The sequence below is a fragment of the Antechinus flavipes genome, chromosome 3, assembly GCF_016432865.1.
Source record: "Antechinus flavipes isolate AdamAnt ecotype Samford, QLD, Australia chromosome 3, AdamAnt_v2, whole genome shotgun sequence".
Taxonomy (NCBI): Eukaryota; Metazoa; Chordata; class Mammalia; order Dasyuromorphia; family Dasyuridae; genus Antechinus; species Antechinus flavipes.
Window position 1 is genome coordinate 138509932 of NC_067400.1, and position 72089 is coordinate 138582020.

The 72089-nt window shown below is 34.4% G+C and overlaps 1 protein-coding gene across 1 annotated transcript; it reads left to right on the plus strand.

Moving 5' to 3' along the window:
* Positions 1–18508: 18508 nt before the first annotated feature.
* On the plus strand, positions 18509–30311 carry LOC127557073 (LIM domain only protein 7-like). The gene is made up of 2 exons (XM_051990539.1): positions 18509–18526; positions 27744–30311. Exons 1-2 carry the CDS (start codon positions 18509–18511, stop codon positions 30309–30311), a joined length of 2586 nt encoding a protein of 861 aa, XP_051846499.1.
* Positions 30312–72089: the final 41778 nt, after the last annotated feature.

Sequence of the window (72089 nt, forward strand, 5' to 3'; positions counted from 1 at the left end):
AGTTTGGAGCAAAATCTACTATGCTTCAGGTGAAGTCAAAAAAGCAGAGGTAGCCATCCTGATCTCAGATCAAGCTAAAGCAAAAATTGATCTAATTAAAAGAGATAAGGAAGGGCACTATATCTTGCTAAAGGGTAGCATGGATAATGAAGCACTATCTATATTAAACATATATGCACCAAGTGGGGTAGCATCTAAATTCTTAAAAGAGAAACTAAGAGAGCTACAAGAAGAAATAGACAGTAAAACTATAATAGTGGGAGATCTTAACCTTGCACTCTCAGAATTAGATAAATCAAACCACAAAATAAATAAGAAAGAAGTCAAAGTGGTAAATAGAATACTAGAAAAGTTAGATATGATAGATCTCTGGAGAAAATGTAATGGAGACAGAAAGGAATACACTTTCTTTTCAGCAGTTCATGGAACCTATACAAAAATTGACCATATATTAGGACATAAAAACCTCAAACTCAAATGCAGTAAGGCAGAAATAGTAAATGCATCCTTTTCAGACCACGATGCAATGAAAATTACATTCAACAAAAAACCAGGGGGAAGTAGACCAAAAAATAATTGGAAACTAAATAATCTCATACTAAAGAATGATTGGGTGAAACAGCAAATCATAGACATAATTAATAACTTCACCCAAGAAAACGATAATAATGAGACATCATACCAAAATGTATGGGATGCAGCCAAAGCGGTAATAAGGGGAAATTTCATATCTCTAGAGGCCTATTTGTATAAAATAGAGAAAGAGAAGGTCAATGAATTGGGTTTGCAACTAAAAATGCTAGAAAAGGAACAAATTAAAAACCCCCAGTCAAACACTAAACTTGAAATTCTAAAAATAAAAGGTGAGATCAATAAAATTGAAAGTAAAAAAACTATTGAATTGATTAATAAAACTAAGAGTTGGTTCTATGAAAAAACCAACAAAATGGACAAACCCTTAGTAAATCTGATTAAAAAAAGGAAAGAGGAAAATCAAATTGTTAGTCTTAAAAATGAAAAGGGAGAACTCACCACTAACGAAGAGGAAATTAGAGCAATAATTAGGAGTTACTTTGCCCAACTTTATGCCAATAAATTCGACAACTTAAATGAAATAGAAAAATACCTCCAAAAATATAGCTTGCTCAAACTAACAGAGGAAGAAGTAAATATCCTAAACAGTCCCATCTCAGAAAAAGAAATAGAACAAACTATCAATCAACTCCCTAAGAAAAAATCCCCAGGACCAGATGGATTTACATGTGAATTCTACCAAACATTTAAAGAACAATTAACTCCAATGTTATATAAACTATTTGAAAAAATAGGGATGGAAGGAGTCCTACCAAACTCCTTTTATGACACAGACATGGTACTGATACCTAAACCAGGTAGGCTGAAAACAGAGAAAGAAAATTATAGACCAATCTCCCTAATGAATATTGATGCTAAAATCTTAAATAAAATATTAGCAAAAAGATTACAGAAAATCGTCACCAGGATAATACACTATGACCAAGTAGGATTTATACCAGGAATGCAGGGCTGGTTCAATATTAGGAAAACTATTAGCATAATTGACTATATCAATAACCAAAGAAACAAAAACCATATGATCATCTCAATAGATGCAGAAAAAGCATTTGATAAAATCCAACATCCATTCCTAATAAAAACACTTGAGAGCATAGGAATAAATGGACTTTTCCTTAAAATAGTCAGGAGCATATATTTAAAACCATCAGTAAGCATCATATGCAATGGGGAAAAACTGGAACCTTTCCCAGTAAGATCTGGAGTGAAGCAAGGTTGCCCACTATCACCATTATTATTTAATATCGTATTAGAAACACTAGCCTCTACAATAAGAGTCAAGAAAGAGATTAAAGGAATTAGAGTAGGCAATGAGGAAACCAAACTATCACTCTTTGCAGATGATATGATGGTCTACCTAGAGAACCCCAGAGATTCTACTAAAAAGCTATTGGAAATAATTCATAATTTTAGCAAAGTAGCTGGCTACAAAATAAATCCCCATAAATCCTCAGCATTTTTATACATCACCAACAAAACCCAACAGCAAGAGATACAAAGAGAAATTCCATTCAGAAAACTGTTGATACCATAAAATATTTGGGAATCTATCTACCAAAGGAAAGTCAGGAATTATATGAGCAAAATTATAAAAAAGTCTCCACACAAATAAAATCAGACTTAAATAATTGGAAAAATATTAAGTGCTCTTGGATCGGCCGAGCGAACATAATAAAGATGACAATACTCCCTAAACTAATCTATTTATTTAGTGCTATACCAATCAGACTTCCAAGAAAATATTTTATTGATCTAGAAAAAATAACAACAAAATTCATATGGAACAATAAAAAGTCGAGAATCTCAAGGGAATTAATGAAAAAAAAAATCAAATGAAGGTGGCCTAGCTGTACCTGATCTAAAATTATATTATAAAGCAGCAGTCACCAAAACCATTTGGTATTGGCTAAGAAATAGATTAGTGGATCAGTGGAAAAGGCTAGGTTCACAAGACAAAATAGTCAACTATAGCAATCTAGTGTTTGACAAACCCAAAGCCCCTAACTTCTGGGAAAAGAATTCATTATTTAATAAAAACTGCTGGGATAATTGGAAATTAGTATGGCAGAAATTAGGCATGGACCCACACTTAACACCATATACCAAGATAAGATCAAAATGGGTCTATGACCTAGGCATAAAGAACGAGATTATAAATAAATTAGAGGAACATAGGATAGTTTATCTCTCAGACTTGTGGAGGAGAAAGAAATTTGTGCAAAGATGAACTAGAGACCATTACTGATCACAAAATAGAAAATTTTGATTACATCAAATTAAAAAGCCTTTGTACAAATAAAACTAATGCAAACAAGATTAGAAGGGAAGCAACAAACTGGAAAAACATTTTCACAGTTAAAGGTTCTGATAAAGGCCTCATTTCCAAAATATATAGAGAACTGACTCTAATTTATAAGAAATCAAGCCATTCTCCAATTGATAAATGGTCAAAGGATCTGAACAGACAATTTTCAGAGGATGAAATTGAAACTATTACCACTCATATGAAAGAGTGTTCCAAATCATTATTGATCAGAGAAATGCAAATTAAGACAACTCTGAGATACCACTACACACCTGTCAGATTGGCTAAGATGACAGGAAAAAATAATGATGAATGTTGGAGGGGATGCGGGAAAACTGGGACACTAATGCATTGTTGGTGGAGTTGTGAACGAATCCAACCATTCTGGAGAGCAATCTGGAATTATGCCCAAAAAATTATCAAATTGTGCATACCCTTTGATCCAGCAGTGTTTCTATTGGGCTTATATCCCAAAGAAATACTAAAGAAGGGAGAGGGACCTGTATGTGCCAAAATGTTTGTAGCAGCCCTGTTTGTAGTGGCTAGAAACTGGAAAATGAATGGATGCCCATCAATTGGAGAATGGCTGGGTAAATTGTGGTATATGAATGTTATGGAATATTATTGTTCTGTAAGGAATAACCAGCAGGATGAATACAGAGAGGACTGGCGAGACTTACATGAACTGATGCTAAGTGAAATGAGCAGAACCAGGAGATCATTATACACTTCGACAACGATATTGTATGAGGACATATTTTGATGGAAGTGGATTTATTTGACAAAGAGACCTAACTGAGTTTCAATTGATAAATGACGGACAAAAGCAGCTACACCCAAAGAAAGAACACTGGGAAACGAATGTGAACTATCTGCATTTTTGTTTTTCTTCCCGGGTTATTTATACCTTCTGAATCCAATTCTCCCTATGCAACAAGAGAACTGTTCGGTTCTGCAAACATATATTGTATCTAGGATATACTGCAACATATCCAACATATAAAGGACTGCTTGCCATCTAGGGGAGGGGGTGGAGGGAGGGAGGGAAAAAAAATCGGAACAGAAACGAGTGTCAATATAAAGCAATTATTAAATAAAAATTTAAAAAAAAAAAGAAAAAAGTAAGAATCTTTATGGACTTTGATCAAAGGATTTTGGTTTACATCATCCTTTGCCACTTACTTCAGCTTTTATATGAATTTTTTTAAATTATAGCTTTTTTATTTACAAGTTATATGCATGGGTAATTTTATAGCATTGACAATTGCCAAACCTTTTGTTTCAATTTTTGCCCTCCTTCCTCCATCCCCTCCCCCAGAGAGCAGGTTGACCAATACATGTTAAATCTGTTAAAGTATAAATTAAATACATTATAAGTATACATGTCCAAACAATTATTTTGCTGTATAAAAAGAATCGGACTTTAAAATAGTGTACTATAAGCCTGTGAAGGAAATCAAAAATGCAGGTGGACAAAAATGTATAGATTGGGAATTTTATGTAATGTTTCATAGTCATTTCCCAGAGTTCTTTCGCTGGGTGTAGATGGTTCAATTCATTACTGCTCTTTTGGAGTGAATTTTGTTCATCTCATTGCTGGAGATGGCCATTTCCATCAGAATTGATTATCAAATAGTATTGTTGTTGAAGTATGTAATGATCTCCTGGTCCTGCTCATTTCACTCAGCATCAGTTCATGTAAGTCTCTGCAGGCCTTTCTGAAATCATCCTGCTGATCACTTCTTACTGAATAATAATATTCCATAATATTCATATATCACAATTTATTAAGCCATTCTCCAATTGATGGTCAGCCACTCAGTTTCCAGTTTCTGGCCACTACAAAGAGACCTTCCACAAACATTCGTGCACATACTGGGACCTTTCCCTTCTTTAAGATTTCTTTGGGATATAAGCCCAGTAGTAATACTACTGAATCAAAGGGTATGCACAGTTTGATAACTTTTTGACCATAGTTCCAAATTGCTCTCCAGAACGGTTGGATGTATTCACAATTCCACCAAAAATGTATTAGTGTCCCTGTTTTCCCACAATCTCTCCAACATTCTGCATTATCTTTCCCTGTCATTCTAGCCAATGTGACAGGTATATAGTGGTATACTAGAGTTATCTTAATTTGCATTTCTCTGATTAATAATGCATTGGAACATTTGTTCATATGGGTAGAAATAGTTTTAATTTCTTCATCTGAGAATTGTCTGTTCATATCCTTTTACCATTTATCAATTGGAGAATGGCTTGATTTCTTATAAATTAGAGTCAATTCTCAATATATTTTGGAAATAAAGCCTTTATCAGAACCTTTGACTGTAAAAAATGTTTTCCCAGTTTATTGCTTCCCTTCTAATCTTGTCTGCATTAATTTTGTTTTTACAAAAACTTTTCATTTTGATATAATCAAATTTTTCCATTTTGTGATCAATAATGATCTCTAGTTCTTCTTTGGTCATAAATTCCTTCCTCTTTCACAGGTGTGAGAGGTAAACTATCTATGCTCTTCCAATTTATTTATAATCTCATTCTTTATGCCTAGGTCATGAACACATTTTGACCTTATCTTGGTTTATGGTGTTAAGTGTGGGTCAATGCCTAGTTTCTGCCATATGAATTTCTAATTTCCCAGCAATTTTTGTCAATTAGTGAGTTCTTATCCCCAAAACTGGGGTCTTTGTGTTTGTCAAACACGACATTTTTAGTTATTGGCTGTTTTTTTTTCCTTTGAACCTAACCCATTCCACTGATCAATTAGTCTATTTCTTAGCCAATACCAAATGGTTTTAGTAACCACTGCTTTATAATATATTTTTAGATCTGGTACAGCTAGGCCAACTTAATTTGATTTGGTTTTATTAATTCCCTTGAAATTCTTGACTTTTTGTTTTTCCATATGAATTTTGTTGTTATTTTTTCTAGGTCATTAAAATAGTTTTTTTTTTTTTTTTTGAGTCTCTGATTGGTATAGCACCAAATAAATAGATTACTTTAGCTAGTATTATCATCTTTATTATATTTGTTCTACCTATCTAAGAGCATTTAATATTTTTCCAACTGATTAGATCAGACTTAATTTGTGTGGAAAGTGTTTTGTAGTTTTGCTTTAAAAGTTTCTGATTTTCCTTTGGCAGATAGATTCCTAAGTATTTTATACTATCCATAGTTACTTTAAATGGAATTTCACTTTGTAACTCTGACTGTTGGAATTTGTTACTGATACATAAGAATGCTAATGACTTATATAGGTTTATTTTGTATTCTGCAACTTTGCTAAAGTTGTGGATTATTTCTAATAACTTTTTAATAGAATCTCTGGGGTTCTCTAAGAATACCATCATATCATTGGCAAAGAGTCATAATTTAGTTTTCTCATTACTTACTCTAATTCCTTTAATCTCTTTTTCAACTTTTATTGCCACAGCTAGCATTTCTAATACAATACTGAATTATTCTGATGATTTCTTGTAAGATGGTATCTAGGCTCCTTTTTTTATCATAATTTTCGGGAATTCCAATAATCCTCAGATTATCTCTCCTAGATCTATTTTCCAGGTCTGTCATTTTTCCAAGAAGATATTTAATGCTTTTTTCTAATTTATCATTTTTTAATTTTTTTTTTAATTTTTTTTTTTTTTTGGTTTTGCTTGACTGATTCTTGATGTCTCAATGAATCACTGGTCTCTATTTGGTCAGTTCTGATTTTTAATGAGTTATTTTCTTCATTAGCTTTTTTGCTTCTTTTTGTATATGTCCAAATGAGTTTTTAAATGAGTTGTTTTGCTCTATGTAATTTTTTTTCCATTTCACTATTTTTTTTAGTGAGTTATTTTCTTTGCCCATTTCACAAATCCTACTTTCTTGGGAATTCTACATCTTTTCCAATTCACAGATCCTACTTTCCTGGGATTTTTTTATCTTTTCCAATTCACAAATTCAGTTTCCCTGAAATTCCTGGGAATTCTTTACCTTTTCCAATTCACATTTCAGGAAGTTGTTACTTTCTTGCATAGCTTCTCTTTCCTTTTCCCATTTTTCTTCTAGCTTTATTTTAAGGATTTTAATGGTCTCTTCTAGGAGAGTGTTTATTTGATGGGGGCCAGGGAACATTCCCCTTTGGGACATTGTCTGGAGATTGTTTGCGATTAGTCTCCTTGAGGTTGCAAACCTGTTCTCTTTCTATATAGAAGCTATCTATTGTCCTTTTGATTTTTTTACTCATTTTTTAAAGCCTTTAGGTTCTGCCTTCAGGGCAAGGAGGTTACCAGCTTCTTCTGCAAAGCAGGGATAAATGGGTTGGGAAGAGCAGTGAGGTACAGGAGTTGCAGAAGTGCTCAGTGAAGAACCCCAGCATGTGGATTAGCAACTGCCCTGACTCTAGATGCTGAGCAGTGAAAGTGTCTACCCCAGGCCAAAGCCTACTGGGGAGCTATGGGTATTAGCAGCTGACCAGTGAGTAGTCCCACAGATTCTATTGCCCTAGGCTGAGCCCCACACTGTGCAGATTAGATGCTGCCCTGGACTGTGCCCATCTGCCATACAGATTTATAACTGCCCCATCAGCTCTGTTTGCTAGCTTTTTCTACTTCCCTGCCTGCTCTGGTCTATTCCCGCCCCTCAGGACAAACCTCTCGTGGTGATCTTCCAAATTATCTGCAGCTGGTGAGTTGTTTACTTCTAATCCTCCTGGGTTTTACCAGTCAAGCACTATTTTTGAGGCTGAATTTAATAATTGGTCATGAGGTTATTAGAGGAACTTAGAAAGTTGCATGTGCCTTCTCAGCCATCTTGGCTGTGCCCCACTTTTATATGATTTTGGGAAGTTATTTAAGTCTCTGAATTTTTTTTTTCATCAATATAGGGTCTAAAGGGTTTCTTTCATCAGTAAATGATGAGGGAGAACATAAGGATGATAGCTTGTATGTCTACATCACTTCAGAATTTAATGTGCTTTATAAATATTGTATCATCATAACCTCATGACAACCTTGGGATGAAAATGCTATTATTACCCAGAATTTACAGAGGAAGAAGCAGAGGCAGACAGAGATGGCTTACCTAGGGCCACACATTTAGTAAATATCTAAGAAATACTCAACTCAAGGCATTTCAGATTATATATCCCACACTCTATTTTTGTAACAATATCTAACCATCAGCTAATTCCAAGGGATTACCATAAATAAAATCTGAGTTTTGGGAGTCATTTTGAGTTCTTGCTTTAATTAATTTAAAATATTATACCTTTTATACCTGCAATCAAAAGCAGAGATATTTTTTAAACTGTCAGAAAGCACCACTAATCAACATCATAATGTGGTTCTATAGGTTGACTTGTCTTTTAAGGAATATATAATCTCATATAATCTCAAAATATCTAGTAACATATTTTCCACAGTTTAAACAACTAAGCTAATTAGTATAGAAACAATTCATTCATATTCTATTGTTGAACATATTTTGAAGATCAATTCATATTTGATTAAAGTTCTATTAATCATTATTAGAAGCTTTTTTCATGTAAGCAAAGTGACAATTAGCATATAATTGTATCCTAATTGAGCAGCAACAGGTTCATAAAATTGTTATTTTTGAGTTTAAAATTACACTTATGTCATCAGTAAAGTTTTTGTAGTCCTCATTTTGCCATGAAGCTGTAATTCTTTTATTCTTAGAGTATTCATTATTTATTGGCTCATTGTGCTTTTATTTTGTCTTCTATCTAGTTTTTGTTAGATTTGTATAATACATTATGAAAAAAACCAAACAAACAACACAGATTACACAAATAGTAGTTGTCATAAAATAATGCTTTAGATGTATTTTATGTAAACATGTTATCAAAAATCATTCCTAGGGGTGGGGTCACTTTTCTGATTTCTTTTTACTAATGTTTTGGATAAAAAGGCTAATTCTCTATTCATTATTATGATGGTCTTTGTGTAACTAGCATTTGATTGAAAGGAAATAAATCCTTTAGATATAACTTGGAACATTGCTTCCTCATAAAAGGGGTTGTGATTATAAAAACATTTTGAAAGTAAAAAAAAAAATCCTCTCTACTATTAATTTTGTGGATGGTGACTGATAAAACAGTTCTATTCCATTACCCCTTCTCTGAGGACATTATAATAGGTTGTTCTGGTATTTTCAATCACTAGCTCCTCTTCAGGCAGAGTTCAAACTCTTTCTTGGAGAAGGATGGTTGAGATTCCAGAAATATCTGTTCATGCTTCTTTACCAGTCACATTTAGAAAAACCCATGTGGTGGACATAACACAAAAACTCACACACACACACACACACACACACACACACACACTCTATTTTACATAAGGAGCAAAAAAAATCTGTATAGGTGCTCCATTCCTAAGTTTCTTGGAACACTCATCTGTTATTAACTTGTTAGCACACTGCCTGTTTGTCTTTTCTTTAGGACATAATGAATCTGAATTCCGGGACTCTTAAATAAAGTTTAAAATAGCAGTTTTCTTCTTCCCTTTTCTTTTTTTCTAAGATGGGATTGATCAGTAATTTGAAAATTTCTGCCAATGATCTAATGAAAATAATAGTGATGTATAAAAATGTCTTCTGAAGAAATTCAAAATTTCCCCCACAGGTAAGATTTGTAGCTTCTTGAATCTTACACATTCACTACACCAGTTTTTTAAAAATTATTATTGTAAAAAGCAAAGTATCTAATTTTTCCATATCTCTTTTTAAATTGATCAATCCAGTTAAAATCTTATGCCCTGAATAATGTTTTATTACATTTAGCTTCCTCTTATACATCTGACAGAAAGGCCAATTGATTAGAAAACAAGTTGAGAGAAAATTCAACAGTCACAATTTAGAAATGGTCGAGGGACCTTTCCAAAAGAAATTCAAAATATAAAAATCTACCTTTCTGCAATTGTTACTGATTTTCCCTAGTTATGACAAGTGGTTACATCTATCTATCTATCTTTCTATCTATCTATCTAGTTTTCTCTTAAAAGTTCTTATGGCAAGGTCATTACTAAAGAGAAATATTTGCTAGAACACAGGAAACATAAACCCCTGATTAGCTCCTGAATGGAGTTTTATGTTCAAAAAGGAAAAAGGGAGTGAGGAAAGAAAAAAAAAGTGAGAAAGAGAGAAAGAGAGACAGAGAAACAAGACAGTGAGTGGGAGAAATGAAGGAAAGAGAGAGAAAGAGGAAGAGAAGATATAGGAAATAAAAATAAATAAATAAAATAAAGATAATTATGTAGATAGTGGTAGATAGAAGAGGATAAAAAAGAAGAGAATGTGGTTGGAGGGAAGGAACAAATTAAAAGCATAGGCAGACAAAAATATATTTCTGTTAGTCAAATATTATAGTATTTTTAAACTACTTTCATTCTTGAAAACTTTTAGAAGTAACCAACTTGAATTTTAAAGCTATCTAAATATAGATTTTTGTTGTTTTTTTGTTTATTTGTTTGTTTTTGGATTTTTCAAAACAGCTTCAATAATTACACTTTTAAAATGTTTTGAAAAAAATAATGATCATTTTTAAAAGGATCAATATATTTAACACAACATAGCGCAGGATCAGTGTCCTTCCTGTTATATATATTATAGCAGAATGAATAGTGTCTTAAGCAACACAGAATTCCCATTAACTCCAATTTAAATAAAACTGACAGTTTTCACTAACTTATGTTATGAAAACAAAATGTTCCTGTGCAAAATGACTAAAGTAAAAGTGTATCAATTAAAGTCAGTGGCAATTGTGTACATATACCCTAGGATAGGATTTAACTTTACCCTACCAAGATACATAATAGCTCCTAGTTTCTCATTTAAAAAAAAAAATCTGTTTGATAACAATGTAGTTGACATACATAACCAAATAGCAAAAACCAAATAGCAAAAAGAAGTCATAAGGTCATTATTATTATCCAAAGTTTACTGAACATAGTTTTTAGTTCATCACTACCATTTTTTTCCTTCTTTCCATGAATAATTCTTAGCTTGTATATCTAAGGAGATGAAAACAAGAAAAAGGTTGCGTTATGTCTATCAAATCTCCTAATATCTCCCAAAAATTATATTATAGGGATTGTTTTATTTAAAAAACCAAAATAATATTTATTTGAACCCCATTATCCATACTTTGTACTTTTAAAAAGTACTGAATTTTAAAACAATGAAATATACCACACCCAACTTTACTGTTTTGTTTTTTCATCTGTTCAACCTCTAGCTTTGAATAGAATCTGGCCCTAGATAATGTTGTCCCTGATGGATCTTTTAATACCTTTTATTTAAGCATATATTCAAAAAAGGATACATGAAATTTGAGTCTTTACTGCTAGCATATTGTTGTTACATATGAAGATTATTCAACCTATGCAAATAGAGCTGTTCTCAATATCAGGGAAGGAAAAGATCTCCCTGGCAATCTATCAGAATATCTTTAAAAAAATAAATGGAAATATTTCCAAACTCATAATAGGCCTGGTAAAGTATTGAGTAAGAAATGCCATTTATTATTCCACATTTGGCAATTGTGTGATCTATTTCATGGTTATATAAAGTTTCTTACACTATTCCTTATGAATACCCTCATTACTTCAGCAGGCAAATTTATCAATTATAACCTATTGTGATGACCTATCTATCTATCTAGAATGAGCAATGGATACAATGAAATTGTATGTGACTTTAAAATCTGTATTTATTTACTTTTAGTTGAACTTTTGAGTCAGAAGTTTATAACAGAAAAAGAAAGCATTAATAACAACTTGTGTCACATCACTATTTTGCAGGAAAAAAGAAAAGCAATATCTAAATATGTTATGTTACTTTTTCATGACCACTCACTTATAGTGAAGTAAGTAGCTGGGTCAGAATTTCCATGAATATTCTTTGAATGGAACTGCAATGTTTTTTTTTTTGTTTTGTTTTGTTTTTGTTTTTGTTTTTGTTTTTGTTTTTTGGGGGGGTTGTTTTTTGTTTGTTTTTTGTTTTGTTTTGTTTTGTTTTGTTTTCACTTCCATTCTCTAAGGACCTGTTCTGTTACATCTTCGGATTATACCAGAGCAGATTTTTCCCCTGGGACTTTGCTAGAGAATGAAATTTAGTTTTAGGTCTTATTAATGAAATGAGATATGGAAACCTTTGAAAATTAAGGGTTTCAGGAATAAGGCTTGTTTAAAAAAAAGTTAAATGAGAATTGGTTGTATTTGGCTTGAAGAAGGGAAGGCTGAGAGGCAATGTACAAGTTTCACAGATGAAATATTTCGATTTAGATTAAACATCTCCTAAATTTGTTGTTGGCAGGATTAATGAGGTGCTGAAATTCATTGCTAACAGATGTTATAGTTTGCCCTTTATTTTCTACTTTTTTGTGAAAGAACAGACCACCATCTTTCTGGAGTAATTCAAGTCTTTTTCCAGGTCCCGTTTAGTCTCACAATTGTATAAATTATGTTAAGCATGTATTTTTCTTCTGAAGGCATCTTTCCAAAATAATTTTTGCCAACTATGTCCTTCTGCCATTGAAATATCATTCAATTAAGGCTTTATAACATCTTTTAACTTGAAAATAAACAAATTATGTATTCAGCACTATTTATAAGTTGGATATTAAATGAAGATTACTCAAGATTTTTTCCCTTGAAAGTCAAATAGATTTGAAAATATTCTGAAATGAACAACTTTTGATAGTTTTAAATAATTTGCCTACAGAAACAAGGGAACATGTTTATTAAAAGTTAAGCTATCAGGTTATTTTTGTTTTTTTTTTGTCAAAAAATTTGTAAAATCACTAAGGAGCTATGCAATAGTTGTACATTGGACAACATACATATTCCACTGACAAGACACTGTTTTTGAACAGAATTCACTTCTTGGAGATATAGCCTGAACAATTTAATGACATTTAAGAAATAGAATTAATGTTTTCTAATTTGGAAAGGAACATTCAGTATCTTCAGATATTTTAGGAATTCACATTGTATTAACAATTCATTTTAACTAATGTGGAATGTACTTTATATAATGGAAATAATAAAATATATTATCTTCCAAAAATCATGGTTCATACAGTGTTATCCTAACAACAAACTTTTAAGCAAATTATGCAAGTTTTTTTTTCTCATTTTACACAAGAATAAGCTAAAGCACAGAAAAGTAAAGTGTCTTGGTCAAGGTCAATCAAATAGATAAATTTATTATTGTAAAGCTCATAATGCTTGTTTATTTTTGATATGCTTTTTGTATTAAATTCATTTTGACTACATCCGTGGTGAATTAGATTGTAATTTATAATAAGTCAGCTAACATAACTGGGAGCCTTTATACCTTTAACTCAGTGTAATGCTGAGTTAAGCATTTATTATTTTAGATGTGGATGTATATGATCCTATTGGTGGCATTGGTGAAAATGATAATGATATGCTAAACTTTTCATTTAATTTTATTACAATCAGGAACTGGTAGATATATCATATCTTTCAGAAGTCAAAAACTTTATCATATCTACTTTATTCCATTTTATTTTCAATTCAGTTGTTCTAATTTTGAGAAATGGACCACAGTGCAACTTGTATTACAAATCAATAATCTAAAATCATTCCTATAAAACTGCTTGGATAATATTTAGATTCTGCAAACAAAGTATTTTAATAAAGGTGAAAGTCAAATGAAGATTTAGGTTACTTACAACAATAACAGTGGGTGCTAGTGCTTTGAGCCTTTTACTTCCTCTGAGGAAATACTACTAGATTACCCAACCAGGAATCCCTTCCAAGTCAGTCTTTTTTGGTATGCCATTTGAGCTAGCATAAGGTAGATATCACATTTTTCTATTGGTCTAATCTCCCAACAGGGAATTCCAATGTAAAGAAGAATGACCTTCATTTTGACTTAAGGCCTCCTATATCCTCCTGAATATGATATGATTCTAGGAAGTAAAACTACAAAAACATAAAAAGAGTAATTATATCAATGAGTTATGAAAGCAAGAATTAGATGGGGGAGGAGGGCTGGTGGTTCTGAAATCCAATTCACATGAAGAATAGATTAAAGAGAAAATATATATATATACACATACATATGCAATCTATATTTGTATATATCCAAAAAGGTATAAAACCTTCCAAAATTTATAAAGAAATAAGAGGATGAAATAGGAAAAGGTAAGGTACAGAAGGATGTGTAAATTTATGTGAGTGGTATAAAGGGGGAGGTGAAGTGTGGGAAGAAAGGATAAGGAAGGGATCCCTGGTTGGGGTGAGGTTAATTAGTAGCAAGGCAGATAGAGAGTAGATGTAAAGTAGAAGAGTTAGCAGGAATAGGAACAAGAAATATTCACAAACACAATGGTCTGAAGGAGAATTTATTAGGGGAAAAATAGGTGTAGTAATCATTGATCTGACAGACAAAATTAAAAATGATTCAATTAAAAGAGAAATCTCATTATATGTCAGCTTTAGCTGTGTGCATGCATGTTTATATGCACATATATGTGTAAATATGTGCCATACATGTATGTCTATATATACGTACATATATATATATATATGTACGTATATATATTTGTGTGTGTCTGTGTTTAACTATAGCCTGTTTGAGGGAGGTGGGGAGAGGAACGGATAAAAAAAAAAAAAAACAAAAAACTGCATAACAGGAAGAAATCTTAGAAGTAACCAAAAAAAGAAAATATGTACAGTTCTTAATACAATGTCTTCTCTAAACTTTCCTCCTTACTATCTGTATTGAAGCCTGATTTTCCTCTGATGACACATCTTCCCTGACAACCTATTCTAATACTCATTAAAGCAACTCTTTTAATTCTTTTCATCCCTCATCAAAATTCCCATAGCTCCCTCGTTTTTCACTTCCTCAATTCTCCTTAGCTCTTTGGATAAGGCAGGGGATTTGGAATATAGCTTGCCAACTATATAATCACTTCCAGATTCTACTCCTTCTTATATCATCCAGTAACTTCTCTTTCCTTAATGTTCATAGTGATTACATTTATCACACAGTCAATATCCTGAGAGCTATTGTCTATAGAATCCCAGGATATCTATTTTCCTTTATCAGAAATTTTTATTCCTCCCTAACTCTTGCTCTCAGAAAAGGGACTTCAACATACATAATGATTCTCCTTCTATTACTTTATCCAGAAAAGGATTCTGAGAAAATGTCAGGGTAAATTGTAAAATTTCAGGCTTCCCAGATTTCCCCCACAAATAGATCAAATTTGCATCTCAGGGCAAAAATAAACTGGTGAAAAATCAAGTAGCCTTGGGGCAGAATAGGGGTCCTCCTAATATAATGAGAGAAGATCCAAAGAAAGACTCTAGTCCAAGGATTAGCCTATGTAAAGTGCAAGCATCTTCGGACTAGTTCAGCAGAAATACAACTGGAGAGAACTGGGGCTAGACAACTGTCAATGGAGCCTCAGCAGGAACTACAGAAACTTTAATCTCCTAGGCTGTTTGTGGAGTCAGAGTATGGATCCAGCAAGACTGAGTGAATCTCAGCTAATTAGGAATTAGGCTCAGCTGTGCTGTGGGAATGAGACCCCAGGTGTGAAAGAAGCAACACATCCAGTTAGTGCAATGGCAGCAGGGCAGGCATGCTCCTGTCTATGGGAACTTGCTGGAGGATGGAGTTCTTTGTTTGGAGTTCCTGGTCTCAAAGGAAAGCTGAGGTGAAATCAGAGGCACCATCCTCCATCCCACAACTAGAGGTGCTTACACTAACTCCTTTATTTAAAAAAAAAATGAACAAGCAAAGAAGAAAGAACTGCATCACACAAACATATTATGGGAATAAGGGAGACAAGGTTCGTCTTCAGAGAATGACTCTGGTGTAAAAAAAAAAAAAAAAAAAGCTTCCATCCCAAAGATAAATGTGAAATGGCTCCCTTCCCAGAAAGAATTCATAGAAGAATTTAAAAAAAAATCAAATGAGATACATTGAGGAAAAACTAGAAAAAAAAATAAAAAAAAACATCCAAGAAAAATAAGAAATTTATGGAAAAAAGTTAACCAAGTAGAAAAGGAGATACAGAATTTCAAAGATGAAAAGGACTCTTTGAAAATTAGAATTGGGCAAGGGGAAGCCAGTGAAGCTATGGCAGAACAAGAAAGAACAAAACTGATGAAAAAGAATGAAAAAAATAGAACAGAATATGAAATATGAGAAAAATGACAGATTTGGAGAACAGATCAAGAAGAGAAAATATAAGAATAGTTGGACTCCCTGAAAATTGTGATAAAAAAAAGGACGTTGACACAATAATGAAAGAAATAATCCAGGAAAACTGTCCTGGCATTATAGAACAGAAGCAGGGATTTGAAATTGACAAAATCCACTCATCACCCCTCAACAAGATCCTATATGGAAAATACATAGGAACATCATTGCCAAATTTAAGAACCCCCAGATCAAGGAGAAATTTTAGCAAGAAATAAGAAAAAAAATCAAATATTATGGAACTACAATTAGAATTGTTCAGGACTTATCAACAATGACAATAAAAGACCACAGGTCCTAGACTCATATCTACCAACAATCAAAAGAACTAGGTATGTGCCCCAAAATATCAAATATAGAAAAAATTATCTGTAATATTAAATAAGAAAAAATAGACACTTAGTGAACTTGAAAATTTTCAGGACCTATCAACCAAACCTGAAATTAATAGAAAAGATAACATGTAAGAGCCAATATCAAAAATCAACTTCAGGGAACTCAATGTAGACAATTTTTTTTTTTACATGACAAGTAGATACCATACATTTAAGATTGACATCAGCAAAAGGGCAGCTCAAAAAAAAAAAAAAAAGATTGGGGCAGAGTTAAAGTAAAAAACTAATAATTGTGTTATACAGGTGAAAAATAGACATAGATACATTAGAAAGGGGAGGAGGGCTTGCACTTTTGAAAACCTGCTTACATTCCAATGAATGTGTTAAATAGGAAATAATACATATATACAATAAAGGGTATAGCATCCTCTAAAATCTATAAAGAAATATGTGTGGAGGGATGAGGTGGACTGGGAAGCAAAGTGTGTGGGATGAAGACAAAGAAGGGATCCATGGGTTGGGGAGGTTAAGTAATGGCAAGGTAAGTTAGAAACAGAATTAAAGCAGAGTCAACAAGGATAAGAAAAATCTGTGTATATGTATGTGTAACGATGTGTGTGGATGTATGTATATATTTACATATGCATACATAAATATATCATTTTTAAGTTCTAGCCTGCTTGGGAGTGAGGAGGATGTAAAGGAGAAAAAAATAATAAAGTAAAAAAAGATAAGCAGCAGAGAACAAAAGAATACTTTACAAGGAACTAAATAAAAGATAGACCTTCATGAATACAATTTCTTCTGCTAATATATATATATACTTTCTTGATCTGATAATTTGTTGTTATGTATTTTGAATCCTCCCTGATGTTTTGCTGGGCACACAACAATGTTCTCTTTTGTTTCATATTGTTTTGTATTTCTTTTCTGTTCTTCTTTTATATTCTGTTTTTTTTAACAAATTAAAAAAAATTAAATTAAAAAAGCAAGTAAAACAACAACAACAACAAAATACCTTATCCATTTAATTCTAATCTACTTGTCTCCCACGAACTGTTCCTTAATCCTACCTTAGTCACACAATTGATCTTGCCAGTACCTACAGATACACAGCAATGTAATATAATAGATACTTCTACTATATATCATAATTCCACATTCCAAAGTTTATTTTTCAAACCTTTTCATCCCCGCCTCAAACTGTTTATAACTTCCAGTTTTCAGTCTCTTAACTAATAACTTTTTATTTTATTTTACAGAAACAAACAAACCCTGAGGCCATTTATCATAAACTATCTCTTCCTCAGCATCTATGGTTCAGGGGTTTGATTTCATTTTCTCCTGTTTCACCTGTGTCTCACATGATGAAGTGGTATTATGCCTTATCAAGGCTAATCTCTCTTGTTTAAGCAATTTCATCCTTGCATGCAGGCCCATCAGCAGGCTCTTCCAATAATATAGGCAAGAGGTCATAAGGGCCTCAACTATAATGGTAGCAGTATCAAAAGATAGAAAGAATAATATTTGCTTGAGTTGCACAAATAAAATAAACAAACCTTGGGAACAGTTTGGAACTAGAGGATGAAAGATGGTGAGGAATTCAGGATAATTTAGAAGTTTCAACCCTGAAAGATTGGGAGGAATGGGTTTGCCTTCCATGGTAATAGAGAAGATAGGGGTAAAAAAGTTCAGGGAGAAAGAAAATGAGCTCAATTTTGGACAAGTTGAGTATAAGAAGTCTACAAGTTATTCAGTGTGAGATTTATTAAAGGTAATTGTAAATACCAGAGTGGAGAATAGTAAAGAGATTAGGGCAGCATGAGTAGACTTAAAAATCATCAGCATAGAGAAGATAATTAATTCATTTGGAGTCAAGGAGATCACCAGGTGAAGTTAAAGAGAGAGAGAGAGAGAGAGAGAAAGAGAAAGAGAGAGAGAGAAGAAAAGGACACAGAGTAGAATTTTGAAAGACATCTAAATTTAGAGGGTGTGATCTAGAAAACAATCCATCAAAGGAAACATGGCAGGAGCATGCAAGGTAAGTATGAGAAAAAACAGGAGAGAGTGTTGTACTTTAAAACTTAGAGAAAAGATAGCATCAATAATGAGATAATGATCAAGTATATCAAAAACTACACAAAGATCAAGGAGAATGAACACTGAGAAAAGGCCATTGGATTTGGCAAGAGCTCATTACTAACTCTGGACAAAGTAGATTTAGTAAAATGATAAGAGTCTGGAGCCAAATTATAAAGAAATTAAAAGGAGAGTGAAAGGAAAAGAAATTGAAGAACTTATTAAAAACTTTCTTTGAAGTTTAGCTAAATTTTTTTTTTCTGATTGCTTTCCATATCTGGAACATATTTCCTATTTCCCTGTAATGACCTTTCTAGCTTCCTTTAAATCCCAACTGTTGGAATCCTTACTAACTGCTAACTGATTAGAGTTGATCTAATCTTACAAGAAGATGTTTTGGGCAGAACCTGAAACAAGGTACTAAGTAGAACTACCCATAATCCCTCTCTTTGGAAGGAGCATAAATAGGCCAATGGGCCAGTCGGAGAGTTCTTCAGAGAGTAAGAAGCTACAAGTCGAGATTTCACCGGAATGACATGAAGAGTTGGAGCTGGCTGGAGGCTGAAGAAAGCAGAGGCAGAGGCTGAAGGACAGAACCTTTGGATTTAAAGACATTTGGAGAGGGCTCTTGGAACCAAGCAGAGAGATAGGCCGCTAAGCTAACCAGGCTAGAAGAAAAAGCTCACCACATCTTGGCGCCCGAACAGGGGCTGATTCAGATCCATCTGAACTAGATCACAACATTTTGGCGCCCAACATTTTGGCGCCCTGAACGTGGGACAAACAGACCCCTCAGTGGATTTCAGTGGAAAAGCTCCGATCCTGATTCAAGTGGAAAAGCCTCTGATCCTGATCCAGTGGAAAAAACTTCAACCCAGAAATTAGGGTGAGTGCAACAAAGAAATTTTGTTAGAAGAGTTAAAGTAGAATTTCAGCTAAGATGGGACAGATATTTAGAAAACAATCTGTTTCTGTTCAAGGAAAATGTTTAGAGAGCATTGTCAAAATTATGGAAAGCCAAGGTTTAATTATAAGTTTACAGCAAATCACTGAACTTTTACAAACTGTAAAGGACATATGTCCTTGTTTCTCTCTTGATAAGGAATTAGATCTAAATGAATGGAAATTGGTTGGAGAGGATCTTTGTCAATTCTATGATAAAAATGGGCCTAACTCAATAATTAATACATATAATGTAATACAATTGGCTATAAGAAGTTATTTAAGTGATAGAATGATGAAAAGGAAAGTACAGGAGGAAGAAAAGCCAACTTTACTAGGTGAAAAGGAGGACGAATCAGATGAGAATGGAGTTAATTACAATTCTGAGTATGATACTTCACAGAAGGAGGAATTAGGTGATTCCACATCTCATGACCCTCCCCCCGCAATTAACCCTTCATGGGTAGAACAAGGGGGAGGGAGAGAGACAGAAACACAGTCAGCTTCTCCTGTAAAGCAGAATTTGACAAGATTAGAAAAAACATTAATTAAAGCAAAAAATGAAGGAGAAGATATATCTGATTTTATAAATGCATATCCTGTGATTGAAGAGCTCAACTCCTCAGGTCAAAAAAGGAGAAGATACACTCCTTTTAATTTGGAAAAAATTAAAGATTTGAAAAAGGGTTGCACTCTTTATGGGGCTACATCATCTTATGTGAAGATGTTACTAGATAATTTGTCTTATGAAATCCTAACCCCGAATGACTGGAAATCCATAACGAAAACTTGTCTAGAACCGGACAAAATTTATTGTGGCTTTCGGAGTTTCATGAATTATGTAGGATTCAAGCCCAACGCAATAGGCAAACAGGAGCTATTGTACAAGTTGCTTTTGACCAACTAGCTGGTGAAGGTCAGTATGCAGAGAGTTCAGAACAGATTTATTATCCCATAACAGTGTATGAGCAAATTTCTAAGGCTGCAATAAAAGCTTGGAATTCTCTCCCTGGACAGAAAGATGGAAATAATGTTTTCACAAAAATAGAGCAAGGTCCCAATGAACCTTTTGCAGATTTTGTGGGACGTTTACAAACAGCTGTAATAAGAACCATTGGAGACAATGCAGCAACAGAAATAATGACTAGACATTTGGCTAAGGAAAATGCCAATGAGATTTGCAAGAGAATTATATGGGAGCTAGACAAAAATGCTCCTTTAGAGGAAATCATAAGACGCTGTGCCACAGTGGGCCCAAATGCTTATTATGCCCAGACTATGATGAACATGGAAAGACAAGGTCTTTCTTGGCAGAGGAATTCTAGAGAAACTCGTCGATGTTTTAAGTGTGGAAAAGTTGGCCATTTGAGAGCTCATTGTAGATACAGAGACACAATGAGAAGACAGGGTGAGAGAAAACCCAAAACCCCATGTCCAAAATGTAACCGAGGCTTTCACTGGGCCTCTAAATGTATATTGACCCAGAGGAAGGAGAGGCAAGGCCCAGCTCCAAAGTATCAATCAAAGGACAGGTGGGGCATGATAGCAGCTGAGGTTACACCCAGAGAGACTTTAGAAATTCAGAACTCTGATGTCATCAACCAACAGAAAAGCAATCAGGATTACAGTTGGGAAGAATACAGGCCTTTTAAGACAACAAGACAATATCCAATGCAAACAGCTCCAATGTAATTACCAGATGATGAGGAGAAATCCCAAATTTGATAAATAGAAGGGAATTAGGTTAATTGCTTGGGGAAGAGGATCTGCTTATATTTCCACAGGTGGAAAAGGCTAACAATGAGACTGTCAAAAGAACTTTAAAATCTTCAGCTTTCAGTTCCTGAAAAATCAGCAAGAATCATTGGGTTCCTTAAGATGAAAAATTGTTGATGAGACTTTTGCAGTACTTCAGAGCTTACAAGAATTATTAGATTCCTGGCACATGAACTAATGGACAATGGATTGCTTATGGACTATTTCTAGGACTTATGGACATGTGTAAATGTTCAGATTGATTCTTGTTATTTGTTACATTACTACTAGCCTGTGTTATATTACTATGTGCTCATGTAAATTATGTATAATGCCTCCCATATTGATGGATTTATGTATACCATGTATATCTGTTACAAAGTTCTGGCCCATATTGATGGATTTATGTGTACCCCCTCAGAAACCCCCTATGTTTTAAAACAAAAGAAAGGGGGAGATATTGGAATCCTTACTAACTGCTAACTGATTAGAGTTGATCTAATCTTACAAGAAGATGTTTTGGGCAGAACCTGAAACAAGGTACTAAGTAGAACTACCCATAATCCCTCTCTTTGGAAGGAGCATAAATAGGCCAATGGGCCAGTCGGAGAGTTCTTCAGAGAGTAAGAAGCTACAAGTCGAGATTTCACCGGAATGACATGAAGAGTTGGAGCTGGCTGGAGGCTGAAGAAAGCAGAGGCAGAGGCTGAAGGACAGAACCTTTGGATTTAAAGACATTTGGAGAGGGCTCTTGGAACCAAGCAGAGAGATAGGCCGCTAAGCTAACCAGGCTAGAAGAAAAAGCTCACCACATCTTGGCGCCCGAACAGGGGCTGATTCAGATCCATCTGAACTAGATCACAACACCAACTAAAATTCTACTTCTTTCAGAAAGTCTTCCAGAATTTCTCTTAATTCCCTTGCCATACCTCTGTTAATTATTTCCAATTTAATTTGTATATAGTTTGCCTTACATATATTTGTTTACATGTTGTCTCCTTGAGGGGAAAGGCTTTTTTTTCTCTTTTTCTACCTCTACCTCATTACAATTCTTGGCAATAGTTGATACTTAAAAATGTTAATTATTTAATTATAGTTTCTTCCTGTATTTCAAAGGCAATTACAAAGATAAAAGAAAAGACTTCTTCTTGGTCACAAAAAAAGATAAATGGATGGAAATTTCAAAGTCAGAAATAGGGATAGCCTAAGGAAAACTTATTTTTGTACAATCATCATAATGTTGATTGGTTTGCCTTGAAAAATAATGGGTTCCCTCTCAGTATAATTCTTCAAGGACACCTGGAATGGATAACTAGATGATTACTCTTTGGAATTGTTGTTTCAGCTATTGGAAAGGAATATCAATTAAAGTAGATGATCTTAGCAGTCCTATGTCTCTTTTATTTGATGGTTCTGTGAATTTCATATTTCCATACTTTTATAGTATGATTAGTTTCCTGTGTCATCATTGTTATTGAATCCTCTAAGAATGCAGTTCATAATCAGTCAATAGCCTTTAATCTTGTACATCTATTGTCAATGTTTTCCCATAAGTCTGCCATATGGACAATACCCAAAATGATGTGGAACATTCCTTAGTTATATTGCCATTGCATAGATACAAAGGAAATATCCAATGTAAAGACTGGTTACTCCTTATCTGACTCACTACATAATTGATGTATTTTCTCTTGTGATCATATTCATCACTTGGATAATATCCTTCATACTACTTTACTTGCTCAATCCTTAGTTCAAAATGTAGTGGATCCTACTCAAGCACACCATCTAATTTTTCATTTTTCCTTGGACAATTCAAAACTTTAACTTTTTAGACATTATCAGAACATGAAGACATCATTAAAGGGATATTGTTAATAAAAATGGTGTCTACTGCAAGGAGAAACTTAGAAACACATAAATCCTTTTATGATTCCCCAAAGACATTCCAGCCTGTTTTCTTTCTCAAATTTCATTTTAGACTCATGTGTCTATCTGTTAGAAACCCAAAATATATTCACCAATACTATGAGTTTTCCATCAAAGAAGATAACATAATCAAGAAAATAGGTATCCTTAATTCACTTTTAAAAATTCCCAGTATGGGATAGCTGCATTCTGTTAAGTGATTATAAAAATCATTTAGGATAAATTGCAACATTCTTAAACCTGACTGCATCCACCATAATGCAATAAGAAAACTAGAAATATGTAAGACCTTACTATTTATATGTAATTTTAGTCAATTTTTTCATGGATATGTTTTTATTTATATGTTTATTATTGAAAGGAAGTTCATTTACATTGTATATATATTCTTATGCTTTTTTATCATTTGATAATGGTTATCATAATAACATGGAACAAATCCATCTCTGTTATTGCACTTGTCAAAGAATCTTGTTTGATTTTTATATGTATATGAGAGATTTCTTTGAAAATTTAAGTGGTGAATATTGACATAATTTGGAGAGTCATAAAATGTTGTACAAAGCTCATATGAACACAAAATACTATAATCTGAAGAACTAAAGCTAAAAATATGAAAAAGAGAATAGAATGGCAATTCATGGTAGGCATGAATTGATTACAAAACATCGTAAAAAAGAAATAATCAAGAGTGGTAGTAATTTACAGACTTTTGTCAAAGAAATATATGACTACAAAAAGAAAATTATTCAATCCATACAAAGAATAAGAAACAAACATGTGAAGACCTTCAGAATATTGTTAAGTGGTAGATCTGTGGTAAACAGATGGGAGCTCATGGACAAGTGTTACATAGGCTAGAGAGTGATAGAATCTTTTTTTTAAACATCATGGAAAGAAAAACTTTGTTAATGAGATTACAGATCTGTATAAGGGTATACTAAATATAAGAAATTAAGTATTACATATTTCAAAACTCAAGAGATGCTGCATGAACTAAATGAAGAAAACTTTAATATAAAATAAGAATTTTATTCCTCTTAAAAAGGTTATGCTAATGTAGAATTAGAATTTAGTTTGAATTATAGAAAATATACAACTGCCTTTCTATAAAAAAAACAAACAAACAAACTACCACATACTTATCAGATTCTAAGAAGAATTGAAATATATGAAGAAAGCAATTTTAAAATGAGTTGTAGAGCAAATAAAAGTTATAAACAAAAAATAAGAGCATTATATTTATCCAGACTGGAAAAAAAAGGACAATGCAATTACAAAAGTCAATAGAGACATTTAAAGAGAGGAAAACAAATAAGGACTCAAAAAAAGCCCCAGCAATTTTAGATCAATTGCAAATAGTCCAGACAAAGCCAGAGAGTTTTTAATATCAATCATTATAGACCCATGGTAGCATATTTTAACATGGGAGAATAAATGCTGAAAATGCAGTGAATCAACATGTGAAGAAAAAGCAAGACCAAGTGATGCACACTATAACATTCAAAACAGTGCATCTGATAAGATTTGTTTTAGGCCTTTCTGTATGACATTTCTCACAGAAATAGCCACATTATTGCCCCTGGTGTTTTGTGACATCCCTACTCATCTCTAAGTGCAAATGACATTTATACTTTTTAAGCAGGGAGAAAACTATATATGGATGTGTGTCTATGCACATACACAGACATACATATATTCATGTTTATACATACTCAGACACTTTTTTCCAGGTTGGGAAAAGATGAAGCATGTTAATTCTGGGATGCCAAGTATATGCAGATATATCACACTATAATAATAGGCAAATCTATGTTAGAAAGGAGTAGAAATCCAATAAATTAATATACTTAGCATGGCATGTTCAATGAGTACTCTCAGTGGTCTCCTCTCTTTTTGATTTTTATTTTCTAAGATCATCTTAAATTTTTCCTTGGTAAGAATAACATCTCACACATACCAAATGGAATGCTATCTTAATATTTAATATATTAGTTGACTGAATGCCCCCCCCCAAAAAAATGGAAATTCTTCTGTTTTCTTACATTGCTGACTTATTCTCAGCCAGAAATCTTTCCCTGCCCAAATAATTTGAGGAAACTGGCATGTTAGATTTTTTTTCCAGATAAACCAACAGTTCTTGCTATTGCTTGATCAGCCCAATATTTGTATCATCTATTGTTACTATTTGTTACTAAGCAGTGCTATGACTTACTTGACATCCAATTGCATTTTCTTCCTATATACCTGTCTCCATATATCACATAAAATTAAAGTCAAAAGACCTTAGTTCAAAGGCTCTCCTGTCCATTTATCATGTGATTCTGAATGAATAACTTCATTAATCTGGGCCTTAGCTTGCCCATATATAAAATGAGGAAACTGAATTAGATGGCTTCTAAAGTTCATTCATACTCTAAAATTTCAAATATCTTTATAGCAGTTTTCTTTCATATAGGGAGTCTGCATCTGTCTTTTGTAGTTAATTGGTTTTAGAAGTATATTGGAGTTAAAATGATTATCTTTGTAATTCTTTCGATTTTATTGATTTATTTTTTAATCCAATATAGGCATACACATTTCTACAATTACATTGCTGCACAAGAAAAATCCAATTAAAAAGGAAAAAGAAACAAGAAAGAAAATAAAATTCAAGCAAATAATAAGAAAAAGAGTGAAAATGGTATGTTGTGATCCACTCTCAGTTCCCACAGTCTTCTCTTTATCAAAAGATAATTGGAACTAGCCTGAATCATATCATTATCGAGAAGAGCCATGTCCATCAGAATTGATCATTGTATAATCTTGTGGTTGACTTGTATAATAATCTACTGGTTCTGCTCATTTCACTTAGCATCAATTCACGTAAGTCTCTGCAAGTCCCTCTGAAATCATCTTGCTGATCATTTTTTATGGACCAATAACATTCCATAGTTTATATGTCATAACTTATTCATCCACTCTCCAACTGAAGGGCATTCACTCAGTTTCCAGTTTCTTGCCATTACAAAAAAGGGCTACCACAAACAGTTTTGCACATATGGGTTCCTATCCCTCCTTTAAGTTCTCTTTGGGATATAAGCCCAGTAGAAACACAGCTGGATCAAAGGGTATGCAAAGTTTGATAACCCATTGATAGTTCCAAATTGCTTTCCAAAATTATTGGATCAGTTCACAATTTCACCAACAATATATTAGTGTTCCAGTTTTCCCACATATTTTCCAACATTCATCATTATCTTTTCCTGTCATCTTAGCCAATCTAATATGTGTGTAGTGGTACCTCAGAGTTTTTTTTTTTTTTTTAATTTGATTTTTTCTGAAAAATAATTTTACACATTACTAGAAATGGTTTCAATGTCTTGATCTGAAAATTGTTTTTTCATATCTTTTGACCATTTATGTACTGGGGAATGGCTTGAATTTTTATAAATTTGATTCAATTCTCCATAGATTTTAAAAATGAAACCTTTATCAGAACCCTTGAATGTAAAAAATTTCGTATTTTATTGCTTCCCTTCTAATCTTATTTGCTTCAGTTTTGTTTGTACAAAAACTTTTTAACTTAATGACACCAAAATTGTCTATTATGTGTCTGATAATGAGCTGTAGTTCTTCTTTATTCACAAATTCCTTCCTTTTCCACAGATCTAAAAGGTAAACTATCCTATGTTTTACTTTATTTATATCACTCTTTATGTCTAAATCATGAACACATTTAGACCTTATCTTAGTATATAGTGTTAGATGTAGGTCAGTTCCTACTGCCATACAAGTTTTCCCCGCAGTTTTTGTCAAATAGTGAATTCTTATCTCAAAAGCTGAGTTCTTTGGGTCTGTCAAACACTACATTACTCTATTTGTTGGAATCCTTACTAACTGCTAAGTAATTAGAGTTGATCTAATCTTACAAGAAGTTGTTTTGGCCAGAACCTGAAACAAGGTACTAAGTAGAACTAATCAAGACAAGGCTTGTGTTCCCACCTTTACTCAAAGTCCACACCTTAAAGCTGCCTATGATCTTATGTGTTAGCCAAATGTTAGAGTTCAAATGTTGGAGTTTGTTCTCAGAGGACAGCCGGTTTAGAGGCTTAGAGCCCTTCGGATGTCTCCAAATCCAAAGGTTCTGCCTTCAGCCTCTGCCTCTGCCTTCTTCTGCCTCCAACAGAGATGGAAGATCTCTCTTATCTCCTTCTGGGGAGCCCAGCCACACTTTTGCCGCGGAGAGAGGGCTTCTGGCGTAGCTCCACTGAAGTCCGTCAAAAGTGTTCTCTGCAGCAGAGTCGTTTCTCTCGAGTCTAGCGCGATCAGCCAGCCAAGAGGAAAAAATGTATTCTGGAATGGCTGTCTCGCCTTATCTCTGAACCTTCTGAGAGAATGGGATTATGGGTTTTCTCCCATAGTGCTCTCTGGCCCAAAGAGCTTTAAGGTGTGGACTTTGAGTAAAGGTGGGAACACAAGCCTTGTCTTGATTAGTTCTACTTAGTACCTTGTTTCAGGTTCTGGCCAAAACAACTTCTTGTAAGATTAGATCAACTCTAATTACTTAGCAGTATCGTTTATCTACACCAATAGCAGGTTTGGATAATATAAATGTTTTTCTAAAAGCGTGTGAAAAGATTGGATTGAAGGAAGCTCAACTTTTCCATCCTGGAGATCTACAGGATTTATCGAATCGAGTCACGGTCAAGCAAGAAGAGACTGATAGAAGAGTAAAAAATGTTTTGATTACCTTATATTGGCTGGGAAGAAAAGCACAGAATAACCCTTATTATAACGGTCCTTACCTTAATCTGAAAGCATTTGAGAACCTTTTGGGACAAGCTCTGACTAAGGCACTTGAAGACTCCAACAGTCTGAAAAGGAGTGGCAGGGACAGTGGCTACGGAGATATTTGGTATACTGAACGTGGAGAATTTCTTAGTTCTTCAGCCTACCACAAAAGAGACGATTCCTTTGATAGTTTGGATTCTTTTGGGTCTAGATCATTCACAAGCTGTTCATCAGATTTAACTCTGAAAGGAGGCAGTGAAGGTTGTGAGAGTGACACAGATTCTGAACTCACATTCAAAATGCAGGATTATAACAAAGATGATATGTCCTATCGAAGGATATCCGCTGTTGAGCCCAAATCTGCTTTACCATTCAATCGTTTTTTACCCAACAAAAGTAGACAGCCAACCTATGTGCCTGCACCACTGAGGAAAAAAAGACCAGATAAGAATGAGGATAATCGAAGAAGTTGGGCGAGTCCTGTATATACTGAAGCTGATGGAACCTTCTCAAGGAGCAAATCCTTGAGTGATATCACTGCAGAAGATGTACACAGTATGCGCCAACTACGCTATGAAGAAATGCAGAAAATAAAATCACAATTGCAAGAACAAGACCAGCAGTGGCAGGATGACCTAGCAAAATGGAAAAATCGTCGAAAAAGCTATACTTCAGATCTGCAAAAGAAAAAGGAAGAGAGGGAAGAAATTGAAAAGCTGTCTCTTGAGAGGTCTCAGAGGAGCTCAAAAACATTTGGAGAAATTCTCCAGGACCGGGAAATCAGGAACCAAGAAACCAACAGTCATCGTTGGAAAACATTTGATTCTGAGAGAATGTATTCTAATGATGAGATATTCAATGAAGCAAAAATGTCTCCTGCGCCAACTTTGACAAGAGAAAGTTATGTGAATGAGGGAAGAGAGAAGGAAGTAACTTATAGTTCAGAAAGTAGTAAAGAAGATTCTTCAAACCTTCCAAAGATGGAGAACTATGAAACAGCTGAAATTCAAGTTCCTTCTCAAAGCCTGACAGAGAAACAGAGCTCAGCCTCAGCTTTGTCTTCCAACCATTCACTGAATACACAAATGGGACCTGCTCGGGTTTCAGCATCTCTCCCCAGAAGTTACCAGAAAACTGATACATCTAGGTTAACATCGGTAGTTACGCCAAGACCTTTTGGTTCCCAGTCAAGAGGGATCTCATCACTTCCCAGATCTTATACGATGGATGATGCTTGGAAGTACAACGGAGATGTGGAAATCACTAAAATAATTACAGAAAGTTCAAAAAGTAGCTCTTTCTCAAAATCAGATGACAACCAGCTTCACTCAAGCTCAGCCTTAACAAGTGTTGAAGAGGGAGCAAAAGAAAGTGAGAAGAAAACACTACCTGCTACACCCTTGTGTTTGCCCATTTCCCAGGAACATGATGCTTTCCCTAAATCGGAACAACCTTTAACATCAAACTCTTTACCAGTTTCTGGATCTTTAGAAGGGAAAAATTCTTCATCACCTGAGCCTTCAAGGACAAAGGATCAGTTCAGTGATATGAGAATCATTATGATCCACCGCCCTGGGAACAGTGATGCTGACTTTGGATTTACAGTAAGATGGGATATTTCTGGAATCATCGTGCAATCAGTTGAAGCAGGTAGCCCAGCAGCATTATCTCAACTACAGGTAGATGATGAAATTATTGCTGTTAACAACACCAAGTTTTCAAATAAGGACACAGATAAATGGGAAGAGATCATGGCTAATGCACGAGAAACTGGAAACTTAGTTGTAGATGTCAGACGTTATGGAAAAAATGGTTCACCTGAAACTAAGTGGATTGATGCAACTTCTGGAGTTCACCATACAGACAAGGCTTCAAATCTTTCAATAAGAAGTAATTTCTCCGAAAGTCTTCAAAATTCTAATATGGAAACAAAAGGAATAAATGGCATAAGTGATGAAAATAGCTCTACTGAACCCAAAGCATCTGAACCTATTTCTTTGAAAAACTTAAAAAGGCGATCACAATTTTTTGAACAAGGAAGTTCTGATTCTATGGCACCTGATCTTCCAGTTCCAACCATCAGTGCTCCCAGTCGCTGGGCTTGGGATCAAGAGGAAGAGAGGAAACGACAGGAAAAATGGCAAAAAGAACAGGATCGTTTGTTGCAGGAAAAGTATCAACGTGAACAGGAAAAACTGAGGGAAGAGTGGCAGAGGGCTCAACAAGAGGCTGAGAAGGAGAACTCAAAGTACTTAGATGAGGAACAGATGGTATTAAATTCAAATAGTGTTTCTCTCACCTCGCGTGAGCCTACACTTGCCAACTGGGAAAGAAATTGGAGCCTATGATCTTATGTGTTAGCCAAATGTTAGAGTTCAAATGTTGGAGTTTGTTCTCAGAGGACAGCCGGTTTAGAGGCTTAGAGCCCTTCGGATGTCTCCAAATCCAAAGGTTCTGCCTTCAGCCTCTGCCTCTGCCTTCTTCTGCCTCCAACAGAGATGGAAGATCTCTCTTATCTCCTTCTGGGGAGCCCAGCCACACTTTTGCCACGGAGAGAGGGCTTCTGGCGTAGCTCCACTGAAGTCCGTCAAAAGTGTTCTCTGCAGCAGAGTCGTTTCTCTCGAGTCTAGCGCGATCAGCCAGCCAAGAGGAAAAAATGTATTCTGGAATGGCTGTCTCGCCTTATCTCTGAACCTTCTGAGAGAATGGGATTATGGGTTTTCTCCCATAGTGCTCTCTGGCCCAAAGAGCTTTAAGGTGTGGACTTTGAGTAAAGGTGGGAACACAAGCCTTGTCTTGATTAGTTCTACTTAGTACCTTGTTTCAGGTTCTGGCCAAAACAACTTCTTGTAAGATTAGATCAACTCTAATTACTTAGCAGTTAGTAAGGATTCCAACACTATTCATTAACTATTTTGTTCTGTGAACCTAAACTATTCCACTGATCAAGTACTCTATTTCTTAGCCAGTGCCAAATGGTTTTGATGATCATTGCTTTATAATATAGATTTAGTTCTAGTAGAGTAGGCCACCTTCATTTGTAGTTTTTTTTTTTCATTAATTCCCCTGAAATTCTTCACTTTTTGTTCTTCCAGCTGAACTTTTTTGTTATTTTTTCTAGAATTGTAAAATAATTTCATGGTAGTTTGATTGGTATGGAACTAAATAAGTAGATTAATTTTGGAAGTATTGTCATTTTTATTATATTTTCTAGGCCTACCCATCAGCACTTAATATTTTTGCAACTGATTAGATCTGACTTTATTTGTGTGGAAAGTGTTTTGTAGTTATGTTCATATAGTTCCTGACTTTCTCTTGGCAGATAGATTCCCAGCTATTTTATATTATTAACAGTTATTTTGAATGAAATTTACCTTTGTATCTTTGTAGTCATCCATTTCACTTAGGTTATCAAATTTATTGGTAAAAAGTTCAGCTGGAAGAACAAAAAGTGAAGAATTTCAGGGGAATTAATGAAAAAAAAAGCTACAAATGAAGGTGGCCTACTCTACTAGAACTAAATCTATATTATAAAGCAGTGATCATCAAAACCATTTGGCACTGGCTAAGAAATAGAGTACTTGATCAGTGGAATAGTTTAGGTTCACAGAACAAAATAGTTAATGAATAGAGTAATGTAGTGTTTGACAGACCCAAAGAACTTAGCTTTTGAGATAAGAATTCACTATTTGACAAAAACTTTATACCAATAAATTTGATAACCTAAGTGAAATGGATGACTACAAAGATACAAAGGCAAAGTAATTCCTTATTATTTCTCTAATTTCCTCTTCATTGATGGAAATTTATCCCTTTTCATTTTTAAGACTACTAATTTGATTTTCCTCTCTCCTTTTTCTAATCAGATTTACCAAAGGCTTATCTATTTTGTTGTTTTTTTTTTTCATTAATTCCCCTGAAATTCTTCACTTTTTGTTCTTCCAGCTGAACTTTTTTGTTATTTTTTCTAGAATTGTAAAATAATTTCATGGTAGTTTGATTGGTATGGAACTAAATAAGTAGATTAATTTTGGAAGTATTGTCATTTTTATTATATTTTCTAGGCCTACCCATCAGCACTTAATATTTTTGCAACTGATTAGATCTGACTTTATTTGTGTGGAAAGTGTTTTGTAGTTATGTTCATATAGTTCCTGACTTTCTCTTGGCAGATAGATTCCCAGCTATTTTATATTATTAACAGTTATTTTGAATGAAATTTACCTTTGTATCTTTGTAGTCATCCATTTCACTTAGGTTATCAAATTTATTGGTAAAAAGTTCAGCTGGAAGAACAAAAAGTGAAGAATTTCAGGGGAATTAATGAAAAAAAAAGCTACAAATGAAGGTGGCCTACTCTACTAGAACTAAATCTATATTATAAAGCAGTGATCATCAAAACCATTTGGCACTGGCTAAGAAATAGAGTACTTGATCAGTGGAATAGTTTAGGTTCACAGAACAAAATAGTTAATGAATAGAGTAATGTAGTGTTTGACAGACCCAAAGAACTTAGCTTTTGAGATAAGAATTCACTATTTGACAAAAACTTTATACCAATAAATTTGATAACCTAAGTGAAATGGATGACTACAAAGATACAAAGGCAAAGTAATTCCTTATTATTTCTCTAATTTCCTCTTCATTGATGGAAATTTATCCCTTTTCATTTTTAAGACTACTAATTTGATTTTCCTCTCTCCTTTTTCTAATCAGATTTACCAAAGGCTTATCTATTTTGTTGTTTTTTTTTTTCAAAAAAAAAAAAAAAAAACTCTTAGTTTTATTTATTAGTTCAATAGTTTTTTTTTATTTTCTATATTATTAATTTCTCCTTTTAATTTTAGAATTTCAAACTTAGTATTTGATTGGGGCTTTTAATTTGGTCTTTTTTTCTAGCTTTTTTAGTTGCAAGCCCAATTCATTGATCTTCCCTTTCTTTATTTTATTCAAGTAAGCCTCGAAGGATATAAAATTTCCCCTTCTTACCTCTTTGGCTGCATCCCACAAATTTTGGTATAATGTCTCATCATTGTCATTATCTTGAGTGAAATTATTAATAATTTGCTGCTTCATCCAATCATTCTTTTTTGTTTGTTTGTCTGTCTGTTTGTTTTGTTTTGTTTTTAATAGCCTTTTATTTACAGATTACATGTATGGGTAACTTTACAGCATTGACAATTGCCAAATACCTTGTTCCAATTTTTCTCCTTCTTCCCCCCACCCTCTACCCCAGATGGCACAATGACCAGTAAATGTTAAATATATTAAAATATAAATTAGATACACAGTAAGTATACATGGCCAAACCATTATTTTGCTGTACAAAAAGAATTGGACTCTGAAATATTGTACAATTAGCCTGTGAAGGAAATCAAAAATGCAGGTGGGTAAAAATATAGGGATTGGGAATTCAATGTGATGGTTCTTAGTCATCTCCCAGAGTTCTTTCACTTGGCATAGCTGGTTCTGTTCATTACTGATCCATTGGAACTGATTTGGTTCATCTCATTGCTGAGGATGGCCAGGTCCATCAGAACTGGTCATCATATAGTATTGTTGATGAAGTATATAATGATCTCTTGGCCCTGCTTGTTTCACTCAGCATCAGTTCATGTAAGTCTCTCCAGGCCTTTCTGAAATCATCCTGTTGGTCATTTCTTACCGAACAATAATATTCCATAATAATCATATACCACAATTTATTCAGCCATTCTCCAATTGATGGGCATCCACTCAGTTTCCACTAATCATTCTTTAAGATGAGATTATTTAGTTTCCAATTACTTTTTGGTCTATTTACCCATAACTTTTTGTTGACTGTAGTTTTTATTGCATCGTGATCTGAAAAGAAAGAATTTAACATTTCTCCCTTCCTGCATTTAATTTTGAGGTCTTTAAATCTTAATATATGATCAATTTCTCTATAGGTTCCATAAACTGCTGAGAAGAAAGTATATTCCTTTCTGTCACCATTCAGTTTTCTCCAAAGACCTATCATCCCCAATTTTTCTAATATTCTATTTACCTCTTTAATTTCTTTGTTATTTGTTTTGTGGTTTGATTTATCTAATTCTGAGAGTGCAAGGTTGAGGTTTCCCACTATTATAGTTTTGCTGTGTATTTCCTCTTGCAAATCTCTTAACTTCTCCTTTAGGAAGTTAGCTGCTACACCACTTGGCGCACATATGTTTAGTTTTGATATTGCTTCATTATCTATGCTACCCTTTAGCAAGATATAGTTTCCTTCCTTACTCTTTTAATTTGATAAATTTCTGGTTTTTTTTTTATCTAAGATAAGTATGGCTAACCTTGCTTTTTTTACTACACCTGAAGTATAATAGATTCTGCTCCAACCTTTTACCTTTACTCTGCATGTATCTCCCTGCTTTAAATGTGTTTCTGGTAAACAACATATTGTAGGGTTCTGACTTTTGATCCAGTCTGCTATCAACCTCCACTTTATGGGAGAGTTCATCCCATTCATATTTATGGTTAAAATTACTAATTCTGTATTCCCTGCCATTTTATTATCCCCCGATTATGCTTTTCTTTTTCTTGCCCTGTTGGAATATTTACAAACTGCTAACTCATTGGAGTTGATAGATTATTGATCTGATCTTACAAGAAGATGTTTTGGGCCAGAACCTAAAACAAGATACTAAGTAGAACTAATTGATACAATGCTTGTGTTTGTATCTTTACTCATTGGAGTTCACATGTTTGGGAAATTTTAGGGTTTAGTATGAAATATCTGAATTCACACCTCCCTTGAAACTCTTAGGGCCAGAGAGCACTATGGGAGAAAACCCATAATCCCATTTTCTCAGAAGAGTCATGTTAGAGTTCAAATGTTGGAGTTAGTTCTTCTCAAAGGCACAGCCGGTTTAGAGGCTTGGAGCCCTTCGGATGTCTCCAAATCCAAAGGTTCTGTCCTTCAGCCTCTGCCTCTGCCTTCTTCTGCCTCCAACAGAGATGGAAGATCTCTCTTATCTCCTTCTGGGGAGCCCAGCCACCAATTTGCTGCGGAGAGAGGGCTTCTGGCGTAGCTCTACTGAAGTCCGTCAAAAGTGTTCTCTGCAGCAGAGTCGTTCCTCTCGAGTCTAGCGCGATCAGCCAGCCAAGAGGAAAAAATGTATTCTGGAATGGCTGTCTCGCCTTATATGTGAACCTTCTGAGAGAATGGGATTATGGGTTTTCTCCCATAGTGCTCTCTGGCCCAAAGAGCTTTAAGGTATGGACTCCTTTGAGTAAAGGTGGGAACACAAGCCTTGTCTTGATTAGTTCTACTTAGTACCTTGTTTCAGGTTCTGGCCAAAACAACTTCTTGTAAGATTAGATCAACTCTAATTACTTAGCAATTAGTAAGGATTCCAACATCTCCCCCTTTCTTTTGTTTTAAAACATAGGGGGTTTCTGAGGGGGTACACATAAATCCATCAATATGGGCCAGAACTTTGTAACAGATATACATGGTATACATAAATCCATCAATATGGGAGGCATTATACATAATTTACATGAGCACATAGCAATATAACACAGGCTAGTAGTAATGTAACAAATAACAAGAATCAATCTGAAAATTTACACATGTCCATAAGTCCTAGAAACAGTCCAATAGGATTCCATTGTCCATTAGTTCATGTGCCAGGAATCTAATAATTCTTGTGAGCACAATCAGCAACAGAACCACCCGATATTTCTTGGGTCTTCTTTGTTTCAAGGGTCTGCTCCATCTTTCTGCAATGGACAAGGCGAATGCGGCTCGTAGGCACCCATCTGATTCCTTCTCCACCTGTAGAGATGCAAGCAAATCCTCTCCCCCAAGCAGTTAGCCTATCTGGTCCCTTCCATTCACCACTTTCTGGGTCTCTCCACATCACCTGGCGATTATCTAAAGATAGTGGAGCTGCTCGCACTGGACACTGCTCTTTTGGTGGGTTATAAAACCTGTCTGCTGGAGCCAGTGCATCTTTATCAAAGATTAAAAAATTAATGGTATAGAGAACTAAATTTAGAAGTTCTCTAGGGTTACCCGTGGCTCCCCCTTTCTTTTGTTTTTGGAGGAGTGTCTTAATGTCTCTGTTTCTTCTTTCTACTATTGCTTGACCTTGAGGATTAAAGGGTATGCCAGTAGTGTGTAGAATCTTATACTGTGCACAAAAGTGTTCAAAATGTTTGGAGGTATATGCCGGTCCATTATCTGTTTTTATTTCTTGTGGCACACCCATAATTGCGAATGCTTGAATGAGGAATTCAGTGACCACTCGGGCTGTCTCTTTTGCTGCTGGTATGGCAAAAGTGAATCCTGAAAAGGTGTCTACCACAACGTGGATAAAAGACAGACGACCAAAAGATTTATAATGAGTCACATCCATTTGCCAGATTTCATTGGGTCTCAAACCACGAGGGTTCTTCCCTGGAGGCAGTGTAGGAGCGTGGAAGGGAAGGCAAGCTGTACAGCTTTTCACTATGCTCCTAGCTTCTTCTCTTGTAATCCCAAACTGTAAACGCAAAGCTCGAGCAGCCTGATGGTATTTAGAATGGGATTCCTGGGCCTCCTGAAATAAAGGCGTACTGGCCAACATAGTTAAAAGGCTATCTGCCTTTGAATTTCCATCAAAAATAGGACCCGGAAGTTCACTATGTGAATGGACATGCAGGATATAAATCTTTCCTGGATGCTTTCTCACTTGCTCTTGAAGTTCTTTAAAGAGCTGATATATATTAGAAGCTGCAAATTTTATTTGGGCTGTGGCAATTCTTTGTACCACACCTTCTGAATAGGCTGAATCAGATATTATATTTATGTCGCCTGGGTAATAAGTGAGAGCTAGCATGATCGCATATAATTCGTTCTGCTGAGTGGACTGAAAAGGAGTTCTGACTACTCTTTTTACGGTTAGATCATGAGAGTATACAGCACAAATATTTTGTTTGGCTGCGTCTGTAAAAATGGTTGGTCCTTCAAGAGGAACCTTAGAAACCTTCTCCTCAAAAATCCATTGCCAATTATGCAGGAGTCTGGTTATCTTTAATGGAGATCCATGTGCAAAATTTGGAGCCATGGCCAATAAAATCTGCCACTCTGGGATGGTTTCACAGCATACATTAATTTGTGCATTTGTATAGAAGGTATATATCTTGTCAGGTCTTGTCCCAGATAATTGTACTGCTCGCTTAATGGCCTTTAATAGAATTCTAGCCACAAGCACTGGGTAAGGCGTAAGGCTTTGTTCTGGTTGTGCTGGGAGGTTCACCCACTCTATCACATTGTCTCCTTGATGAAGGACTGCTGTGGGTGCTTCTTTCGTAGCAAAAACGGATATTTCCAAGGGTTTTTGAGTTACTCTCTCAACTACATTGGATAAAGCCAGTTCAACTTCTCTCAAGGTCTCTTGAGCTTCTTTTGTAAGCCGGCGTGGTGAATTTAAAGCAGTGTCTCCCCTTAAAATGTCATATAGGGGTTGCAATTGATTGGTAGTTAAACCTAATACTGGACGCATCCATTGGATATCTCCTATTAATTTTTGGAAATCATTTAAGGTGTTCAACCTCTCTGTTCTTAAAGACAGTTTTTGTAGTGTAAGTGCCTTAGGATATATTTCATATCCTAAATATTGAAAAGGAGCATGTCTTTGAATTTTTTCTGTAGCGATATGAAGTTTGTAGTATCTTAGTGTTTCTATGGTTTTTTGTAGACATGCTTCTAGAATTTGTTCCTCCGGTGCACATCCCAATATATCATCCATATAATGTAATAGCATAACTTTTGGAAATGCTTTTCTTATTGGAGCAAGAGCAGCAGCAACATACATTTGACACATAGTGGGGCTGTTCTTCATACCCTGTGGCAAAACCGTCCATTCATATCTTTTATAAGGCTCAGCTAAATTGACACTGGGCACCGAAAAGGCAAATCTCTTCATATCCTCCTTATCCAGAGGAATGGAATAGAAACAATCCTTGATGTCTATAACCCAAAGAGGCCATTCTCTAGGAAGCTGAGTAGGAGATGGAAGTCCAGGCTGAAGAGTTCCCATAGTTTCCATCTGTTCGTTCACTTTTCTTAAATCAGTGAGCATCCTCCATTTTCCCGATTTCTTTTTTACAACGAACACTGGTGAATTCCAAGGACTTAGAGAAGGTTGTAAATGCCCTTGTTCAAGCTGCTCCTGTACTATATCTAATAAGGCCTGAATTTTATCGCTACTTAAGGGCCACTGTTCTATCCACACTGGTGTATCAGTTTTCCATTGGATAGGAATAGGTGAAAGTGTTGGCAGGCCTTCAACAGCAGCCCTGCTTAAAAAACCGAAGTACTCATTTTTAACCCCAATTGTTGTAAAACGTCTCTTCCCCACAGATTGATGGGGATTTTTTCAACTATAAAAGGAGTAAAAACTCCTGTTTTGCCTTCAAAAGTCCATCTCATAGGGGCAGCACTAACTTCAGCTGCTATTGATCCTCCTACTCCAGACATATAGGTATCTGCTTTAATCTTTGGCCAGTGACTGGGCCAACTGGCACCTCTAATAACTGTACGATCCGCACCTGTGTCTACCAATCCTTCCAATGGTAGGCCATTTATATAGATAGTGAGCATAGGTCGGTCAGCCGTTACTGCTGCTGTCCAGTATATTTCTGGTTTTTGTGGTCTGGAGTCAGAACCTGGGTGACTATCACGAGGCTGCTTATTAGGATTCTGTATGAGTAACCCTGATGCTACTACGTCTCCTGGGTGATAAGTCACACATTGTCTACCTGTATTAGTGACTGGGATATTATCTACACATTCCCCAGTTTCCCACATCAGTGTGTGGATGGACACTTTTTTGTACATACAAGGAGGTGAAATGGTCAAGCCTACTGTGCCTGGAGGTAGGGGATCCATAGGCTGGAGAGGAACAGATTTCACCTCTCCAGGGGGTATCTCAGTTGTCCCAGCTGCATACAGCTCTATTCTCCCCAATTGTAATTCCCTTCTGCCATCAGGTTGCTTCCTGGCTGGTTGACTGTGTAATCCCCTTCTCCCATCATATGGCTTTCTGGCTGATTGGTCATGTCTGGGTACTGGACTTCTAGGCACTCTCTGGGTGCACCATTGGCTGCCATCATGCCCCAAGTGGTTTTTGCCTTGGGCCCTGGGGCTGGGCCCCTCATCCCGTTTCCCTTAATCTGTCTGCATTCTGAGGCCCAATGGAAGCCTCTGTTGCATTTTGGACATGGGGTTTGGGGTCTTGTTCTCCCACCTTGTCTTCCCATTCTATCTCTATACCAACATTGAGCTTTCAGATGTCCTACTTTTCCACACTGAAAGCATCTACGAGTCTCTCTGGAAGTCCCTTGCCAAGAGGGACTCTGTCTTCTCATGTTTGGATTTTGGGAAGTCTGCATCATAGCCTGGCTATAAAAGGCACCTGTGCCCACTGTGGCACAGCGTCTTATGAGTTCCTCTAAAGGAGCATCCTTGCGCAGTCCTAGTATAATTCTTCTGCAAACCTCATTAGCATTTTCCTTAGCAAGTTGCCTTATCAAAATGTCTGTTATTGCATTTTCTCCATTTGTTCTTATGATAGCTGTCTGCAAGCGTCCCACAAAGTCAGTGAAGGGTTCATTTGGCCCTTGTGTTATTTTTGTGAAGGCCCCCCCCTTGTCGTCTTTATTGTGAAGAGAAGCCCACACTTTGATAGCATTATCAGCAATTTGCTGATATGCTGCTACAGAATAACTAATTTGTGCTGTGACATGTGCATAAGGACCAATACCTGTTAGTAGGTCACAGGTGATTGCAGTATGAACTCCACTTTGAATATTTTGTTGGGCTTGTATCCTACAGAGTTCACTATATTCAGAAAGCCACAAGTAGTTCTGTCCAGGTTCTAGGCATATTTTTGCTATCGATTTCCAGTCATTAGGGGTCAAGATTTCAAAAGACAAATTTTGTAATAGCATCTTAACATAAGCTGATGTAGCCCCATAAAGAGTGCAAGCTTTTTTCAGGTCTTTGAGGATTTCTATATCAAAAGGTGAGTATCTTCTACTTTCTTGACCTGAAGAATTAAACTGTTGAATTACAGGAAAAATGTGGTATTGAAATTCTGATACATTTTTCCCTTCTTCTCTGGCCTTAATTAGTCCTTTTGCAATCTACTCATAGGAGGAGGTGCTGGATGCTGGGGGGGAGGTGCTGGATACTGGGGGGGAGGTGCTGGATGCTGGGGGGGAGGTGCTAGATGCTGGGGGGGAGGTGCTGATGCTGTCACTGCCCCCCCCACTACCCCTCCTCCCTCCATCCCGGAGGGTAGAGTTGATGAAGGAAAGTCAATTACCTGCTCCTCAGGTGGGGCTGAGGCTGCCTCAGATTCACCCCACCCTTGAGCCTTACTTAAGTCTCCCTGCCCTGTGGGGATATGGCCATTAATCTGTTCTTTGTCTTCCTCCTTTATCTCAGGCTTCCCCCTTTGGCTATTCCTAGAGTTTTTTCCTTTTCTCCTAGAACAAGTATGGTATTTTAAGGCCATCTGTATCGTATTATATAAAAAGAATACTTCAATGGAAACTGAACGAGGACCGTTTTCATTGTAATATGCGGAGAGCTGTTGACCAACCAATGCCCAGTTTTTTAGAGAGATTTTCTCTTCCTCTAAGAGCCAAGGGGAGGTGCGTTTTAATGTAGCCAGAAGTCTAGCTGCCTGTCCCCAAGTTACAAGTAGCCTTGATCTTCTATCAGCTTAAGCAGGCTTTCTATAGCACCACTCCTGGGTGGGTCTGGGGTTGGGGGGGTTGGGGTGGGGGATGGAGAATCTTTACCTAGGATCTGTCCCATTTCAGCCAAAAAAGGTTGTACTCACTCAGTTCCTGGTCACTGGAGACTTCTTCAGTGAAAGTAGGGTCCTTGGTTCCCACGCTTGGGCGCCAAATGTTAGAGTTCAAATGTTGGAGTTAGTTCTTCTCAAAGGCACAGCCGGTTTAGAGGCTTGGAGCCCTTCGGATGTCTCCAAATCCAAAGGTTCTGTCCTTCAGCCTCTGCCTCTGCCTTCTTCTGCCTCCAACAGGGATGGAAGATCTCTCTTATCTCCTTCTGGGGAGCCCAGCCACCAATTTGCTGCGGAGAGAGGGCTTCTGGCGTAGCTCCACTGAAGTCCGTCAAAAGTGTTCGCTGCAGCAGAGTCGTTCCTCTCGAGTCTAGCGCGATCAGCCAGCCAAGAGGAAAAAATGTATTCTGGAATGGCTGTCTCGCCTTATATGTGAACTTTCTGAGAGAATGGGATTATGGGTTTTCTCCCATAGTGCTCTCTGGCCCAAAGAGCTTTAAGGTGTGGACTCCTTTGAGTAAAGGTGGGAACACAAGCCTTGTCTTAATTAGTTCTACTTAGTACCTTGTTTCAGGTTCTGGCCAAAACAACTTCTTGTAAGATTAGATCAACTCTAATTACTTAGCAGTTAGTAAGGATTCCAACAGAGTCATATATAAGTCAGTGAAGAGTGATTCATTCCAGAATATTTTCCACTTGGCTAGTTGGTGGCGGAAGAAGAGTTTTCAGAGGAAGAAGCTACGAGTCAGAGCTCAGTGAAGATTGAGAACGCTTTCTCAGAGGCAAGACAGATTCAACTTGGTGCTGGCTCTGGAGGCTGAAGAAAGCAGAGGCAGAGGCTGAAGGACAAACCTTTGGATTTGGAGACATTCGGAGGGAACTCTTAGAACCAAGCAGAGAGATAGGCCTGTAAGAATCTAGCTATATGAGCCCAAGGAAAGAGACAAGACTTGGAAGGAGAAATAAACATTTGTATTTTTACCAGCTGGCTGCATTTGGGGTAATTATTGATCTGAACTGATACTAAAGCTGCCTCCAAGAAAACCTCCCCTCAAGAAACCTGCACCTCCCCCAGAGAGAACTATTCTACTTATTCTAAAAGAAGAAAATCACCACATTGCCCACCCCCTCCCCTTTCCAAGTATTAAACTTATGGGCCCCACTCACATCACACAGCTCTCCCTATTAAGGATCTCTCCCTTCTCCCTTTGAATCCCTTCCCCTTTTTTGTACATTTCCCTTATTACTCATTTCCTTTTCCCTTTTCTTCTCCCACTTTTCAATGAGGTGAGGGAACATTTTCAGTAAAACAAATATGTCAATTATTTTCTCTTTGAGCCAACTCTGATGAGAGTAAGATTTACACAATGTTCCCCCCCCCCCCAACTTCCCTCAGATATGATAGGTTTCCTCTGCCTCTTCATGGGATGTAGATTCCCTCTTTTTGTCTCCCCTTTCCCTTTTTCTGACACTATTTCCTTTCCATTTCTACTTCCCTTTGTTATGTTATATCAGTAAAATCAGATTATAAATATGGTCTTTATGTTTATCCACAATACAGTTCTGAAGAGTTCCTTTTACCTTTTTCTGCTTTTCTCGAGTCCTATGGTTGGAGATCAATTTTTTTGTTGTTGTTTAGATCTGGTTTTTTCCTTAGAAACAAATGGAATTCATCTGTTTCATTAAATGTCTATCTTCCATGGAAGAAAATACTCAGTTTACCTGGGTAGTTTATTCTTGGCTGCATTCCAAGTTTTTTTTTGTCTTTTGAATATCTGATTCCAGGCTCTTTCATCCTTTAATGTGGAGGCAGCCAGATCTCGAGTGACTCTTATTGCAGCACCTTGGTATTTAAATTGTTTTTTCCTGGCTGCTTGTAAGATTTTTTCCTTAGTCTGATAGTTCTGAAATTTGGCTACAATATTCCTTGGAGTTTTTATTTTAGGGACTTTTTCAGAAGGTGTTCGATGAATTCTTTCAACGCTTATTTTACCTTCTAATTCTATTACATCTAGGCAGTTCTCTTTGATGATTTCCTGTAAAAAATAGTATCTAGGCTCTTTTTTTTTATCATAATTTTCGGAAAGTACAATAATCCTCAGATTATCTCTCCTAGATCTATTTTTCAGACCTGATGTTTTTTCCAATAGATATTTATTTTTTTTCTAATTTTTCTTTTCTTTTCTTTTTTTTTTTTTTCTTTTTTTTTTTTTTTTTTTGGTTTATTTGACTGATTCTTGATGTCTCAGTGAATCATTCATTTCTATTTGTTCAGTTATGATTTTTAATGTTATTTTCTTCCTTAGCTTTTTTTTTTTTACTTCTTTTTGTATATGTCCAATTGAGTTTTTAAATGAGTTGTTTTGCTCTATGGAATTTTTTTTCCATTTAACTAATTTTTTTGAGTGAGTTATTTTCTTTTTCCAATTCACAAATCCTACTTTCTTGGATTTTCTTTACCTTTTCCAATTCACAAATTCTGTTCCCCTGTATTTCCTGCAAATTCTTTATCTTTTCCAATTCGCATTTCAGGAAGTTTTTACTCTCTTGCATAACTTCTCTTTCCTTTTCACATTTTTCTTCTAGCTCTCTTTTAAGATTATTAATATACTCTTTTAGGAGAGTGTTATGTGATGGGTGCCAGGTAACATTCTCCTTTGGAGGATTGTCTGGAGACTGTTTGCTATCAGTCACCTTGTGATTGAAAACCTGCTCTCCTTCTATATAGTAACTATTGATCATCCTTTTGACTTTTTTACTCTTTTTTTAAAGTCTGTAGGGTCTGTCTTCAGGGCCAGGAGGTTACCAGCTTTCTCTGCAGAGTAGTGGTAGGTATATGAACAGTAGCTGTCTAGCAAATGGGTTACAAAGCAGCAAGGTATGGGAGTTGTCTGATAAGAAGTTCCCCCCCAGGAAGTGATTCAGACCTGGTTATCATGGGACCTTGGGGATATAGACTGAGCAGTGAAAGTGTCACTACCCCAAGCCAAAGCCTGTGGACTGTGGATATTAGCAGCTGACCAGCAAATGGCCCTGGATGGAGTGGAAGTGTCTCTGCCCAGGGAAGCATAGTATGCTGAGGAAGTTCTATTGCCCCAGGCTGAGCTCCCAACTGAGCAGATTAGAGGCTGCCCTGGTCACATCTTGCTGCAGAATTTAGCTATACAGCTGTGCTATGGTATGTGCTGAGTTGCTTCCGATTTTCGGTGGGTGTAGCTAGATCTTGTTAGGTTCTGGAGTTTTTTAGAGTACCCTCTACCTTTGGCTTTAATTTCTCTGCTAATCTGTTTTGCAAGCAGAGAAGAGCAGTCACCTATGGCAAAGTCATCTCTGTAGATTATCTAACTTCAGAAGACCCCCAACTGGTCTGGTCAATATGTTATCCTCTAGTTCTATCCCGGCCCCCCTGGTCTTTCCCACCCCTCAGGACAAAGCTTTTCTGATGAACTTCCAGATTACTTTGGCGGGTAAGTTGTTGTAACTTCTAATCTTCATTAATTTTACCAGTCAAGCACTATTTTTGAGGCTGAATTTAATAATTGCTCATGAGGGTATGAGAGAGCTTGGAAAGTTGCTTGTGCCTTCTCTGCCATCTTGGTTCTGCCTCTTCACTGTCTTTTTAAAACATTTTTAATGACTCCCCATTAGTTACTGAATATATATTCTTTCAGCTTGGCAGCAACAGGTGCACTTCTACCCTTACTTTGACACAATTTACTCTATTATTACAGACTTAAGCAATATGGAATCTCTTGCTAGAAATACTGCATGTCCTTATCTTTGCTCCTCTGATTCCCTGGATTTAGAATGTTCTTCTTTCTAATTGTGAGCAGTCTAGTCCATTCATTTAACATACACACATACATACTTAATTTGATTTAATCGTTATTAAGTACTTCATATGTAACAGACACTTTGCCTTCTGCTACAATGTATCTACAAAGTTCAAAGAGTTGAGAAGCATATATTCTTTTGGGTCAAAGCAACACATATACATATATCTAAAATAATATGCATACAAAATAAATGAAAAGGTTGTTTTTTTTTTTTTTGTTTGTTTGTTTTGTTTTTTTGTTTGTTTTATTCTGAGTTCAGAATACTAGGCACTGAGTAACCAAGAAAGACCTCTTTTAGGAGGTGTTGATTTATCTTAAAGGTAAATGAAACTGGGAATTCTAAAACAGCAGAAATAAGTATGGCATACATTTCAGACAGCAGAAACAGCTTTTTTTTTTTTTTTTTTTTTTTTTTTACAAATGAGGAGATGGGAGATTAAATGTGATATATGGACAACTTCAAGTATATCATATAAAATGGTAAAGGGCAAAAATGTCCAGGAAACCAGTAAAGGAAAGAAGGAAGCAGGTAATGAAAGACTTTAAATACAAAAATAGAGCAATTTGCATTTTATCCCACAAGAGAAAGTGAGGCAAAATAATTTCAAACCAAGAAGCAACCTGAAGAGACTTGTGTTTAAGAAACATCAATTTGACAGCTATGTGGAACCTGCTTTGGAGAGGGGAGATAATTGAGTTAGATGCATTAGGAGCTTTTAAAATATTCCATTCTAAAAGTGATGGAGACTTTAACTTGAGTGGTGGTTGGGTTGAGCATAAGAAAAGAGCACAAATGTCAATGACTTTGTCCAAAAATTAACAAGAGTTGGCAACTGGTTAAATGTAGGGAATAAAGGAGAAGAGTCAATGCTACCTCAGAGGTTGTGACCTACGTACTTGAAAAGATGGCACCTGCAACTAAAAGAGTGAATTTAGGAAGGAATATTTAAACTTAAAGGGAATATAATGGCTTATTATTAGTAGTATGATGCCTAAACTCAAAGAAATCTTTCTCTTCTTAACTTTTATCATGTTACAAATTATATTAGATTTTAATGGAAAATTTGTTAAATTCTCTATCCTTCCCTTTCTCACTCTTGAACTCTGAGGGCAAAGTTTGTTTCTTATATATTTTACTGAAAAGGTTAATATTTACATAGTGACTGAAAAATTTGCCAAATATGTAATTTGATTTTATTCTCACAAAAATCCTGTGAGATAAGTGCTAATTTTATTTCCATTTTATATGTAAAGAAATATAATCTGAGAGAGAATAAATGATTTGTCCAAGGTCATATTCTAAGAAATGTTGAGAAATTGTTCAAATACGGAGTTATCTTCCTATGATTCTGTCACAATGACTTGGATTTAATAAGTGCTCAAAAATGTTTGATAATTTGAATTGAAAATTCTATATGCAAATTCACATTTGATTTAGACATTGTTTCCTCCTTAGTTATCTTATAAATAAAACCATTAATTCATTGATGTGCCATAAAAGTAGAAATTTCTTCCAATTTTATTTAATTTTTAAATGTATGTTCAATTTAGTTGATTCCATTAACTCTCTTCATGAAAATGATAATGAAAGTGTCCCTGACTTTTCATGTCAGCACAGCTTTAGAGTGATATAAATGACCTTTAGGAACACAAAAATAAAGTAATAGGTTCTATGACTGCTTTCAATTTTTTTTCCTATGTCCAAAAGCATCAAGATAATTAAAAAGGAAGCAGAACTTCTTTAATGCATTCTATTATATTAGATATTTGCTTTAAACAAACTCTTAAAAAATTAATTTAAAAACAGCTATGTTGATAGGTGTAGGGTTGTTGTTAAGGGAACCAAACAGAACAGTGATATAGCAAGTTTTCAAGCTCATAGTGTACAATAGAAACATAGAGATAAAGATGGGGAGAGACACAGATAATGACAGAGATTGAGAAAGAGTGAGATAAGAGAGAGACAGAAACAGTCAGAGAGAGAGAGAGAGAGAGAGAGAGAGAGAGAGAGATGGAGAAAGACAGAGACAGAGATAAAAAAAGACAGACAGAGATACACTGGCACAGAGGCAGAAAAAGACTGAGAAAAAAGACAGAGAGACAGAAATAGAGAGATTCAGAGAATGACAGTGATAGAAACACAGAGATATGAGAAAGACAGAGACAAAGAGACAGAGATAGATACACAGATATACAGAGACAGAGAGAGACACACAGAGAAAGAAAGAAGCACACACAGAAAGAGAAATACAAAAAGATTAGGGCTCATTACATTAAGACTTGTATTAAAAATGAATAGTCTGGAAGGAAATCAAGATGGAGGAGTAATCTCCCAAATTCCCTTTTAAACAAATGTAAAATAATGCCTCAAAACAAATTCTGTAATGGAAGAAGCAATAAAAAGATGGGGTAGAGGGATTTTCTAGTCAAAAAAACAACCCAGCAGGTTGAACATAAAGGTTTGTTTTGCTGCAATGAGAGTAGAGTGCATTTCTTGGCAGGTATGGAGCTACAATCCAACAGCAGACCCCCACTTCAGCAAGTCTGTGCAGGCCTTGGAAGTTGATTGAATTGGTAGCATAATTTATAAAAATGAGAAAGAGAAAACTGGTCAGAAGGAAATTACAAGGGATACTTTATGATACTGACTGCAGTACTCTGTTGCATTGGCAATATGGGGATCTGGGTCATAGAATTATATCCAATACAGGACAAGGGGAAGCATCAATACATTACAGATCAAAGAAAAAATCATGGTCAGAGTTCCATGGTAGAAAAGAGTGTTTGGGGTCTCTGATAGACCAAATCATAATCAAAGAGAACAGTGATAACACCTCTACTGACTAATTATGCTACCTTAAAGAAACTGAACACTTATAAGTCCCAAAAATTAGCTTTGAAAATCATACTATACCACAAAGAGCCTCAAGCTAAGGACAATAATTCTTTCCAACAAGAAGCAGAATAAAACTTTATTATAAAGTTAAAAGTCAAGAAATAGTCTGAAAAATGAATAAAATTGTCACATCCACCTATAACAAAAAGAACAACAAAACCTGACCAAAGAAAGTCACAGTGCTTAAAATCAATATCAAAAATTCAAAAGGGAACAATAAAAAAACAACTATATGCAAAGCCTCAAAAAAAGGAGAATTGTTTTCAGGGCCAAAAATAATTCCTGAAAGAACTCAAAAATATCTAAAAATCAAACAAGATATGTAGAGGAAAAATTGAGGGAAAAAATAACAAATGAGGCAAGAGATCATGAAAACTGTGAACAGTATGGTAAAAAAGCACAAATATATATATATATACATATATATATATTTAAAATACAAAACTTCACTGAAGAAAGCAACTTCTTAAAATGCATATTTGGCCAAATGGGAAAAAAGAGATATAAAAAATCATTGGAGGAAATAATTTGTTAAAAATTAAAAACAGGTAACTGGAAGCTAATGATTTATGAAACATCAAGAAAAAAAATAGGGCATTTTTGCTTTACAGTTTTTTGAAAGATCATGTCTAGTTCCTTTTTATGATCGTAGTTTTCAGATAGTCCTATAATTTTAAAACTCTCTCTTCTGGATCTTTTTCATAGGTCAGTTGTTTTTGAAATGATATATTTTACATTGTCTTCTCTTTTTTTTCATTCTTATTGTTTTGCTTTATTGTTTCTTGATTTATTATAAATTCCTTAGCATCCATTGGATTAATTTTGATTTTACATGAATTATTTTTTTTCAGTGAGCTTTTTTAATCTTCTTTTCCATTTGTCCAATTTAACTTTTAAAGAGTTGTTTTTTTCTGTGGATTTTTTCCCATTTGTTTAATTCTGCTTTTTAAGGCATTTTTCTATTTATTGGCTTGTTATATTTCTATCACCATTTGGTCTAGTCTATTTTTTTTATAAGTAATTTTCTCCAGTATTTTTGTGTGTCTCCTTCACCAAGCTGTTGACTCATTTTTTTCATGACTTTCTTCCATTTTTCTCATCACTTTCTCATCCCAATTTTCCCTCTACCTTTCTTATTTGATTTTCAAATTCCTTTTTTGGAGGGCTCTTTAATGGTCTGAATGCCTGTTTTGATCTTTCTTCCTGTTCACCATGGTAAATTTTATGGTTAGATAATTTTTGGGTTGCATACTCCTTTTTTCATACTGTTACTTAACTTAGAACTGCCTTCAGGGTGTAGAGTACACTGTCTCAAGCTTAAATGGTTTTGTGCAAACAATTTTCGAATCTAATTCTAAGGACTATAAATTTTCCATTCTTCCAAAGTTGTATAATCTAAGGAGAGGTATATTTATTCCATTTATTCCTCTCTTGGACTTGCTCTTGTCTGTGAGGGACCACAAGCACTTTTTTCTGTCCTGGAATTATGAGAGTAGAGGATTCTTGCTCCATTGTGGCAAGAAGCACTGATATATTAGTGATGCCCTTGAACTGCCATCCAACACTGCAAGATGGATCCAACTATGGGGAAAGATACCCCTATAATCTGCTCCTGACTAGATGATTACATAAATCCCTTATAGTCGGTGATCTGAGGGCTCTGGAAGCCATCACTGCCAGTGCTGATTCAGTGGCTCCCAAAGCCTGCTTCTGGTTTGTTGGGGCCAGACCTCTACTAGACTGTGTTTGGCTTTCACCTAATTTCAGCAAATCTTTCCTGCTGACCTTCTAGATTTTTGGGGGTATCTGTGAGCTGGGAAATGTGGAAGTCACCATTGCTGCCACTGATTGGTTACTCCAAGGCCTTGTCCTTATGTACTGGAGTTGGAACTGAAGCTGTGTTAGTGTGGCCTGTATTGTACTGCACTCCACTCTTACTCTGATGTGGAAGCCTTTCCTTCCAACCATCCAAGGTGTCCTGAGCTGAAAATCTGTTTCACTTTTCTTTTTGGAGTTCTACTGCTCTAGCCTTTTTTTTAGGATTAGAATTTAAAGCTATTTAGAGTGGTTTGGGGAAGAGCTTAGGGAAGTTTCTATCTTTACTCTGTATCCTGGCTCTTCCCCCCAAATATAATCTTGATTTAAAAAAGGAAATGAGTGGAGATGGGAGTAGAGGCAAAAAACTAAATAAGTTTTTTAAGTAAGTAAGTAAGTAAGACTTCAATTCCTGGCAAAATTATGGAATGCATAGCACCTAGCAAAAGAGTAATGATGCCAATCTTGATCATGGTATTAAAAAGATTGAGTCAGATTTAGTTAGTCCCATTTGTAAATGAGTTATTAGAATGAAAGCCTTGATGTAATTATAGTTTTAACTATATTAAAAAAAAAAACACTTGACAATATCTCTCAAGAGAGCCTTGTGATATAAACTAGATGATGATATATGACAATTCATTCAATTATTAGACTCCAAACTAGAATAATAGGTAAAAGTCAACTTTGTCTTAAGTAAAATTTCCTAGAGATCTCTTACATCCATATGCTGTTTAACTTTTGGTCCCTGAAAGAAAAGCCTTTAAAGTTTATCAAATGTGTTTTTCATATATTTGTATATTATATAGATAAAACTCCAAATCAAAAAAAGAAGACAAATTAAAAAGCAGAGTTTCATTTCATAAGATGAAACAAAATGTATGAAAAGTGAGTGTTGGAAGTTAGTGTTCTTCATTTTTAGACTTCTTTGTGCTATGATTTGTGAAAATAGCTATAGTTTCTTTACATCTGTATTATGTTTCCTTGTGTTAGAAGTGATTTTGAGAGTCAGTGAAAGGATAAATAGCGTCTACCTCTCCTTTCTTTTAGTCATCTAAAAACCCTGCACAGTCACCTTCTAACTGTTCTTTCTCCACTAGTCTTTCTCCACCACTCTCTTCCTTTTAGTTCTAAGGTGATTTTTATAAAGTGTGTATCTAATCATATCACTACCCTGTTTCATAAATTCATATGACTATTACTTCTAGGATCAAATTTAATTTTCGTAGCTTGACATTAAAATTTTTTAAAGACCTGTTCTCTTTCTATATTTTCAGAGTTTTTATACCTCATTTTCCTCCAGATACTCTGGCCATTTTCAAATTCCTTAAAGACAACAAACATTTTTTATCTTAAGATCTATTTGTTCACTAGTCCCTATACCTGGATGTTCTCTCACCTATAAATCTTAGTTTCCCTGGATTTTTTCATGATTTAACAAAACAAAGCAAAACAAAACAAACAAAAAAACCATACTCTCTTGTTCAAGAGACCTTTCCCAAATGTTATTTATGTAATTTCCATAGACGATTAGAGAAACACTGATTCAACTGTATTACTTTGCATTTTTTTCTTTAAATCTTCATCTAAAGATTCTCTTGGCATTATGTGGTAGTAATATATGTCATATTAACCTTTTTCAAGCTCCTTCTCTATCTATATCATCACTCTTTTTTTAATTTTGTGAATTAATTCTATTTATATTATTTTGCCAATATTTTTGTATTATTTAACAAATAAATATATGTTTAAACTGGGAGTAACCATTGATTGTCTCTTTACTTAGTTAGGAGATCAAATGTTTCTTAACTGAGTGAGTGTCTTAGCTCATTTTTCTCAAAATTGTAAATACTGCCTTGTATTTGTAGCCTCTGAAAAGCTCCTCACCATGTGGAAATTCCAGTAAAAGTAAAACAAAACAAAACAAAACAAAAATGTTCTGAGCTGATCTGAATCACAATCATAATCACAACAACTAATATGTATATCCATCCTTATTACACGCCAAGCAATATGCTTAAGCTTTACAATTATTGTTTCATTTGGATCTCCCAACAATTATGGCAGGTAGGTGCTATTATTATATCCATTTCATAGGTGCAAAACCCAAAGCAAATAGAGGATGATTTTCCTAAGGTCACAGAGTAAGTGTTAAGGCCAGATATGAATTCAAGTGCACTATCTGCTGTGTATATAGCAACCATTAAGATAAAATCTGTTCAGATCATATATTATAAGCCATAATCATTGACTTAACTCCCCCAATTATCCAGTGTATAAAATTTATTCAAAACAAACAATTTATTGGGATACTATAACAAAATAATACTCATTTATGTGCATCCATTTTTTTTCCTGTAGTCAAGAATGTGGAGTAGTCAAAAAAAAAAAAAAAGGTGAACAGTAAGGTCAACATTTTTAGACCAGCCATACATCTTATTTTAGTCTTTATTCTCATATATGTCCAAGACACCAATAAGTAGGCATACAATTAAAAAAAATGAAAATTATCAATATTTACATTATAAATGAAAAAAAATAAAAAGTTGAAGGTAAGTAGATGTATGTCTGCCAAGTTTTTGCCAGGTAGACCAATAAATGCATTAGGAGAACTGATTTCTTGTGTCCAAGAGTACCAAAGAACATTATACCTTGGGATACCTGGGCATCTCACTTTTCAATTCTACTTATAAGCACAAGAATAAATCTGTTAAGAAGAATGAAAAAAGTAGAGAAATTCTGTGAGGAACTTCAAAGTCAACCTAGACAGGACCTACTTATTCATTGATTTTTTTTTTTTAATAGGGAAGGTGACATAAAGGAGCATAATGAAAAATAAGTTGGAAAATATGTTGTATGATTAAGAGATGAAAGATTTCAGAACTTTTCAGACTACTCCAAAGCCTGGAAAATGTTCATTATGACTGTTTGATTTAAAAAGGAAGTTAGTCTGAGATACCACTACATGCCTGTCAAATTGGCTAGAATGGCAGGGAAAGATAATGTGGAATGTTGGAGGGGATGTGGGAAAAAAGGGACACTAATACATTGTTGGTGGAATTGTGAATACATCCACCATTCTGGAGAGCAATTTGGAACTATGCTCAAACAGTTATCAAACTATGCATACCTTTTGATCCAGCAGTGTTACACTGGGCTTATATCCCAAAAAGATCTTAAAGAAGGGAAAGGGACCTGTATGTGCACAAATGTTTGTGGCAGCCCTCTTTGTAGTGGCCAGAAACTGGAAATTGAGTAGATGCCCATCAATTGGAGAATGGCTGAATAAATTGTAGTATATGAATATTATGGAATATTATTGCTCGGTAAGAAATGACCAACAGGATGATTTCAGAAAAGTCTGAAGAGACTTACATGAACTGATGCTGAGTGAAATGAGCAGGACCAGGAGATCATTATATACTCCAACAATAATACTATGATGATCAATTTTGATGTTCCTGGCCATCTTCAGCAATGAGATGAATCAAATCAGTTCCAACGGCGCAGTAATGAACTGAACCAGCTACACCCAGTGAAAGAACTCTGGGAGATGTCTAAGAACCATTACATAGAATTCCCAATCCCTATATTTTTGTCCACTTGCATTTTTAATTTCCTTCACAGGCTAATTGTACACTATTTCAGAGTCCGATTCTTTTAGTACAGCAAAATAACTGTTTGGACATGTATACTTATTTTGTATTCAATTTATACTTTAATATATTTAACATGCATGGGTCATCCTACCATCTAGGGGAGAGGGTGGAGGGAAGGAGGGGAAAAATTGGAACAAAAGGTTTGGCAATTGTCAATGCTGTAAAATTACCCATGCATATAACTTGTAAATAAAAAGCTTTTTTTTTTTTTTTTTTTTTTTTTTTAAAAAGAAGTACATTTGTGAAAAAAAAAAAAAGAAGTTAGGCCTTGAGAGTACAAGGTATAAATAATATTACAAAAGGGTAGAAATAAATAAAATCTCAATACAAATTAAACTTTTTATTGCTGAAATATGGCTGCTTTCTCATTTATCTCAATTCAACAGTTAAATCATAGTTTAAAATCATGTCACTCTTTTTATAATTTCAAGATCTATTTAGTTTCTATTCCCTGTGCCTGAAACATTCTTTGCTCTTACCTGTAAATCTTAGTTTCCCTGGATTCCTTCAATCCAGTAAAATAAAAAAAAATCAGAACTTTTTTTTTTGAAAAATGATTTTCATGAAAGACAAATTAAAGTCTTCTGATAAAACTTGTCTAAAATATAAACCTGTAAATCAACTTTGTTGTTAGAATTACTAATTGATCATGAATATGTGTATATTTGTATGCAATGGTATTGAAAGATTTTTACAATTCCATTCAAAAAACATTCAAGCATATGACCTGTATAAAACACAGTGCTAAGAATATGAGATAAAAACACTAAATGATAAATGAAAACAAAGCAAAAGTCTCTGTCCTCAAGAAGTTTATATTTTAGTAGGAGATATTATGGGTTGTTGAATCATTTTTTTTTTGGGGGGGAACAGATAATTCATAGAGAAATAATTATTAAACACAAGAATAAAACCATAATCAATACTTTATATTCCTTGATTATGAATTTATCTAGCTCTTTTAATGACTTATCTTGAAAATAAAATGTTTCTCTTGTAACCTGGGAAAGCAATGCCTAAGATTTCATAGTCTTGATAATGTGATGGTAATTTATTTTAATTGGTCTGGAAGACAAAGTTAGAGATGAAACATATTAGATGAGTCATTAATTCAGTCATGATTTCAGTTATAGAATGTGCTTTAAAAGCATGCAATAAAAGATCAAATAATGCTTGATTTAAGTCATTGACCGAATAAAATAGAAGCACATTTTAAATCAATATAAATAAAATTAATCTATCAAGACCATGTGACAATGATTGTAGAAAGCATGTTGTAACTTCTATACTGTATAAATGGGTAATTTAAAAACCTGAGAGAATTAAGAATCATTAGCTGAAATTCAGAGTGTGAGAAATTGGAAAGAATATCACTCTATGACACTTTCAAGGGGAAAAAGAGATATTTTCAAATGATACTTAAAATGCTGTATAGTATCAATGAAGCAAAGAGAATTCATTTGAATTCTTCAGAAGTTGTTTAATTCTGACAAATAGTGGAAATACAGAAGAGTCAAAAAGGGGGGAAGTGGCATTAATACATAATACGTAAAACAAGATAATTATCTAATGGAGTTTAAAAGAAAATAGTTATTTGTTTTTGACAGCTACCACAGATGATATTTTAGAGCATAATCTTATTAACTATAGTGAGTCTGTTGTTTGTGATAAAATATAAATAGTCTTGGTCTTAAAATGAAAAACTCTGAATTCAAATCTTAGTTTTTCCATTTCCTAATTATTGATACTGAGTAAAGAACATTATCTGGCCTTTTTCTCACCTTTAAAGTAGGGAAAGATCTTGGAACTGCCTAGCAGTTCTAAACATCTGTAATATTATAATCTCAATTGAAATCATATTTCTTTTCTAAATCACTACAATGTGATTATTAAAAACTAGGTTAATACAGAGATAAGTATAGGTAAAATCTTTTATTTAGAAATCTAAATAAATTAGATTTGTTATTTAAAAATGTTTTAAAACACTATAGTACATTTGATGTGTCACAACTATATTTTAATAAGCAATTGTATAAAAAATGTAATGGAATGATGCTACTTCTGACTTATATATGTAAAGATAATGAGTTCATGATAACAATTAAAGTCCAACTTATGGTCAGCAGAAACTGCAGAAAAATTTCCTTAAGTATTCAAAATTACTAATCAGCATAACACATGGAAGCAGTAGAAACTGTGCGACAATCCAGAAGTTAAATACTATAAGCACCTACTAAATATTTAGTAAAAAACAAATACCAATTGGCTTGGATTACATGTCAGAAGCTTTTATTATTTGTAAAATAACAAAGCCCCATAAATACAAATTCAGAAATGTCCTGGAGAATTCAGTTTAAAAGTCAGACAGAAAAGAGACCATTATCATCAATACAACTGTTGTCCTCTATTACCTGATTATAAAATTAATTCATAAAAATATGAATTAATATTAAACTTCACAAAAAGAAGAGTTTTCATAGATCCCATTCTATTTTCAGTGTTAATTTCCTAACTATCTTCTACTTGCTTTGTTTCTGTACTTCAATTTCCATTTCCCTGTAGGAATGGAACTCACAGTTTGGGACTCTAGCTTTCTGATTAGTAAATGTTGATGTATTAGGTCTGAACTTAGATCTAACCCACTACTTCCTAACTATCTAAAGAGAATGCCACTATATAAACCCTTATATTTTCTCATTTCCTACCTACTTTCCAATTATAATTCTGAGAAAAATAATCATAGCAATATTATCATTTCTGTAAAGAATATGCCAATCAATTGTTCCATATTTCCAATAACAATCTTTGTGAATTCCTTGTAAAAATAGTAGTTAAATGCTACTAAACACATATATATTGTGTTCTCTTCTCTTAGAATGAATGCATCTTGATAGCAGAGATTTTTTTACCAGGTTTTTTTTTTACCAGAATTTGAGATAGTTTTTGACCCATTCTTGCTTACTAAATCATTTTCTGATATTCATTTATTTATCCATTTGGACATTCAATCATTCATGTCATTATCACAATTGCTTATAATTTCTAAGTTTCATAGAAATTTTCATGTTTTATTTTCTATTCCTGGTCCTGTTCCAAAGTCATTTTAAATAAGCATAGCTATTTAAATGTTAAGTCAGTATTCTGGTCGGTGTAATGTAAATACATTAAGCCTTTAACTAAGATTTTACTAAAGATACTCTAAAGAATCAAAATTTAGGATTGAGAGCTTATCCTACTCAGTTGATGTATCTTATTATATAAATATTATACTATACATTTATGCTCTGTACTAATGTTACTTTATTAATGTAATAAAATTATAAATCCAATAAACCATTCTTATAAAAAGCTTATATAAATATAACTTATCATGTAATCATAATGCATATTATTTAGTTTTAATGTTTAATGTAATTAGAAATCCAACAGAAGTAGCTTCCTTTGAACATGCTTTTTTATTTTATTATATATTTATTACATAATTTATATATATATAACTATATTAATTATTTATTACATAATTTATATATGTGTCTGTATACATATACATATATATATATATATATATATATACATATATATATATATATATATATATACGTATATATAAATTATGTAACAAATATATTTATTAAATATACATGAGACATTATAAGATTCCAGGCCTACCTATCTTATCTCTACCATCTCAAAACCATGCTTTCTGAATTCTAGCCATTAACCTTATTTCCCTTCATTTCAACCTTTTATTTCCCTTTGCTCTGGGGAGTTTTTGCTTATTCTTCCTTAAACAAGACCTCTATGATACTTCACAACTACTTTTTCACCATAATGAGTGAATACCTTTCTGGAGTTTGTCTTGCCATATCTCCTTTATTAAAATATGAGGTCTTTCAAACAAGTTGTTTTCAAGAAACCTTAAAAGACTCATATGAACTGATATAAAACAAAATGAGCCAAACTAGAAAAATGCATACAATGCTGTATCAGTAATACTGTAACAATCATCAGTTGTGAAAAATTTAGTTCCTCTGATCAAGAAAATGATCCAATATAATTCCAAAGGACTTATCATGAAAAATGTTATGCCTTTCCAGAGAGAGAATTGATAAACTCTGAGTAAACTTTTCTTCATTACTTTCTAGTGAAGTTCAATAAAATCCCTAAAGGCAAGCAATTTATTCCTAATAAAAATTAATGTTATTCTTTGTATGGCACTATGGGATATTATTATATTTATTAATTTATACAAATTTTTATTTCTTCTAATATATATATATATAGTTTGAAAGTCAGAAAAACATGTTGTAATTAAGAATATGTTATCATGTTACTTATAGGAAAATCCCCCAAATAGCAATCCTAAATATTGAAGATCTTACATATCATTTGGTTCTTTGTATCTATTTGAAATACCTAGTTATTTTTTAAGTAGTCTAACATTGCAGTAGAAATAATGTTAAGTGAAATTTCACTTACTTGAGGTATAGTAGTCTTTATAACAACTCAAAGTTTAAAAATAACACTCCTTTTCTACCTTATAGAGTATTGTAAATTATGTAATTGAGTTCCAGGCATGGAGTCAGGAAGAATCCTCCTCTTACACTAAAGTTAAAATCTGGCCTTAGACACTTGCTAATTGTGTGATCCTAGTCAAGTCAATTAATATTGCATCAGTTCTTCCTTTGTAAAATGAGTTAAAGAAGGAAATGATAAACCACTCCAGTACCTTTGCCAAAGAATCTTCCCCAGATAAGGTCATGAAAACTCAGATACTACTGAAAGAACTGAATAACAACAAAATATTTTACATAAATTATTAGATTTAAATTTCATAGAAGAAATTTCATTAAACTCACAAAGGAAATTATCTTCAAAGATATCAGGTGATTTATCATGGTTATACAGCTAAAAACTTATATATCTTATCTTAAGTTTGTTGGACATTGCGTTCAATATTTGCTTCACTGTCTCATGATATATCATTATTTTAAAAGGAAGATGTCAAACATAGTAATATAATGGTTTTCATCTACTTCCCCATTCTTTCTTGGTTTTTTATTGCAATTGAATTGTGGATATTTGCTAAAATATGATTGACATTATAAATAAGATTCTTTTTGCATAATGGTTTATGATAACTGATTTTGCAATTACACAAGTTTTCTTACTTATCAATTCAAGACTGTAAAAAATTCTTTAGTAATAGTATATTAATATTATTGATTTCCTTTGTAATCATGTTCATTTTACTTCATGCATATTAAAATGTTAGGATGAGAAGGAATCTCTGAGCTTTATACAGAAGGATGTCAATTAAAAATAAAAATTTAAGAAGCCTGGGACTTGGGGAAGAAAATGAACCATGTGAATTACTCTGATGTCAGTAAACTGTTTGGAGTTAATAATTAAAAGCTTTGAAAAGTGTCCAATGTTTCTTGAAATTGATTTGCATGCTGATATCATGACATTGGAGTTGAAGTAGGTCAACAGAATTATAAGGCCAGAATTATAGCTCATAACTATTCCAGAGGAAAATTTCATACAAGGACCAGTATCACTGTAAATATCTATTACTTGTCTATTGTGTGAAATGTAGTATTCTAGGTACTCAAAATATAAGATAAGAAAATGTTAGCAACATTCTTAGTAAACTTGAATTGAGCAGTCTCATTTGAATCTTAGATTTAGAAGCTTCAAGATTCTTGATTTTCAAGATTGTTGAAGAGTGAGAGATGAGAAAGTGATGAGTGAAAATGATGTTGACTTTCACCAAGTTTGAATATGAAAAGAAAAGCAAATTTCAAGCATATGTATATAATCTATTCCCTGATTTTATGATACTTGCTGCACTTTACTGCTTCTATTTGATTATAACATGGGAACACACTTCAAATTGTACTTAACTCCATTCTTATCTGATTCTTCCTCCTTTTCACCTAGTATAATTGGCATCTCCCCCTCCTGCTGCTTTTACTTTTTCCTTATTCTAACACTTAAATAATTTCCTAAAGCCAGTTGTATTAAATTATATGTATTAAGTATGTCTTTGAAAATTGCATTTTTTTTTTGCAGAATTGACAAAGATCCTCTCTTTCTAATTTTCATTCCATTGAGTTTGAATTACATCTGTAATATTCATCCAGTTATTCTCCTATTAAATTCCACTCATCTAAATCCAATTCTTTTTTCATAGAGAACCAAGGACATATGTGCTTTACAGTTTCTAAAAGTTCAGTGATCTGCCCCCAAATTATAGTCAAACCTTGGCTTTCCATAATGTTGACAATGCTCTCTAAACATTTTCCTTGAATAGAAACAGAAGGCTGTTTTCTAACATCTGTCCCATCTTACCTGAAATTCTACTTTAACTCTTTTAACAAAATTTCTTTGTTGTACTCACCCTAATTTCTAGGTTGAGGAGTCTTTTCCACTGGATCAAGATCACAGGCTTTTCCACTGGATCAGGATTTTGTCAGCCCCACATTCAGATGCCAAAATGTGTTATTCTTCTTTAAAATATAATGGTTCTCTCTGGGAGCAAGTTTCTTGGGAAGGTTTTCTGAAGGCAGCCTTAGTTTTCAGATCAGATCAATAACCACCCCAAATGCAGCCAGATGTTAAAAGTTCAGATGTTTTATTGCTTTCTCCAAAATAGCCTGATTAGTTTTTTTTTGGAGGCCTGTCTCTCTTCTTGGTTCCAAGAGTTTCCTCCAAATGTCTCCAAATCCAAAGGTTTGTCCTTCAGCCTCCAGCCAGCACAAAGGTGGAAAATGGAATGGATTTGACTCCTCTAATTCAACTCCGAATGTCTTCAGCCAGCACAAAGGCAAAAGTTGGAATGAATCTCTCTTGCCTCCAAGAGAGGGCTTGTAGGCTTCTGTATCTCCCAGAGTGCTCTGTGTCTGTCCCAGAGTGCTCTCTGGCCCTGAGAGCTTCTTGCTTATATGAGCTCTCTAAAGATGTGAACACAAACATTGTTTCTATCAGTTTCACTTAGTACCTTGTTTCTTCTGGCCCATAACATCTCCTTGTAAGATCAGATCAATCATACTGAACCATACTAAATTAGATAATTATTGTCTCTATCAACTCTAATGACTTTACACTTTGTGTATCATCCAGGAGATATAAATATCATATCTGATTCGGCCTATTCAATAGGTGTGTAAAAAGAATTGACACAGCCCAAATAAAATTTGTAGCTTGCAATATATGTCAGCTCTTTAAGGAACTTCAAGAGCAAGTGAGAAAGCATCTAAATAAAATTTATATCTTGCATGTTCACTCATATAGTGGACTTCCAGGTCTATTTTTCATGGAAATTCAAAGTCAGATAGCTTTCTAACCATGTTAGCCAATATACCTTTATTTCAGGCAGCCCAAGAATCTCATTCTAAATATCATCAGGTGCTTGACTTTTATGTTTACAATTTGGAATAACAAAAGATTAAGTTGGGAGCATAGTAAAAGCCTGTATAGCTTGCATTCCTTACCACACCTTCCAAGGAAAAACTCTCATGGTTTGAGACCCAATGAAATTTGCCAAAGGGATGTGACCCATTATCTATCTTTTGGTCATCTGTCTTTTATCCATGTTGTAGTAGACATCTTTTCAGGATTTACTTTTGCAATACCAGCAGCAAAAGAGATAGCCTGTGTGGTCACTGAATTCCTTATACAATCATTTGCAATTATGTGTGTGCCACAAGCAATAAAAACAGATAATGGACCTGCATATACTTCTAAACATTTTGCACACTTTTGTATACAGTAAAAGATTTTACACACACCATTGGCATACCTTTAATCCTCAAGATCAGGCAATAGTAGAGAGGAGAAACAGAGACATCAAGACACTCCTCCAAAACAAAAGAAAGTGGGAAGCACAGGTAACCCTGGAGAACTTTTAAATTTAGCTCTTTATACAATTAACTTCTTGATTTTTGATAAAGATGCACTGGCTCCAGGAGACAGGCTTTATAACCCACCAAAAGAGCAGTGTCCTGTGCGAGCAGCTTCACTATCTTTAGATAATCACCAGGTGATGTGGAGAGATCCAGAAAGTGGTGAATGGAAGGGACCAGATAGGTTAACTGCTTGGGGGAGAGGGTTTGTTTGTGTCTCTATAGATGAAGAAGGAATCAGATGGGTGCCAATGAGCTGTATTCTCCTTGTCCATTGGAGAGAGATAGAGCAGACCCTTAAAACAAAGAAGACCCAAAAAACATAGAGTGATTCCATTGCTGATTATACCCACCACTTAAAGAGCATGACAGTTATGCAATTGATTTATGGATATCAAAAATTGTTAATGAGACTGATGCAGGACTTCAAAATCCTCAGGAATCATTGGAATCCTTGAGATATGATAAGACTGTTGTAGGACTTGAAAACCGTCAGGAATCATGGATTCTCTGAGAAATGATAAGACTGTTGCAAGACTTCAAAATCTGCAGGCATCATTGGATTCTCTGAGCCATGATGAGACTATTGTAGGACTTCAAAAATTTGTAGGGATCATTGGATTCCTTGACATGTGAAGTAATGGACAATAGATTGGTTTTGGACTATCTCTTGGTTGCTGGAGTAGGCGTATGTGTGATTGTTATTTACATACTCTCCTTCTAGGACTTCTGGAAATCTTTTACAACACCATGTTGATTTTATTGTTTGTTATATCACTACTTGCATGTACAATTCATGTTTGTCATACCACATTGAGTCTGTGCTGGCTGTGGGGAGAGTCATTACTGCTAGCCTGTGCTTTATTGCTATGTGCTTGTATAATACCCCCCATGCTTATACATTTGTGCATATCTGTTTCTAGTAAGACCCTTCAGCTTAGAAACCTGCTATCAATATCTGTCTTGACTCCCCACTTTCCTTTGGTGTTTTTCATCTCCCTTCCTGAGAAGTCAGGGAGGTGGGATTATGTCCTTTTTAGTGCTTTCACCTCCCTTCCTGAGAAGTCAAGGGAAGTGATCACCTCTTTTGGGGGGTTCTCACCTTCCTGAAAAGTCAGGGAAGGCATGGCCACCTGTGTTCTAAAACAAAAGAAAGTGGGAGATATAGAGGGCTGAAACTCTGTATCAGACAAGAGAGCACTTCAGGCTACCTATTTGATGTGAGACAATGGCTCTATTAGCATATATTTGGATACAGGCTCTCCTCACTATTAGTGCTTGCTAAATGTTTGGTAGTGAGTTAATCATAGGCAAGGATTGGAGGGCAGAGGGAGAGAGACAGGGGCACTTGGCAGCAGGAAGAGGAGGAGAGAGTCTGGAGACTCCTGACTCCAGAATCCAGGAGAGCCTGGTGGCAGCTTGCCTGCCTCCTTCACTTCTCCCCCTAAAGAGCAAGGACTTTAATTTGTCCTGGCTCTGGCTGACCCTGAAGCCCTCCAGAGAGCTAGTTCATACTCTACACCTTAGGAAAGAGATCTATAGTTATATGAAAATGATTCTAAATCACTATTGATTAGAGAAATACAAATTAAAATAAATCCAAGGTACCACTTCACAACTCTAAGGTTGGTTATGATTAATGGAAAAGGTAATGATAAATGTTGGAGGCAATATGGGAAAACTGGAACCCTAATGCATAGTTGATGGAGTTGTGAAATTATCCAACCATTCTGAAGAGAAATCTGGAACCATGCCCAAATGGTTATAAAATTGCATAACCTTTGATGGATCAGACCATTACAGGTGCTTTATCACAAGGAAATCATAAAGAAGGGGAAAGGACTCACAAGTGTAATAATGTTTGTAGCAGCTCTTTTTTTGGTAACAAAGAATTGGAAAATAAGTGGAAGTCCATCAATTGGGGAAAGGCTGAACAAATTGTGGTATATAAGGATAATGAATATTATTTTTCTGTAAAAAAACGATTAACAAGCTGACTTTAGAAAAGGCTAGAAAGATTTACATGAACAAAATACTAAGCAAAACAAGCAAAACCAGGAATACAATGTATATAGTAACAGCAAGAATATGTGATGATCCACTATTGGTTCTTCTCAATGACACAGTGATCTAAAGCAATGCCTATAGATTATGGAACCATCTGCATGCTGAAAAAGAACTAACTAGACTGAATACAAATCCTATCTTGCTACATTCTTTTTTTTTTATTTTTTAATCTCTCCCATGGTTTTTCCTTTTGCTTTAATTTTCTCTGCAAACATGATTCATAAAACAATGTGTGCTAAATATATATATATATATATATATATATATATATATATATATTAATATATATATATATATATATATATATATATATATATATATTAAAATAAACAAAAATTATGAAGGGCTTTAAAAAGCAAAGATTGTATATTTGATTTTTTTAGGTAAAAGGAAACTGCTGAAGGTAAATGATTAGGATAGTGACAGTGAGATCTGCATTTTAGGCAAATCACTTTGCCAGTTGAGTAGAGATGGACTTGAGCAGAGACTTGGAGCACAAAGAGTAGTGAAAAGATTATGGAAATTCTCTAAGAGAGATATTTAGGTCCTTCACCAGAAGAGAGGAAATATTAGAGGAAAAAAAAAGGAGAAAAAAAAAAGAATCAACAGGACTTGGAAATTGATTGGATAGGATAGGAAAAAAGGAAGAGAAAGTGTGGAGTCAAGGATGGCACATACATTGTGAGCCAGAAAGGAGAGAATTTACTACCCTTCATAGAAAAGTATTCAACATTTTCATAGTTTTAATTGTTAGATCATTTTATTAGATGATAGATTTTATTTTAAAGATACCTTAGAAATAATCTGGTTTAATCTTTTTACTTTATATTTGGTTGAAATTTGCCTCTACATATTCTACATATTAATCTGAATACTGTCTCTTCATATCCTTTGACTTTTATCACATTTCATGTCCAAATTATGTACCTTTTTTGAAGTTACCTTGTTATACAATTTGAGGTGCTAGTTTCTACCTATTTTCTGGCAAACTGCTTTGCATAAAGGAATGACATATTTTGACTCAGTTCTGTGTGTGTGTATGTGTGTGTATATATATATATATATATGTTTGATTTAAATTAAAAAGTTTTTTTGCACAAACCAAACCAATGTTGCCAAGATTAGTAGAAAAGAAGAAGGAAAAAGTCTTGGGGATGGGCAGGGAGAGGGAGGGGAAGAATTATTTTATATCTTGTAATGTTATTTCTTGTTTGGCCATAAATTCTTCCCTTATCCATAGATCTTACAAGCAAATAATTTTATGCTTTTTACTTTTGTTTATGGTATTACATAATTAGCAATCCTATTTCTCTTTCTCTCTCTTTTTTACAATTGCTTACATCTGATTTTATTGTGTAAAATATGTTTTTTATGTTTATATACTTTTTGGATTTGTATTCACAAGTAGACTCCCAAGTCTTTCATATAGTCTATGGTAATTTTAAATGGGAATTCTCTTTCTATCTCTTGCTACTGGAAATTGTTGGGAATAGGTTGAAATACTGTTTTTTAGATGGATTTGTTTATATTTATATTTATTACATTGAATATCCTGGTGTCACCATAAATAGAATGCTGGGCCTGAAATGAGGAAGATTCTTCTCCTTGAATTCAAATCTGGCCTCAGATGTTACCAGCTATGTGATCCTGGAAAAGTCACTTAAAACTGTTTGCCTCACGTTTTTCATCAATAAAATGAATTGGAGAAGGAAATGACAAACCAGTCCAGTATATTTTGCTGAGAAAAATCCTAAAGGGATGGCAAAATTTGGAGTTTATTGAAAAATGACTAAATAACAAAATATTTATTCTGAGACTTGCTACAGTTGTTAATTATTTCAACTATGTTTATAGTTGATTCTTTAGAATTCTCCATTATACTATCATAACAGCAAAGAGTAATGGTTTTGTTTCAGCATTGCCTATTCAAATTCCTTCAATTTCTTCTCTTGTTATTATAGCTATAATATCTATTACAATACTGACTAAAAACAGTGATAATGGACCTCCTGATCTTATTGGGAAGGTTTCTAGCTTATCCTCATTACAGATAATTATTGCTGATGGTTTTACATAGATGTTTTTATTTTAAGGAAAGCTCCTCTTATTTCTGTGCTTTCTCGAGATAAAATATTTCTATATGAGAGTTTTACCAATGAGATCATATTTTAAGTATCTATCTGTATCATTCCATCATTTGTTAACAGATTCAATTTATTCTGAATGTTATATATTCCAAAATATTATTATGGGATTATTTTAAACTTTTGTATTTATTCTTCAATATACTATAGTATATACTATATACTATTAATTTCCTTTTATTGGTTGTACTTTTTTAAAAAAATCTAATATGGCACTGAATGCCTCATTTAAAATAACTATTTACTATCATTTTATTTTTCCAAATCTCGGAAAATAGGATACATTGTTGTAAAGGGATGATGCACACACAGAAGAAAGATGTGGTAGAAACAACACTAATTCCAAGGAAATTACTTCAAGATTGATGTACATTTCTGTCACACTCATTTCATTTTTAAAATGTATTACATACATTTTATATATACATATATATATATATATATTAAATGAAGAACTATATTCTCTCTTTTCCACACCTCTGACCTTCCTATTTAGAAAGCAAACAAAATCCATGGTAAAATATGTAAATTAGTAAAAACAAATTCCCATATTGGCTATATCCAAGTTATATCTCTTTCCATAGTCTAAATTCACTACCAGTCTATCTGGATGTGAGTAATGTGTCCTCTGAAATCCTGATTGGCCATTGTGATATATAGTGTTTTATGTCAGATTCATTTTCTCTATATATATTTGCCTCCAAAAACAGTAGCTCACAGAGAGCCTGATAACTTTCTCTTTGGTATTGAGATGATGCCACAGAAATCAAGAGAAAATATAATTCGAAACAGTCTTTATTTATTCTTATTTAAATGAAAGTTTAGCATTGAGTTATTTACTTTTGATAGAATGAAATGTATTTTGAAAATATAAGCCACAAATTATTGACACTATACATGTGGCTGTCCAGTGCTATGCCAGCAAAATATGAAAACACTATGCCTCTATTGGGACAGAATTTACAACAGAGGGCATTCAAGAAATTTTCCTTTGAAATGTACCTGATTGATAGTAAGTTAGCTTTGTTTCCTTTGTTTCTTGAAATGCATCATTTTATTTAGAAGAATGATGCCTCTGATATTGTAGTTGAACTAAAGTTTAAGGTTCATAATTCTATGGCTGTATATAGCATAATTCTATTGACACTGTGATATAAGCAATTTTGTTAATGCCCAAGTGCTTTGCTTAATGTGGAATTTTGTTTGCATATATTTACATAGATTGTGCATCCATCTTTGCATTTACTTTTTAAAATAGAATATGCTTGTCTCTGATTAATGCTGTATCTGGCATCTTCTAACTTCTAAAGAGCCTGATGAGATAATAAGGTCTAACTGCTTTATATTCACCCTTTGAGACACAATCTTTTTACTGGTTAGCTGTTTGAGTCCCAGATTAACAAAGGAGTCTTCAAAAATGCTTCTTTCATTTTTTTTTTTTTGCCATGACTGTGAGATTTTACATATTTCCACACTTAATCTCATTTATATTCAACTCTTTGGTCTACTCAGCAAAGATCTTTTTTGATGCTGATACCTTTATGGAAGTTATTGATGTTAAAAATCTCCAGAATACAACACAAACAATTTCCTTCCTAGGTGATACTATACAACAAAATATTTTCTCCCAGTAATATAGTCAGTTCAGAATCTACATTCTTGTAACTTCTCTCTATCTTTGATGTAAAAATGGCATTAAAAATAAAAAAGTCTAACTTGTATTAAATTAAAAATTTATGCTGTCACTTGCTGTGAGTTATCACTATACATAAAACAAGAGGAATTCACAACCACATGTATAACTCCTTCAGCAGCCAAAAAGTAGTCCAAAGCCAATCTATTGTCCATCACTTCATATGCCAAGGAATCCAATGATTCTTGTAGATTTGGAAGTTTTGCAGCAGTTTTTGATGCCATTTTGCATGTACTCATTGAATAGTTAATTGCCATATGCATAAGGCTAACAGTCATGCTTTTTTCAGTAGCGAACATAATCAGAGAGGGAAGCTTCCAATGTTTCCTAAGTTTTCTCCTTTGGAGGATCTTTTCTTTTTCCATCTCTCTTCGATGGACAAAGTGGATGTGACATGTTCACACCAATTGGGTTTCTTCTCCATCTGTAAAGATACAAGCAAACCTTCTACCCCAAGTTGTTAACCTAGCTGGTCCTTTCCATTCACCATTATCCAGATTTCTCCACATCACCTAGCAATTATCTAAAGATACTGGAGCTTCTCAAACTGGACACTGCCTTCTAACAGGTTATGAAATCTGTCTGTTGCAGTCAAGGCATCCTCATCAAAAATCAAGAAATTAATAGTATAAAGAGCTAAGTTTAGAACTTCTCCAAGGTTATCCATGGCTCCCCCTTTTTGTTTTTGGAGGATCATTTTGATATCCCTTTTCCTCCTCTCTACTGTTGCCTGTCCTTAAGGATTGAAAGGTATGGCAGTGATGTGTGAAGGAAGTATATGCAGGTTCATTATCTGTTTTTATTTCTTGTGTCATTCCATAATTACAAAGGCCAGTGTAAGGAATTCAGTGACAACCTGGGCCATTGCTTTTGCAGCCAGTACTGGAAAAGTAAGTCCTAAGAAGGTGTCCATGATAATGTGGATAAAAGACAGATAGCCAAAGGATTTATAATGGGTCACATCCATCTGCCAAATTCCCCTGGACATCAAACCACAAGCATTCTTCCCTGGAGAGAGCATAGAAGTGTGGAAAGGGTGGCAAGCCAGACAGGCTTTTACTATGCTCCTAGCTTCTTTTTTTTGTTATCCCAAACTGCAGACATAAAGCTTATGAACCCTGATGATATCTAGAATGAGATTCTTGGGCAGCCTGAAATAGGGTAGTGTTGGCTAACATGGTGAGGAGGTGATCTGCCTCTTGAGTTTCCATTAAAAAAAGCTCCTGGAAGATCAGCAGGATAAGGGACATGCAAGAGGTAATATTTACCTGGGCAGTTTCTCCCTTGCCCCTGAAGTTCTTTAAAAAGCTGATATATCTTAAAGGTTACAAATTTTACTTGGGCTCTAGCAATTCTTTGTACTACCCCTACTGAATAAGTCGAATCAGATATTATGCTTACATCTCCTATATAACAAATAAGGACTAGCATAATTGTATACAATTCATTCTGCTAAGTGGACTAAAAAGAAGTTCTGAAAACTCTTTTTGATAACTAAGTCAGGAGAATATACAGAACAAATGCTATGTTTGGTCACATCTGTAAAAATGGTCAGTCCTTTAAGAGAGGTCTAAGAAACCCTTTCTTCAAAAACCCATGGCCAATTATGTAATAGCCAGGCTATCCTTAAGGGGAATCCTTGCATGAAATTTAGAGTTGTGGCCAATAAAATTTGCCACTCTGGGATGGTTTCACAGAATATAATAATTTGTATATTGGTATAAAAGGTTATATCTTTCTAGATCCTATTCCTGATAATTGTATTACTGTATTAATGACCTTTAACAAAATTCTAGCCATAAGCACTGGATCTTATATTTAGCCCAGGGTTCTCCACTATCTGTGGCCCTCAAAAATTACTTATAGAACAATTCATTCCAGGTCTCCCCCAAATGTTCTCAACAAACATCTAAAATAGGAGTTCTTACCCTTTTATATGTGAATTTATATTTTAATATTTTGATAATTACTTATAATGAAACTGGTTTCATTTTTAATTTTATATATATATTCCATTTAAACTATTCTGAGAAAGAGTCCATATGTCTCACTGCACTGTCAAAATTATCAACACTCACATAGATAAATATTTATCTAAGAGTATCTGACTGAGTAGTCATAAGAGTAATCTAAAAATAAACCACAGAAGATTATATTTTGAATCTGAGATCTATTATTAGCTAATAGGCAAAAACCAGTGCTAGAGTTGTGGAATATACATAGGCTAGAAATCTTTTGCTTTCAATGCTGAAAAGAATTCTGATTTCATTCAATGGATGTAAACTATGTTCATACTGGAATTTTGGTTGCACTGACCCTGAAACTGTATCTTCAACTCAAGCCAGATCAGGGTTTAGGAATTAAGTCATCGGTCCTATCACTCTGAACCAGAAGAGCCTTCCCACAAGCTGACATGTAATGGAACTACCAACTGTTCACTAGAGTTGTTTATTGGATGCAGGAGCAAATATTCAGTTTTGTTACCTAGATCCCAAATGGGAGAGTTCAGACTAGAAGAACTACATTCAGATCATATTCTATTGGGCTTAGGACCAACTGAAAGTTTTCTTATCTGAGCTGCAAATTAAAACAAAATGAGATAAAACAAAACAAAACAAAAACAATCATATAGTATTTAACATTCTTCATCAGCCTCAGTTCATTTTTTTTTTGCCTCAGTATCTTTTATTCTCTGATAGTACTATGACACAGTTATGTAGCCATCCTTTTGTATTTGTACCAGCTTTCATTTTCTGTAAGTTGAATAGTGAGCTCTTTATAAATTCACATTAGTCTCTTTAAACAATATAATTTTTCCCTCTTTATTTTATAACAATATTTTTGATCCTTTTCATGTAGAAAATTATTCTAACAGCATTAAGAGATTCAGATACCTACCAAGATAAATGTGGTAGCTTACTCAGAATTTCTGAGACAACAATGTCCAGTGGCAGCAGAAAAGACAAGATGACTGGTAAGTGCCCAGGAAGCAGTGGATGATTTGGCATCTTGGATGCCTGCTTAAGCTCTAAGTGCACCATAGTTCCTGACACAGATGCCTTTATTGCTAATGGAATAACTTCTTTTTATCTGCCCATTCTGTGGGGGAAAGTCTTCACATGCATCCACAGTACACACTTTTTAAACTAATTGACAGGTTTGATTGAGGTCTGCCAGTTATGCTCAACCTGGTTGCACCTGTCTGCTGAAATGACTTACTGGGGTGTGACCACTAAAAATGCTACAGCTTCTTGGAACAACATGTGAGAATAGAGTGAAAATATTTGTACAGTACTGAAAAGGACTCAGCAAGCACTCATATTAGAGGTATTAGTCTTTCTTGAACATGCACACATAGATGAGAAAAGAACTAGGGTTCATTCCTTTTTGCTGAGATGATGGACATACTGTATAACTGAAATGAACTGGTGACTAACACCAAGATGAAGGAATATGGGAGTGAACTTTGAATTTTAATAAGTATTGCAAATGCCTTTCCCCTCTCCTCCTTCAAAAATGTTTGAAATAATGCTGAATTGATTGCCTCTAAGTATATCAGCTAAGGAATAGTATCTGGGAGGGGAAAAAAAATCCACAGATAAAACATACTTTGGCAAATGGCTCACAAACATTTTCAAAGGAAGACTTACTGTCTTTTTGGATTGAGGATAAGTAATAACTCTTTACAAGTAAAAATGTTTAGAAGTGAAGTCATCAACAAAACACATTATGGCATTTTCATAACCAGAGGTGTTAAAAGAATCTAAACTTGCTTATTGCCCCACAGGTTTTAGTAAGATTTACCTTCACTGAGTGACATCCTAGCCTATATCTCAGTACAGTCAATCACAATGATAACTTGAGGATGACATTTTTTTCTTTGCTTTAAAAGGGTCTTCTAGGTTTTTTGGCTTATTGCCTAAACTTAGTGAAATTTTGAAAATATTGTAAAGTACATTAGTAATCCTAAGTCCTTGCTTAGATCTTGTTTCCTCAAAATTTCTGAGTTTATCAATTCATATTCTTCTTACAAAGCAGCAATTCTCTGTGATAGCCTGGAACATGCTTTTATCATTTTCACCTGTTTTTCTGGTGTTGCCACTGGGGCTACAGTTGTGCTGATATAACCTGTAGTGGGAATGCATGCTGGACCCTGGTGCCACAGATCTTTCCTATTGACCCTCTAAGTTGTCTTCAGCTGGAAAATGTTTCATTCCATCTTTTTGAGTGTTTTGACATTCTAAAATTTGTTTAGAGTCATTACTTAAAGGAATTTGAAGGGGTTTAAAGAAAAGATTGGGGAGTTTCTCTCCTTATTCCACCCTACCTATACTTTGCAATTTTTAATCCAAAGATCCTTTCATTAGATTTATAGGGTACCAAGTATATACATTCTTGTCTGCCTTTATTGGGCACATTCCATGCCTGACTATATCTCTATTTTTCCTAAACTATAATTTAGGATTTCTACTCTCAAAGAGCATCTTATTACATATCCAATTCTTATTACTTTGCCTATATTTGGCAGCAGCCGTGACTCAAAAACATCACCTTTGCACCAACTGAAGTCTTCAAGTTTTGCCCAAGAATTTGTCAATGCCTTCTAAATATATTGTGGCAGCATCATTTGTGTGAACTTGTTTTACTAAAAATGGTTACCTGAAGCCTTTCTAAGTGGATAGACATGCTAGAACTTTGTTCTGTTGATACAGGCTTCAAGACTCAAGATCAATTCCATGTCACAATGAGTTATTATAATTCAATTGGGGTTTTACTCTTTTGTCTTAGTCTATTGCATTAAAGACAATTTATCATATGACATGGATCATGAATTTGAAAGGCGTGTTAAATTATTTCAGTAGCCTTGAAATTTGGATTTTGTGTGTCTATGGCCTCAGTTTTCAATGCCACATGATATTAGAAGTATTCTATCCCCCTCAGCTATACTTCTCCTCTATTGTTCACATAGTATATACATAAATTACCATGTCTCTTGGTAATTTAATGCCTTTATTCATTAATTACTAAAATGCTGTTATATAACTGTGATACTCTATACATGTTAAGACAAAAATATATTCAAAGATCTAGTCTTCAGGGATAATCAGAATTTAAATTTAAATCTTCCCATTCATTGTTCCCTTCTGAATACAATTTTTATTGATAATCATTGATAATCCATTTCATATGTATCCTAACTTTTGATATTACTTAATCTGGTGGCTATGTTTCTTGAATGAATAAATAATCAAATAAGTTATTTTAAGCACTTACTATTTACAAAACAT